This window comes from Macaca fascicularis, chromosome 7, assembly GCF_037993035.2.
Source record: "Macaca fascicularis isolate 582-1 chromosome 7, T2T-MFA8v1.1".
NCBI classification, from domain to species: domain Eukaryota; kingdom Metazoa; phylum Chordata; class Mammalia; order Primates; family Cercopithecidae; genus Macaca; species Macaca fascicularis.
The window spans coordinates 11,006,845-11,078,101 of record NC_088381.1 but is presented as its reverse complement, the minus strand read 5'-3'; the positions used below and the strand labels follow the sequence as shown (position 1 = coordinate 11,078,101).

The following is a 71,257-nucleotide window of genomic DNA, read 5'->3' as shown; positions in this document are numbered from 1 at the left end:
TGGATATTAACCATCTATCACATATAAAGTTTGCAAATATTTTCTCCCATTCTATAGACTGTCTTTTCACTTTATTGATTGTTTCCTTGCTGTGCAGAAATGTTATCATTTGATACAGTCTTGCCTCTTCACTTTTGCTTTGTTGCCTGTACTTTTGGGATCATATTCCAAAAATAATTGCCAAGACCAATTCCAAGGAATTTTTTCTCTATGTTTTCTAAAAGGTTTATGGCTGGCCATGGTGGCTTACACCTGTAATGCTAGAACTTTAGGAGCTGAAACAGGAGGATAATTTGAGTCTAGGAGTTTGAGACTAGCCTGGGCAACATAGTAAGACCCCCATCTCTATAAAAAAAAATTTAAAAAAATTAGCCAAACGTGATGGTGCTTGCCTTTAGTCTCAGCTACCCAGGAGGCTGAGGCAGGAGGAATGCTTGAACCCAGGAAGTTGTAGCTATAGTGAGCTGTGATCACACCACTGCACTCCAGTCTGGGTGACAGAGCCAGACCTCTCTCCAAAAACAAATGTAAAAATAAAAATAAAAAGTTTTATGGTTTCAGATCTTATATTTAAGTCTTTAATCCATTTAAGTTGATTTTTAGTGTATGGTACAAGATAAGTTTCCAAATTCATTTTTACGTATGGAAATCTAGTTTTCCCAAAACCATTTATTTAAAAAAATTATATTTTCTCGATGGGTATTCTTGGTGCTTTTCTTGAAGACTAGTTTACTATACAGATATATTAGCTTACTGAATACTATATGTGTACTTTGTTTCTAGCCTTTCTATTCTGTTCTATTGATCTATGTGTCTAGTTTTATGCCGGTATCATACTATTTTGTTTACTGTAGCTTTGCAATATAATTTTAAAGGAATTGTGATGCACCATCTTTGTTCTATCTGCTCAAGATTGCTTTGGCTATTCAGGGTTTTTGTGAATACAAATTCTAGTACTGTATTATTATTTCTGTCAAAATGTCATTGGAATTAAATCTATGGTCCACTTGGGGGATATGGACACGTTTAAAGTAATGATTTTTGCAATACATGAGGACAGCAGGTATTTCCATTTATTTTGTCTTCTTCAATTTCTTTCATCAACGTTTTCTAGTTCTCTTTTCTTTTCTTTTTCTTTTTTCTTTTTTGAGACAGAGTCTTGCTCTGTCACCCAGGCTGGAGTGCAATGGTGCCATCTCAGCTCACTGCAACCTCCACCTCCTGGGTTCAAGCGATTCTCCTGACTCAGCTCCCAAGTAGCTGGGATTATAGACATGTGCCAACACACCCAGCTAATTTTTGTATTTTTAGTAGAGACAGGGTTTCACCATGTTGCCGAGGCTGGTCTTGAACTCCTGACCTTGTGATCCACCTGCCTCAGCTTCCCAAAGTGCTGGGATTACAGGCTTGAGCCTCCATGCCCAGTCGTTTTCTAGTTTTCAATGTTCAGATCCTTCACCTCCTTAGTTAAATTTACTCCTAAGTTTTTCTTTTTTTGATACTATTGTACATGGGATTTTTTTCTTAATGTCTTTTTCAGATAGTTTATTACTAGTATATATAAACACAACTGATTTTTGTATATTGATTTTCTATCCTGCAATGCCATTTAATTTGTTTATTAGTTCTAACAGTTTTTTGGTGGAGACTTGAGAGTTTCTGTACGGGCATCTCATGAAGATATTGCAGATTTAGTCCCAGAGCACCACAATAAATCTAATATATCATCACAATAAAGTGAGTCACACAACATTTTTTGTTTCTTGGTGCATCTAAAATTTATGTTTAACCTTATCTCTACGAAAAATAAAAAATAATTAGCCAAGTGTGATGGTGCACACTTCTAGTCTGAGCTACTTGGGAGGCTGAGATGGAAGAATGGCTTGAGCCCAGGAGTTCAGGGCTGCAGTGAGCCATGATTGTGCTACTGCACTTCACCTAGAGGACAAGAAGACCCTGTCTTTAAAAAAAAAAAAAGTAATAAAATAAATAAATAGTTATGTTTACACTGTATATAGTCCATTAAGTGTGTAATAGCTTTTTATTCCACTGGATATCCAGGTGGTGCAGCACAATTGTTGAAAAGACTTTCCTGTTCCAATTGAATCACTTTAGCACTTTTGTCAAAAATCAACTGACCATGCATATGTGGGACGATTTATAGACTATGCTGATCAATTGATCAGTGTGTCCATCTTTTCACCAGGAGCAAAGTATGCTTTAAGTACATTCTGTAGCTTTAAGTATGTTCTGAAATCAGTCTTCTTTGTTCTTCTTTTTAGAATTTGCTTTAGTTGCCGGGTGTGGTGGCTCTTACCTGTAACCCAAACACTTTGGGAGGCTGAGGCAGGTGGATCGTTTGAGCCTGAGAGTTTCAGACCAGCCTAGGCAACACAGTAAGACCTCTGTCTCTACAGAAAAAAAAAAAAAGAAGAAAGAAAAAAAACTAGCTGGGTGTGGTGGCATGCACCTGTGATCCCAGCTATTTGGGAGGGTGAGGTGGGAGGATCACTTGACAACTCCCTTGATTATACCTCTAACTTTCCAATATAGGGCATGGGTTGTTATGGTGGTGAGAGTTAGGGGATCCTGCAGTGAAAGGCAAACGAAGGCCCTGGGCCCTCTGTTTATTATTATTATTATCATTATTATTATTATCTGAGATGGAGTTTTGCTCTCGTCCAGGCTGGAGTGCGATGGGGTGATCTTGGCTCACTGCAACCTCCGCCTTCCTGGGTTCAAGTGATTCTCCTGCCTCAGCCTCCCAAGTAGCTGGGATTACAGGCATGCACCACCACACCCAGCTAATTTTGTATTTTTAGTAAAGACCAGGTTTCTCCATATTGGTCAGGCTGGTCTCAAAATCCCGACCTCAGTGATCCGCCTGCCTCAGCCTCCCAAAGTGCTGGGATTACACGCGTGAGCCACCATGCCCACTGGGCTCTGGATCCTCTTATTGTACACACTCTACCTAGTGCACCTGCATGCATGGCTTACCATATCTTCTGTACATTGGAGAACAGGCATCTGCCCTAAGTTCCAGGCATGTACCTCTCACAGGCCTTAAACTCAGCATCTCTAGAATGAAACTCACAATCTTCCCTCAAATCTGGTTTTTTTTTCTTTTCCTTTTTTTTTTTTGAGACAGAGTCTTACTCTGTCACCCAGGCTGGAGTGCAGTGGTGTGACCTCGGCTCACTCTTACCTCTGCCTCCTAGGTTCAGGTGATTCTCTTGCCTCAGCCTCCAGAGTAGCTGTAATGACAGTCATGTGCCACCACGTCTGGCTAATTTTTGTATTTTTAGTAGAGACAGGGTTTCACCATGTTGGCCAGGCTGATCAGGAACTCCTTACTTCAAGTGATCCACCTGCCTTGGCCTCACAAGTGCTGGGATGACAGGCATGAGCCACTGCGCCCAGCCTCAAACTTGTTGCTTATCCAATGATTCTTTTACTGCCAACGGCAACCTCCTTCACAGTTGCACAACACCCAATGGGAATAGTAGTGAATATCCAATAAATATTTGTTGTATGGATGAGTAAATAAAGATCGGTAGCATAGAAAGTGAACTTACTCTATATAAGTTTTGAAGAACGTTAACTCCTTTGAGCTGGCTTGGGATGTCCCTTGCCTGTTCCTGTAATGCTAGATGCGTCATGATTTAATTAAAGTCCCACAAAACGCTGCCAAAGCAGGTCCTTTTTCTTGTGTTGCTCTGGGGCTTCACTGAGAGCACAGCTACAAGCAGGAAGAAGTGGGGCACTTCTGGCCCTGGGGACACATATATCATTATTCCTCACAATGACTGTCTCTTGTTTATTTCTTTTCTTTTCTCTCTTTCTTTCTTTCCTTCCTTCCTTCCTTCTTTCTTTCTTTTTTTTTTTTTTTTTTTGAGATGGAGTCTTGCTTTGTTGCCCAGGCTGGGGTGCAGTGGCACAATCTTGGCTCAGTAGAACCTCCCCCTCCGGGTTCAAGCGATTCTCCTGACTTCACCTTCCGAGTAGCTGGGACTACAGGCATGTGCCACCACAACCAGCTAATTTTTATAGTTTTAGCAGAGACAAGGTTTCTACTAAAACCCCGTGATGAGATGTCTCTCCATGTTTTTGCATTTCTAACAACTGGATGGCCCCACCTGGACCTGCCAACGAATTCTGTGGCCCTCAACTCCCTATGATTTCATCCTCGAGCCAACTAATCTGCACTCCTGATTCACTGACCCGCTACCCACCAAATTACCCTTAAAACCTGTGATCCCTGGCCAGGCAGGTCCCCAACTCCTGACCTCAAGTGATCCACCCACCTGGGCCTCTCAAAGTGCTGGGATTACATGTATGAGCCACCATGCCTGGCCTCTTATTTATTTCTATATCACCTGGGCCTTGGCTCAGTCCTAGAATGCAGAAGATAATAAATGTTTGAAGGAATGAATAAATAATTGAATGAATAAATAAATGAAACAACTCCATTGTCTAAGTAGTATTAGTCCCTTTTTATAGATAAGGAATGTGGGGCTCAGAGACTGCCCTCCTTAGGAAGCAGCAACAACTGGGGTGCAAACCCAGTCATCTTGGTTCCCAGACCAGGGATTCCTCTGCTGCATCAAGAAAGTTGTCATTACTTGCCCTTGGCGTCTTGAAAAAAAGAAAAAAGAAAATTGTGATAACTAAGTACAGATTTCATTTTATCTTTCTTCCAACTAAAAGTTCTTAAGTGCTTCCTGCCTGCTAGGATGAAGCTATTGGATGACGCTATTAATATCCTATTGAGAGCACAGTCAGCCACAAGATTTTGAAAGGGGGGAAAATGCCTTTCTGCTAGGCCCTACGCTGAACCAACTCTTGGCCATCTAAAGCAGTGGCCCCCAAATAAAAATTCCCAGGAATCTCCCCCAGAAATTCTACTTCATGCATCTGAAGGAGATGCCTGGGAACCTCTATTATAACCTCTGCTCTGGGCTGATGCGGTGCACAGCCAGCCACTGCACACAGTCCAGCAGGAAGGCTCCAGACAAAAGCTTCATGAGGGTGAAGGGTAAGCATCTTCACTACTTTGTTCACAGACACTAACTGAGCACCTACTATGTCCCAGTCACTGTTCTAGTCAAAGTCCTAGGGATATAGTAGTGAGCATAACAAAATCCTTATTCTCCTTCATTTTATGAGTGTTAGGGGTGTGAGATGGGGAGACAATGACCAAGTAAAGAAATAGGGCCAGGCGCGGTGGCTCATGACTGTAGTCCCAGCACTTTGGGAGGCTGAGGCAGGTGGTTTGTTTCAGCCCTAGAGTTCAAGACCAGCCTGAGTAGTCAAATTCATGGAAACAGAAACTAGACTGGTGGTTGCCAGGGTGGGGGCAGGGGGCAGCAGAGGATGGGGAGTTATTGCTTGGTGGGTGCAGAGTTTCCATTTTGCAAGATTAAAAGGAGTTCTGGGAAGGGTTGATACAGTTTTAGAACAATGAGCGAATATCCTTAATGCTACTGATATGGTGACGCTTTGTGTTCCTACCCAAATCTCATCTTGAATTCTAATCCCCAGGTGACTAGGGAGAGACCTGGTGGGAAGTGATTGAATTATGGGGGTGGTTTCCCCCATGCTGTTTTCCTAATAGTGAGTGAATTCTCACAGAATCTGATAGTTTTATAACTGGTAGTTTTTCTTGCACTGACACATACATTCTCCTGCCACCACATGAAAGTCCTTGCTTCTCCTTCCACCATGATTGTAAGTTTCCTGAGGCCTTCCCAGCCATGTGGAGCTGTGAGTCAATTAAACCTCTTTCCTTTGTAAATTACCTAGTGTCGGATAATATCTTTATAGCAGCATGAAAACGGACTAATACAGCCCTGAACTGCACATTTAAAAATGGTTGAAATGCTACATTTTATATATTTACCATGATCTGTAAAAAGATAATTGTTTCTCTGTTCTTTTTTTTTTTTTTTTTTAAACATCCTGTGTGTGTCTTTTTAAAGATGTATTACGGTATTTTCTTGAGCTTTCCTGAGGATACACATTTTCTTTCTTTCTTTTTACTCTTTTATTCTTTGAATGTTCTCTGAGGACTTCTTTGGCTCTTTCTCCCTCACTTCGGAAGCTTTTCTAAAATATATGGGGCTACCTGGCATCCTCTCCTTTCGTATCTAAAGGAGTAGACAGGCTGATGGCGGTTATGTGCATGTGGGGAGAGCTTAGAGTGGTAACTAGTCATTACAATAGTGGACCTCTAAACGCCACGATAAGGAGGGCTTCCTCCCGAGGACTGACAACTACACTAGCAGAACCCACTCTCACCAGGCAGTGTACACAGCTCTCTTTGGAGAGAATCTCTGATTTTTTTCTTCGGGGTAAGTGCCTGACTGCATCCATGATTTGGGGGAAGGGGCATTAATTGTCCATACTGGATCTTCGTTTACTTATTCTGCCTGTTCCAGCCCCATTTCCACTTTGCCCTCTGTGATACCTGCACTGGAGCTTGGAGACTCCCTGAGGTTTTCACAGGCGGATGGCTCAGCCCCACTGCGCTCCAGACCCTCTGCATATTTTCTGGGCTTGCGCCCTCTAATCTACCCCACAGGTCTCTAAATACTGTCCATCTGCTAACGACTTCCTTCTGCCATCTTTGCTGTGTGGCTTAGACTTTTAAAAACACTGATCCATTAGTTGAATGGAAGGAGAGGATATAAATGTGATTTATCAGACCCCATCTTGAATCCCATTCATTTCACAGCTGCTGTCCTAACTCAGGCTCAGGGTGTGCAGAGGCCAAGTCCACACTTTATCTAACCCTAGTGTAGCTCAGGATTTGGCTTCCCCCAGCCCGTTCTCCTCAGGGTCTCAGCTCGGGCCCTCAGGGCAGCAGGAAGATGGGCTCTCCTCACCCCCAGGCTTCCTGTCCTTCTGTGCCCCCCGCCCCTCCCCGCCGTCTTCAGAACTTCCCAGGCCACAGCTTCGCCTAGTCCAGCCACAAGGAGAAAAGAAAACGAGGGCAAATCACCAGGATTTGGGGGAGGGAGGCAGCTGAGGTCCCGCTCTGCACAGACGGGGCGCCCTGTGCGTCTCCCCCGGCTTATCACATCTGCCTGGGTCTCAATGAAAGGGCCAGAGGGCTGAAGGTGACACTGGAGTCTCCAGCACGACCTTCGAGGGCCTCCAGGGGATTTTGCGAGCTGTGGGGGCGGAAGACTGGCTCCCCTGGGGATGTGTGTGAGTGTCTGGGAGTGTGTGCTCAGCAGGGCCCCGCGAAGGTCAGGGTCCTCTCCATTCAGGACAGCAAGGAGAGAAAGGGCTGGAGTGAGACCCTGGGACTGGGGGCTAAAGCAGCACAGGGTATCAGAAATCGGATGCTAGGGTGGTTACTGGGGACCGGCAGGGAAGACTTAAGAGTCCAGCAGGCGCCTAAGGGTGCTGCGGTGGGGAGGCAGCAGGGAGCCTCCCCTGCCGGATGGGGCTTTCGGAGGCCGCGCTCCCCAAGGGTTCCTCGCTCTAAGGTCCCAGCTTACAGCTGCGCGGGGCCCAGCGAGCAGAGCGCGGAGCCTCGCGTTCACCGACTTTACCCGTGGGACTAGACCCCTGCAGCTCCCCAGCCAGCAGGGCCGGGACGTGCCTCGGACCATCTGTGTGGTCCCCAGGGCCAGGGATGTTCGGGGCGCTGAGCCTACAAGCGTCTGGGTTCCAGCCCTGGTCCCGGAGATCCTCCCTGCTGGACCCGGGTCCTGGGTGCACCCGCCCGCCCTGCCGATGTCCCATCGCCGGAGCAAGGGGGTGCAGGGCCTCGCGAACGCCCGGCACGGACGCATCTTTTTCTTTCCTCTCTTCCCCGCGCGCGGTGTCGCCGGGAAGCGTTTTCCGGCCCCAGTGATCCAAGAGCGGGTGAGGCAAAGCGGCGGGCACCGGGGCGCGGGCTCGGCAGCCGCCCGTCAGTGCGCGTGCACGGGGTAGAGGCGGCCCTGAGTGCTTTCCGTACTCTGCTTGCGGTAAGCCCCCGTCGCTATTCAGCTTCGGGGCTCATTAGCAGTCGCGGTGTGCGGCTAGACGCGGGCTCTCAAGGAGCTCTGCCTCGCTGACGGAGCTGGCGGCGGCGGGGCTGGGACGGCGGCGCACCGGGGCAGCCACGCGCCCTGGCCAGGTAAGCTGGGGAACCTGGGCTGCCTGTCTCGCCCGCGGCGCCGCGGGGACCCGGACGCTTGGGGGGCGTCGCGGAAGCTGCCGGCCAGGAGCTCCCGAGCGCTGCCTCCCCGGACTCGGGCGGGCGGGCGGGGGCGGCGAGCACCCGGTGGTGGCTTTCGCATCCCAGGAGGAGCTCACCGCGGCGAGGGGCCACCCGGCGCGGGCAAGTGGCGCTGTCTGGCCGGGCCGCCCGCTCGGGTCTCGCCGAGCTGGCCGGGCCGCTGGTGCGTCCGGCGGCCCCGCTTGGCGCCGGCATCAAATCCTCGTGCCGGGCGGCAACTACTGAGTTTGGGGTCGCCTCTGGGTTCGCTGCCCCCAGAGAACCCGAGCCCGGATCTTCGCCCTTTCCCTTACCCTGTATAATAAGGCCCAGAGGGAAAAAATTCTCAATTAAAAACCCCACACCTTGTTGTCCCTGGGCTGCAGGCTCCGGGTTGGGGGCACAGCGCGGACCTGCCCCTCGACAGGGCCTCTTCTCCACACCAGGCACTGCCTGGCGAGGCTGCTGGAGGGAGATCTGGCCGCAGATGGTGAAGGAGAACATCGAGACCCCCAGTCCCCAAGCAGGGCTCCATGGGCCGGGTGGCGGGCCTCGGTATGCCCAGGCGAGGGGCGAACTTCCTTTCCCCGGGCCGACGCGGAGGGAGGGTGCGGAGAACGCCCGCAGAGAGGCCTGTCCTGCGGTACCCCAGTGGAGAGCAGAGCCTTAGAGGGGCATGCTGGTCTTAAGTTAGTATTTACTGGCAGAAGGAAGGCTTATTTTTTCAGATCTCTTCAGATACGACCTGGCAGGCACCAGATGTAAATCTGTGGTTGAGTTTAGTCAGCTCCTAAACGGGCATGCGGTAGATGAAGCACCCCAAACTTGGCATCTTGCGTCTGGCACTTTGTTTTTGGGCTAAACTGCCTCTGGCCTCTTCAACCTTCTGTGCCTCTTTCTGTTTTTGTTTGTTTGTTTGTTTCAATTTTCCTTCCTCTTTGAGAAAGGACAGTGGTTTTAGAAATAATGACCTGAGAGCTTTGCAGGTTGAAGTGAGACAAGTTTTCTTAAGGTGCAGGTTGGCAGGTGCCAGGAGCCGGCAGGTGGCTTTTTCTTAGGCCTCTGGGTCAGGGTCCCTCCAGTGAGGTGAGGCAAGGGTTTCTCCCCTCCCAGAGGTGTGGCCACTACGCAGGGGGACAGGATCTGGGTTTCCCAGTCCGGGGAGTCCAGTCACCTCGGATGTGGATGCACTTTGGAAGGAGCCACCCCCATGCCCAGATTCCCTTCCCGCTCCATCTGGTTCTTTCCGAACTTGTCTTGTATCTCATGTCAGACTCTGTCCCAGGGCTCTCAGCCACTCTGCTTTCCCTTCCAGAAGCCTCCTCCTGTCTGACGGTCTCCTGCCTGTGTCTGGCCTGGTTGCAGGAGATGCTTTGGTTTGATGAGAAAGGGACTGGGAGGTCGGAAAAGAGGATGGGATTTGGAATAACAAGAGCTCAGTTCCAGCCTGGCCCTGCCACTAATCCCTGGGGCCCAGGACGAGTCATCTGGCTTGAGAGTCTCAGTATCTGCAATACACGCATGAGGCCTCTTGCCTGTGGCTGTTTGGAGGCACAGACGAGATGCGATATTGAACTGTTGAGAGATATTTTATGACAACAAGGGCTCCATGGTGTGGCTTCTCTTATGGTCCTGGGAGTTTTAAGGGTCAGGTCTGTGAGCTACAGCTACGGCCTAATGAGAGAATGCAGAGGAGGCATGTCCTAAACTCTGAAGGGCTGTTTTAACGTAAGGTGCTGCATCTCTCGTTTTGCATTTCAAGGATCAAAATTAAGAGAAAAAATATGTGGTTGAGATTCCTGCGTTGAGTGACTGTGAAAATATTTTCGTCTCTAGTTTTCTGGAAACGGAAGCACTCCAACATCTGAAGATGGTTTTGATGGCGAAACCCCTGGAATGAAACACACGTCATCCGGCAGTTCTGTGTGTTGAGTTCCATCCCTCTTTGTTTGTCATTTTAAATAATTTCCCATCAAATCTGGAAGGCGGGTCTTGTTTTAACTTCGAAACGAGGAGGCTGGGGACAGGTGGCTGAGCTGTGGGTTGCCAAAGAGCACTCTGCTGTGACGGGGCAGTGCTGGCCTTTGAGCCTGAGCTGGAGACAGTGTGAGGCCCATGTTTTCTCCCTGTCTCCTGCTGGGGCCCATTTTGTATCAGATTTGTTTTTCATGGGGTGGGCATGACTAGGACTTATGACCACTGGTGGGCACGTAAAGGTGCTAATTTTCAACACATGCCGAGAGACTGATGTCTGGCATCGGAGAGTCATGGAAATGCCACAGATGACGTGGGCCCTTCACAGGGATGGGCAGAGGGTCTGGGAGCTTGCCCTCCAGGAAGATGGCTGACATGGTTGGTGGGACACTAAGGTGTTTTCCATTTTGCACTTGAAGCCAACGTGGATTCTTAGCACTTCTTGTCCCTGGAATCAACTGTGCAGAGAGACGCTTGGTTCTGAAATTCTCAGGCAAAGACAGTTCTGAGCAAACTCTTATCAGTAAATAGTGAGTCGGAGAACGCTATTGACATTTAGAATTTTCAATTGAGATATATATGTACAGTCATGTGTCACATGACAATGTTTTGGTTAATGATAGCATATATGACAGAGGTCCCATAAGATTATCATGGAGCTGAAAAATTCCTATTGCCTAGTGACATTGTCGTAAAGTTGTAGTGCAGTTACTTTATTTTTTTTTTAAATGTAGCCTAAGTGTGCAATGTTTATAAAGTCTATGCTAGTGTACAGACTGACTCACCTGAGCAACTTCCCGTCCTGCAAGCTCCATTCATGGAAAGTGCCCCAGACAGGGGTACTGTGTTTTATCTTTTATAGCATATTTTTATTTTGTGCGTTTGCTATATTTAGATACACACATTGAGCACAGTAACATGCTGCCTAGGTTTGCAGCTGTACCCTATAGCCTAGGTGTGTAGTAGTAGGTTTGTATGACGTACGGTCTATGATGTTTGCACAATGATGAAATTGCCTAATGATAAGTTTCTCAGAATACATCCCTGTCATTAAGTGACACATGAGTATGTGTGTGTGTCTCAGATATATATATAAAAATTTTTTTTTTCATTTGGTTGGTTTTGCATTCCTGGAATTGATTCTCCAGCAAGGCATCTCTAAATATGAATTCCTCTGAACTGTTGTATGCGTTGTTAATTTAATAAACAAGTATTGTTTATGGTTTTCCGCAGTTGGTTTGATTATCAGCTGTCTTGGAAAAATCCATTGTTTCAAAAATAGAAAAGCCACTAATTGAGTAACCGCATGTATTTAGGGATGATGGACTTCTCAGGTCTTCTGGAAGCAAGTGCATGCATTGTGAAAATAAAACACAGTTTCTGTTTCTCAGTCTTTTGGTATAATAAGTGAGCCATGTGCTCTAGCATCTGTCTGTATTATACGGAGCTGATGGCAGCTGTCATGGGTGTGGCTCCTAGACAACTCTGGTGGGAGGGTTGGCCAGGAGCTGGGGGGAGGGTTGGCCAGGAGCAGGAGCAGGAAGAGCACTGTGGACAGAGCTGGCTCCTGGGACATGGGAGGCCTGTAGAATGCCTGCAGAATTGACATGAAAGAGAGAGAAAGAGCACACGAGCGCAAGTGTGCACAAGGCCAAGTAGTAGGCATGGCAGAGGGGAGATTCCAACCGCCTTCTGACTCCAGGGCCTATGAACTTCACCATCCAGTGGCAGGGCCTCTCCGCTGGAAATCAGTCACATGCTTCCCAGAAGGTATTTTTATGAGTCAATATACTTGACTTTGGGAATTGGCTATAAAGAGAAAATTTACTACAGGATTAAAGAAGTGTGTACCGGATTAATTTGGCAACCTCTTTTCTTTTCGAGACAGGATCTCACTGTGTTGCTCAGACTGGAGTGCAGATGTGTGATCTTGGCTCACGGCAGCCTTGACCATTTGGGCTCAAGTGATCCTCCCACCTCAGCCTCCAGAGTAGCTGGGATCACAGGCACACACCTCCATATCCAGCTGACTTTTAAATTTTTCCTAGAGATGAGGTTTCACCATGTTGCCCAGGCTGATCTCGAACTCTTCTGCCTCCCAAAGTTGGCAGCCTCTGAATGTGCTGCTCAGAGCTGCCTGTTTGCAAATGAACCATGAATATTTTTTATAGCTCAGGTTAATTTCACATAGATAGAACACCGCTACAGGAGGCAGGGTGGGGTGAGGTCACAGAGCACTGGACAGATAATCAAGACGGGGTCCCCTCGTTGCAGTCAAGCTGACCTCTTTTGGGGCTGTCACCAGCTCAGTGGTGTCCACCTGCTGTCTGCAGTCAGAGGATTGGGGTGTCCTAAGCTCTCTCCAGCTCTGAAATCTTTAACTGTCTGCTGAGTGCATTTGTCTGGAACCTTGCCTCCCCTGTCCCTGTGGTTCTGCATGTTGCTGGGTGTTTCTCAGGGACACCTGACTTTCCTGAGGGTCCCCAGCCCTGGGTGGGAGAAGAGGGTGTGTGACATCTGACACCTGGGAGTTGGTCGGTCTCCATTGTCTGAGGAGGGTGTATTTCCCGGGTTAGCTGGGCATGAGTTCAGTTTCAGTTGCATCCTTCCTTCCGGTTTGGGATGGGTTCTGAAATTTGTGTTGCAAGTGATGAAAAAGGAGTCGGTGGCTTTTCATCTCAGTGGGGTTAGCTTTGTCATGGACCCCTGAGCTGAGAGATGGCATTATTAGAAGTCCAGTGCCTCAACCCATGCAGCCTTATTGAGGACTTACTTGTATCATTGTGTATTGCTTGAAAGTGAGCAATCTGTACGGTAACTTTTAGGATGATTAGTGTAGGTGTGGGGCAACTCTGTGTGGGTGGGTTTAACAGCTGCCCCTGTGTGCCTCATTTCCTGGGTATCACTGAGGAATGGCTCTTTGATTTTCAACTTTAAAGCCTTATCTTGCCACAGTCAGCCTTTTATACAGAGCAGAGTGCTGGAAACGGGCTGCAATGACAATGTTCCTAATGGGATGGGTTTTATTTCAAATGAATGGACTGTGACAACTTTTAGGTGCCTTCATGTGACTCTTCTCACAATAGCCATTTTCCTCTCGTTTAATAGAAAATTAGTAGCCAAAGCCTGCTTGACGTCTCTGCCCCCATGGTGGCCTGGGCGGACCCTGGCTTATCTCCCAGGGTGACTGTCAGACAGGCTGGCCACAGCCCAAGGAAGTGGAGGCAAAGGGGGTGCCCCAGTCCAACCTCGAGGGTCCATGTGGTTTTTGTATTCAGGGCAGAGTTGTTTTGCTGTTGGCTTTTGGCAGGAGCCAGGCAGAGCAGCTGTCTGTGGGCTCCCCTGTTGGCCGGGAATGTTGACCAGGATGTGGAAGGAGTCAGGCAGGAGGCCCGGGCGGGATGGTCATTGTGGTGTCTCTGCACCTAAGTGATTTGATTTCACAGACATCAATGCTCAGGATTGATCAATCTCAAGATCAATGCTTGGGAAGGGTAGAGCTTGCGACCCATCACAGATATGACTCTGAATCTGTGGGGACTTTCCCTGGGCTGACTCATAAAATGAATGGGCACCTGAGCCATTCTGTCTGATGCTGAAAACCAGGAGTGCTCAGGCGGCCCTTGCAGCCATAAAGTCTGCCTTTCCCCAGGGGAGTGACCGCTGATGGTGTTTTCTATTTGAACCAACTCTAAAGGGGCCCACCCAAGTTTCAGAAAGAAACTCAGGTTCTTGACATATGCAGGGGGAACCCTTTCACTTCTAAAATCTGTTTAAAAATTTACTGTTAGTGAAAATATCCTCTTGTGCATTTGCAGTGACACCTCCATCCTCACCGCAGTGCCCTGTGAGTGCAGGCCTGTGCCCGTGACCTGGCTGGACCCTGGGGTTTTCCTGAGCCACTGGCCCTGAGCTGCTTGTGCTGTCAACAGGGCAGCCCTCTGGGTCTGGATAAGAGGTTCTGTGTGCTCCTTACAGTTCAGAGCAGCTGTGGGCTGTCTTCCCTGACTCCTGCCTTGTCCTCCAGTAGTAAGTCACGCCCCTGTCACTCCCTGATGGAACCACTCCACTGAGGTTGATTTTACACTGAGGCTTCTCTTTGGGATACCCCAAGCTCGTGGTTACCCAATGGAGGTAAAATTCTGGGAGAATCGGCTGGTGAGATGCCTGACACCACTCTCCTGGCATCTGACATCAAGGATACCTTAATTTTCTTAGTGTCTAAAAATTGTGGTAAATACACATAACAGGAAATTTACCATCTCAAATACTTCTAGGTGTATGATTCTGTGGCATTAAATATACTCACAGTGTTGTGCAACCATCACCACCATCCATCTCCGGAACTTTCTTCATCTTGCAATCTGAAACTCTGTGTCCACTAACTCCCCCTTGCACCTCCCCTAGCCCCTGGCAGCCACCATTCTACTTTCCATCTCTGAATTTGATGACTCCAGGTGACACATCTGAGTGGAATCATACAATCATTTGTCTTTTTTCCAACTGGCTTCTTTCACTTTGCGTGACATCCTCAAGGCCCACCTGTGTTGTTGCGTGCGTCAGAACTTCCTTCCTTCTTAGGGCTGACTACTGTCCCCACTGTATGGGTAGACTACGTTTTGTTTACCATTCATCCCTCGGACATGGAGAACATCTCATAGTAGAAAGAGTCAAAGAAGCCAGCGAGGGCTTCATCTTGGCCACTCATGCTCTCTGTCGCTCCATCCTCTGCGAGGGTTGGGTGGACAGGCCGAAGCTACCTCCTCATCCTGCATTGAGCAGACGGGCCTGGTGCTGGGCACAGAGGATGCGAACTGGAGCAGGAACCAGTTCCCACCCTCAAAGTGCGGCAGCAACATGTCACATTAGTGCCAGTCTGTCCGGGGCTTTATAAACTTAAGAAAGAGCCTGTGTCCATCCTGAAGGCTGTGTGACCACAGGGCTTCTAAAGGATGCTTCTGTATTCCCAGAGTTAGGTGGGAGCTCCTGGAAGGCTCTCTTTTATCCCAGTGCTCTTGCTAAGAATGGAAAGCCCCTCTGCGTGACTGCAGTAGCTGGTGCGATCCTCTGGTCACTTGCACCAGAGCCTGGGAGGTCGTGGCTTGAAAAGCTCACCTCTCATAATGGGATGCCAGTAAATATTATCCGAAGTTGATATACCCAGAAAGAGAGTTTAAAAATTATTTAGAGAGGTGGAAAATAACCACCAGTAGAATTAAAATCAGAACTGACAAGGATGGCCAGCGGAGTGGGGAAGTCCAGACTGGGGAATGTGATGTTTCATTATAAGGTCTTTCAGCATTTGCTTACTTTGGTCTGAGTGAAAGAATTTTCTCATTTTTTTGAGGGCCATGTACAGCCAAAGACTCACCATCTGTCAGACACACTGGTCAGTTCTCCTGGCAAGGCAGAGTTGGAGGTTTTTGTCCTCAGGTGTGTGGGCAGGGACGGCAGCTTGCTGTAAGGTATCCAACAGCACCAGGGGCAGGAATTGAAAAGTGCTTGGTGATTGGTGGGATAATGGTATCTAGCACAATTATTCCTGCCAAAATCTTAATGGTGGCTGGGCATGGTGGCTCGTGCATGTCTTCCCAGCACTTTGGGAGGCCAAAGTGGGTGGATCACTTGAGGTCAGGAGTTCAAGACTAGCCTGGCCAACATGGTGAAACTCTGTCTTTACTAAAAAAAATACAAAAATTAACCAGGCATGGTGGCACACACCTGTAATCCCAGCTACTCGGGAGGCTGAGGCAGGAGAATTGCTTGAACCTGGGAGGCAGAGGTTGCAGTGAGCCAAGATTGCGCCACTGCACTCCAGGCTGGGTGACAGAGTGAGACTCCATCTCAAAAAAAACAAAAAACAAAAAAACAGACACACAGAAAAACAAAAACAAAAAAACCTTAATGGTGTGCAATAAATGAAAATGCTGCCTCAGTCAGATGGGACGAGCATTTTTCAGCAACCTGCAAGGTCTTGTGTCACAGGAATGAAGATCTGAGTATTTCCCACCCATGGAGGGGTTGGTGAAGGAGTTTTCAATCCCTGGCACCCTGGGCTGTGCTGAAAGCCTCTGCGTCACACCACCTGGGTTAGTTGGGAAAGAGAGCTCCCACCATTCCCTTTTAACCCTTGTCCTTTTGTACCACAGCAATTGCTTTCCTGGAGATCAGAACCATGGCTGGGTTTAACATCATCTTTGGAAATCCTAAAAGGCAATGAAGCGATTTCTCTCTCTCTCTCTCTCTCTTTTTTTTTTTTTTTTTTGATACAGCTGTGTCAGTTTGAAATTTTATTTTCATATCAGTTCTAATAGTGTATCTGCTTGACATAGTTTCTATTAAATGGGCTTGATAAGAAGCTATTTTAAAAATTCAGATAGTTAGAGTTTCAGGGCCTGTCGTCTTGATTTTTGGGGCAGTACCTCAATTTCGTACGGGGTTGTTCTTTTCCAGAAAGATGGGTCACTGAATAATTTACATTTTGTGGTTATTTTCTGAGGAACTATTTCCGGTTATAAATGGTAAACATCTTCTAGGTTTTGCAGTAAGAAATAATTGATTATATTAGAAAAAAAGAACCATAAGAAGATGTGATTTGAATTTTGACTTCCTGTAAGTACCTTCTGGAGCAGAAGGTTTTGTCTTCATGGATTCTGTGTCTTGGATTTGGGGACTGTGTTGCACTGAGCTGTGCTCTGTAGGGAGGAGCCTGTGGGCAGAACAGTTTGGGTTCTGCTGGCCGCCTCTCACTCTATTCAGGGAGGCTGGGTCCCAGAGAAAGATGACAGCAGTTAGGTCTTGTTGGGAAGAAAACTCGGCTACCAACCCTGGACCGTTTTGCTTCCCCTGAACAAATAAGATAGTCATTTGCCTGCTTTGGGGGATGGTGCCTGTGGTTCACACAGGAGGAGGTGGCAGCTGGCTTGCCTGCTGGCCTGCTTGGTGGAGATAAGATGCTCAGACCCGCCGCTGCTGTTCAGGGGTGGTGGAGGGAATTAATGCACTTCCTTCTGTCCCCCAATCACATTTACATGTCTCTGGAGCTGAACATGTATTATTTTGCTTTCTTCATCTCAATAGAGCTTTTAAATTAGATAGGTGTTGCTTAAGCCATTCAGAAATGTTTCACATTTAAAAAGACAAAAGGTAGTTGCTGCCATGATTCCTTCACCCACCCCTACACCGTGGCCTTGTAGGACAGTCCTCCCTTGGCTGTGCTGAGCCCATCTGGAAGTGTTTCTGATTCTAATCGAAAGTGGAACAGTTTCAGTGCTGATTATATGTTCATGTTAGTGATGAACTTGGGTGGAGATGGGGACACAGCTTGTTCTCTCCTCCTGGACTCTCATCCAGGGCCCTGAGCTGCCAGGGGCCTGGCCACTCCCGCCCCGAGCCCTGCCTTGGCTGAGCTGGTCACCGCTGCTGTGTGTCCCGGGCTGCCGGCCTGCCTGTCACCTGCAGTGCACAGGTGTGCATGTATGTGCATACATACATGCACCACACACACACACCATGCCCACCTCACACACCCCATACACACCACACACATTATGCACACCCCATACATATCACACACCACAAACACTACACCACGCACACAAAACATACATAGACACTCAACCCTTCCATACTACATTACACTCCACACCCACCACACATCACACTCTACACACACACATCACATTCACGTCACACCACACCACATACCACACACCATGCACAGTACACTCCACACACTCACCACACCCTACAGGATGCCCCGCAACCATACATACACACACACCACACACCCACACCATACTACACATTTACCACATACACACCACACACAGTGTATCTCACGCACACACTACATACTCCGCCACACACATTTGCATGCAAACTACTCATTGAATGAAACTGAATGATTGTTTTCCCACATTAATACTGCCCACCTGCACACCCCCGGCTGTCCTAGCCAGCACATCCCCTGGTCCTGCCCTCCCTTGGGTCAGCACTGCCTCCTGTGTTTTGGGTGTCTCTGGCTGTGCCCTGTGGTGTGCTCAGGTCCTGACTGCGTGGGAGGCTGGCTCCTCTGCTCCAGTGGCTGCCTTCCTGGAGGAGACCAGCCTGTTTGCCACCTCTCCTGATGCCCAGAGCAGCAGCCCGTGTAGGAATTCCTGCTTCCTCCCCTCGCTGTCTGCCCCTCCTCACATGTCATTTTGTCTCAGTGCTGACATCTCCCCAGCTAGAAAAGGAGACCCTCAAAGGCGCACAGCTGGGTTTGATTATAATGCCAGTGAATATTAAATGTGTTTTGGTAAAACACTCAACCAGTACATACATCTTTAATAAAGTAAAATATCCAGGCCTCCTCTGCTCCCACCTCTCTCCCCACTCCCCTCCAGAGAGGACATGGCTGACAAGCCTTTGGGGGTTTCCCCTTTCTGTGTGCCTTTGCGAGGTGTATGGGCTGGGCAGTGTGTGTATTCTCTAGCCATCTTGAGGGACCTGTAACTGGGATCTACACACGTGTTCGCTGTAGCTCGCTTGCTGTTTTCCCTCAAAAATAGGCCTGTAAGATCCCTCACTGTAGTGTGCATTGCCCTGCCTCTTTAAAAACACTGTCGACTCTTCCAGTGCGTGAACTCTGCCATCATTTATTTAACATTCTCTTATTTATGGGTACCGAGGTTGTTTCCAGTTTTTTTAAAAGATTGCTGCAATGAAAATCTTCAGCTGTCATTTTTCACATTGCTGTGGGAGAACGTGGTGGCAGGTGCTGTGGTGGTGGAGTGGCCCCACGCACAGCCAGGCTTTGTGGGGTTCTGACGCTGTCCTTGCCAATGTTCCTCCCCACAGTGGCTGCCTTCGGGGAATGATGGCTGGGGGAGCGCCCGCCATGCCCCACCAGAAGCGTCTACCGTGGCCCACCGGAAGCGTGATCGTGTGGGGAGCGGCGTGTTGGACCACAGGGCTAGGCCGGGTCCTGTCTGCCACAACCAGGAGCCTGAGAGCGAGGACGTGGAGCTGCCCTTGGAGGGCTACGTGCCCGCGGGCCTGGAGCTGGCCGCCCTGTGGCCAGGGAGCCCCCCGCCCAAGGAGCGGGAGTGCTACAACCACAGCCCCGATGGGGACTCCAGTTCCGACTACGTGAACAACATCTCCGCGGAGGAGGACTATGACGAGGGCCTCCCTGAAGAGGAGGAGGGTATCACCTACTACATCTACTGCCCTGAGGACGACAGCTACCTGGAGGGCATAGACTGCAATGGGGAGGAGTACCTGGCCCACGGCGCGCACCCCATGGACACTGACGAGTGCCAGGATGCGGTGGAGTGGATGGACTGGGCGGGCCCACACCCCCATGGTCACGGGGCTAAAGCAGCCAGGACTACCCAGATGACCAACTGCCCATCCTGGAGGATGAGCCCTCCGTCCTGGAGTCCCACGACCAGGAAAAAGATGGTCACTACTGTCCCAGCAAAGAGGGCTGCCAGGACTACCACCCTGCGGAGGCTAACGGGAACACGAGTGCTTCTGCTTACCCCCTGAGGTGCGGGGACGGGGACCTGGAGGACCAGGAGGAGGACATCGACCAGCTCGTGTCTGAGATCAAGATGAGCCTGAGCATGACTAGCATCACCAGCGCCAGTGAGGCCAGCCCCGAGCATGGATCTGAGCTGGGGCCTGGGGACTCTGCAGAGGCCTTCCCGCACAGCAAGGCCACCTGCAGCCCCAGCAGGTACAAGGCGAGGCCCAAGTCGCTGAACCTCCTTCCCGAGGCCAAGCACCCTGGAGACCCCCAGAGAGGCTTCAAGCCCAAGACCAGGACCCCAGAAGAGAGGCCAAAATGGCTCCCAGAGCAGGTAGGACTCTGGCTGTCCCAGGGAAGGGAGCAGAGGGGCCCGAGAGAAAGGGACCTCAGGGTACAGGCCTCACAGATGCTGAAGTGAGGGAGTTGGGGGTGCTGGGTGCCTTACAGTTCTGATGGTGGCTGAGCTTGTCATTGGTCCAGTTGGGAGACGTGTTGTGTGGATGTTCCCGCCACTCTTAAGCTCACCCCTGAGACTCAGGAGTGAAGCCGGTTGAGGGCTGAGTGGCGACTCGTGTCTCGCAGAAGACACCCCTCCTCCCACCCTAGAAGAGAGGTTGGATTTCGTGCCCGCTGCCCTGGGTCTGCTCATGGTGGGACAGTGTCTGGGAGAGCCCCTCCATCCTCAGGGGTGTACTCAGACCAGCAGGGCAGTGGCAAAGACGTGGGGGTGCTGGTGCTCACACACTGCTGTAGCCAGTGTTGGGTGGCCTGGTGGCTGGGGTGGGGTCCAGAGTGCATTTCACAGTGGACGCCTCTCTGAAAGCCCGGGAGTCTTGGCCTGATGGGCAATTAGCTGTGAATAACTATTTGGAAAATGGTTTTTTGAAGGTTTGACAAAAACCTCAGGGAAGAAACGCATGCTAATGAGGGCAGTGAATGTCAGCATAACTGTATTTTAATTATGGCAAAGTCAGCATGCATTCTGATAAACACATTTGAAAAGCTGCCTTCCAAAAAAAAAAAAAAAAGCTTCACTGTAAGTATATAAAGAAGATGTGATTATTGGACTTGTGTGAAGGAACTTGTATTTGGCCAATTATGTGGACTGCTTTCATATTTTTTAAAGCCTTAACTATTAAACATTTTTTTCCGAGAAGAATTCATGAATTTGAGTGTGTGTGTGTGTGTGTGTGTGTGTGTGCTGAGAGCTTGGGTTTGGAATGGAAATCATATTGACTCTTGGATTTTCAGCACTTGTATTTTAATGTCTTGTGTTCTCTCTAAAGAATGTTAAGTGTCAGTTGACTTCACTTTGGGGGTGTTCTTGTCATTCACAGCAATTCTGTGTTTACAGGGAGCTGTGGGATGCATAGGAAGTCCCATGGTGGTGGGATGGCAGTCACGGGAATTTTACAAACCCAAAGCATTTAGATTGTAACCATTACTAGTCAGTTACTATGAAAACACATGGGACTATGGTAATAGGGGGCTGACTAAGAATAACTCCTAATCCTATGTCAGATAATACCACAGGCAGCTCAGGAAAACTACGCACAACTCAGACGTGTGCAGAAAGGAGATGTGTAACAGAATGGAGCCCCTGGGCTGATAGAGGCCTCCAGGACCTGCCACACCCATGTCTGTCCCTAATTCCCCAGTCAGCCTTCACAGAAGAGAAGCTGATCTCCCTCCAGCTGAGACCAAGCCAAGGCCCAAACTGTTGGAGCTGAAGGATGTTTGGGCTAGGCTCACAGAAGCTGTTCCGCTCCTCCAGTGTCAACAGCTACCCGTGGTCCAGGCCTCTGTCTGGTCCTGGTCCTTTTTTTTTTTTTTCCCCAAGATGGAGTCTTGCTCTGTTGCCCAGGCTGGAGTGCAATGGCATGATCTCAGCTCACTGCAATCTCTGCCTCCTGTGCTCAAGCAGTTCTCCTGTCTCAACCTCCCGAGTAACTGGGATTACAGGCACCCGCAATCATGCCTGGCTAATTTTTGTATTTTTGTAGAGACAGGGTTTCACCATGTTGGCCAGGCTGGTCTTGAACTCCTGACCTCAGGTGATCCGCCCACCTCAGCCTCCCAAAGTGCTGGGGTTGCAGGTGTTAGCCACTGCACCCAGCCTTGTCCTGGGCCTCTTAAGAGACACTGGGTGCTGACTCACTTCTGGGTCTGCCCCATGAGTGGCCCGCCAGGTCTGCTCTGGGTGCAGCCAGGCTGTGCAGGGCCGGGAGCCTGAGCTGGACTTAAGGTGGGGAGACGCTGCTGCCCAAGAGCTGCTCGGGTGCGATGTCAGGGTGCAGGCTGTTGCCATGTGTGGCAGCATCACTCATTTACCCTCTTGTTTCATCAGCCTCTGTCCTTCGGCTCATGTCCTTGCAGGTGGCCTCTGATTCTGCCTCTGGAGCCTGTCTGCCCCCTCTTGATTCATTCACTGGGCCCCAAGTATGTGAACGATATAGCATACTAGCCACTTTTAGAAATATCTGTGTTCATCTTCAAGAGAGGGGGGTCATCTAGCCATTCCCCAGCCCTCAAAACCCACTCCACAGACAAAGTAATGGCAGGTCAAGGCTCCTCTTGCTCTTCTGAACCGCAGGCGTAGCGAACACAGTACAAAAGAAAAGGATTTCACATGCAATAGAATTTCGTTCACCCTGAAAAAGGAAGGAAATTCTGACACAGGCTACATTGTGGATGAACCTTGAGGACATCCTGCTAGAGCCAGTCACAAAAGGACAAGTTCTGTGTGATTCCACTTCTCTGAGGCACGCACAGTAGAATCACAGAAACAGGAAGTAGAATGGGGGTGGCCAGAGGCTGGAGAGAGCAGGGAGTGGGGAGCTGTTGTCTAATGGGTGCAGAGGTTCAGTTGTGAAGATGGAAAAGTTCTGGAGACGCATGATGGTGAAGATCGCACAACAGTGTGAATGTGTTTAGTGCCACTGAACTCTACACCTAAAAATGGTTAAGATGGTAAATTTTATGTTATGTATACTTACCACAATAAAAGAAATAAGAAATAAAAGGTTTTTGGACGATGACTGGCTCAAGCCAGTTTGGATCCTCTAAAACTAAGTTGAGCCAGTCTGCACCCATGTAGCCAGAATCACACTGTATTAGGCTGTTCTAGCACTTCACATGGTGAGAATGGGGGAGAGAGAGAGAGAGAGTGATTGATTGATCGGGGGGTTGTTTAAAAGTTACACACTTTTAAACAACCAGATCTCTTGTGAACTCAGAGCAGGAGTTCACCTATCACCAAGAGGATGGCTCAAGTTATCCGTGAGGGATTCTCCCCATGATCCAGACACCTACCTCCCACCAGGCCCCACCACCAGCATTGGGGATTGCATTTCAATATGAGACGGAGGTGGGGACAAATATCCAAACCATATCACCCACAAGAAGCAAAAACATTTTGGGCCAATCAAAACTGTTTGGATATAGCCACAGTAGGGATGAGCTATGATTACACCCATACCTGTGGACCTGTGGACCTGTGGACCTGTGGGCCTGTGGGCCTGTGGGCCTGTGGACTTGGCGTGTGTGGTCATGGGGCGGTGGGTCGGCACATCCCTGGGAGGTTTTAGGAGGACATTCAAGGCCAAAATGAGCCCTGAGTAAATAATACAACCACGTCCTAAGCGGGAGGTGGGGGGCCTCCCCTTCTCTCCTAGGTCTTGTGTGGGTCATGGTCCTACCTTGGCAGGAGTGGAAGGAACATGGATCCTACAGGCTATGGCTTACAGTAAAGTGGTTGTGGTCATGCCTTGTGAGTGTCATTAAAATAAACATATATTGTTAAATCCATCATTAAATAACAGCTATTTCTGCTATCCTCTCGCCTTTTCCACAAATTTAAATATCCCAGGTATTCTTTGTATATTCATAAAAGTAGACAGGTAGATTTAGTGAAGTTAACTGGATCATTGGTATCTTCTTTATATGTCATCTGGTGAGACTTGTTCTTCAAATTATGAGTTGTAGGAGTTTGTTTTAATGTCTATAGCCTTAGGCAGTTCCATCGAGACTAAACTCAGTTGCTTTTTTTTTTCTTATTGGGACTAATCTTATTGACCAGAACTGTGGACTCCTCATATTAGGAGAACAGAGATCTGGCCTGTGTAAATGAGTGGAAGGTAAATACTATAGAAAATGTCCTCTGGAAATTGAAGTCTAATATTGACTTACTAATGATCGTTTAATTTCCTTTTGGCTTGGGCACCATCGCTGCATTCATTTTTCAGATGTCAAGCAAGTTTTCTCAGAATGTGTGCAGGGCTCAGGGCCAAGTGTGGAGGCCACTGGGTGAATACAGGAGAGGTCACAGGTCAAGCCTCCTAGGAGAACTATAGGCTTGAGCCTCCTAGAGCCATGTGATTGATTTTTAGCCCCAGTAGGTTGCTGTCATTAAACTATGCACACAGGGCTTCTTGCTTTTAAGTTAGCAGGATGGAAAAATTGCAGGTGTTTGCAGCAGACATGTAGAAGCAGCCATGCTGGCCCCTAAGCAATGGTATTAGAAAGGGTTGGTGATGATTTTCTCATTTGAGAATTGAACAAAACCAAATGGAATTCTCTCTAGTTCTGCAGCACTGGGGGCTGTAAGTGGCAGAGCTTCCACTTTCCCCACAGATGGACCCAGAGTGGCACCTGGTATGTGAGGCAGGTGACCAGGAGAAGAGGCAGATAACCCACCCTTCCTGGGTCATCTCCCACTTTGCCTGGGTGTCAGTCACTGGAGGGTTAGCTCAGTACAAGCTGACGGGTGACCAACGTAGAGCTTGGGTGAAGGTGCTCTCATAGGGCATGTGTTTGAGACCCTTAGAGGGCTCTCCTTGCTCTTGCTTCTCCCATTATTTTTAAACTGTAGTAATACACATGGAACACAGAGTTTACCATTTTAAAGTGTACAGTTCAGTGGCATTTAGTACAATGTTGTGCAACCACCTCTGATATTTAGCTCCAGAACATTTTCACTGCCCCCAGAGGAGACCCTGTACTTATTAAACGGTCACTCCCCATTCTTCCCTCTCCCCTCAGTCCCCTCAATGAAAAATCTGTTTTCTCTCACTTTGGATTTGCCTATTCCGGATAATCCATAAAGATGGGATCAGACAACATGTGCCCTTTAGTGTCCGGCTTATTTCTCCAGCATAATGTTTTCAGGGTTCATCCCTGTTGTAGCGCATGTCAGTACTTCATTCATTTTTGTGGCTGAATGATATTCCACTGAATGGCTATATTTTTTTATTTTTATTTTTATCTTTTGAGACAGAGTTTCACTCTTGTTGCCCAGGCTGGAGTGCAATGGCGCGATCTTGGCTCACTGCAGCCAAATGGCTGTATTAAGTTGTATTTATCCACTCATCCACTGTGGGACATTTGAGTTGTTTCTACCTTTTGATTAATGTGAATACTGCTGCTGTGGCCATGTGTGTACAAGCTTTTGGGAAATTTTATTTGGATAGTCATAACTTTAAGTTTTGTTTTGGTTATTTATTGTTGCTTAACCAATTATCCCAAAACTTAATGGCATGAAACAGCAAATTTGTCTCTCTCTCACTATTGTGTGGGTTAATGGGCTAGCTGGACAGTTTTTCTGCTGGTCTCGTTTGGGAGCTCTCACTGTGCAGTTAGACGGTGGCAGGGACTGGTCGTCTGGATGCTCAGCTGCAGTGGAATGTCTGAGACGACGTCTTCACCCACAGGTCTGCTGCCTTGGTGTTTCTTCCTGTGGCCTTTCTACATAGCATCTTATTCTCTAGGGCCTCTTCATGTAGCTTTTCTTTCTCCAAGAAGATAGTTCTCATTTTTGGCTTCCAGAAGCACAAAAGTGCAAGCTGTCAGGTGTTCTTAAGGCTTAGACCTGGAACACATCCAGGTCGTTTCTCCCACATTCTATAGGTTAAGGTAAGTCTCGGAGCCAACCTAGATTCACTGTGGAATGGGCCCTTCCAAGGACATGAATGACGGGAGTTGTGGCTCATTGGGGACCAACTCCAAAGATGAAGCCTGAGTTCTAAGAACTTTTTCTTCTCCGATTATTCCTTATTCATATTCTGTTTTTTGTTTTATAGATGTAATATATTCACAAGTGTCTTTAGGGAGCTATTTTGATACTTTTTTGTCCTCTCCCTAGTGTCTCTTTTTTCTTTAATAATTTTTTTGTCAGTTTATTTTGGTCTTATTTTTCTTTCAAAAGCATTTCCTCAAATATCTATTCTATGTTGCTCATCATTTGTAGTCTTTTTTAAAATTCCCTCTTTTGTTCATTCATATTTGAGAGAGGCACTAAAAGACTGATTGGGAGGCTGGGTGTGGTAGCTCACATCTATAATCTCAGCATTTTGGGAGGCCGAGATGGGAGGACCACTTGAGCCCAGGCGTTCAAGACTAGCCTGGGCAACATAGTGAGACCCCTATCTCTACAAAAAATAAAAAATTAGCTGGGTTTGGTGGTGCCCGCCTGTAGTCCCAGCTACTGAGGAGGCTGAGGCAGGAGGATCGCTTGAGCCTGGGAGGTTGAGGCTGCAGTGAGCTATGATCATGCCAGTGCATTCCAGCCTGGGCAAAAGAGTGAGACACTGTCTCAAAAAAAAAAAAAAAGATTGGGAGTTCTTTGTGGTCAAGACTTGTCAACTGATAGCTTTTAGGAGGAAGGGTTTTTAGGGGGAATTTATGCTGATTCCCAGTTGTTATCCCCACCCCTCTATCTTACCTCCTTGTGCCATCATAAATGATGGCAGGAACTACTCCATTCCTCTGGGGATGAAATCTCCATTCTCTTGCCTGAGGTAGATACATATTTGCTTGAGTTCTGCTTAAGGAGATGGGGGAGAACAATGCGTTTCAGGGCCTGGAAAATGTGTTCTGTATGTAGGCTTTTGGTTAATCTGTTTACAGTCTTGCCTGTCAGTCCCACTCTCGAGGGTACCTGGTGCCTGAGTCTAGTGCCTCTCCAGGGTACTGTGGGACAAATTAGCCTCCTTGTTCTCGGTGTCCCCCTAACCTCCACCTTTGTTTGCTTTGCTTCATTAATTAACCATTTCTCGTTTACCGTCGTTGTCTGTTGGAGGTGAATTCTCTTCTATTGGTAACCCCATTCCTTTTTTTTGTAGTTGTGTGTGTTTATACAATGTTCATTCTTCACCGTAATTCCCATGGAGCCTCAGGAAAAAAAGCAGATGGGAGAAATATGTGTTCAGTGTTCAGTTTTCCCTCTGTAAGACATCTGCAGCCTGTGTTTTTCACTGAATAGATCATGGACTTAATGCATGTAGAGCTACTTTGTTTTTCATGATTGTGCCTTCAATTCTCTGCAGAAATATAATTTGTGAATTACTTGATGAAATTTTCCTAATTTTGAATCATCCTTGTATTCCTATAATAAATGCTGTTAGAATGGATATGGTAGTATTTTATTTTTGTGTTTTTACTTTTATATTAAATAAGATTATAGTTTTGTTTGTTTCCTTCACAGCTCTTATTTCATTTCAGTGCCGAGGGTGTGCAGGGCTGACTTGGGAGGCTTTATGTCTTTTTTCTAAGATCTGGGATGTAGCTCTAGTTTACACAGTAATTTTCAACTGGAGGAGATTTTTGCCCCCCATGGGACATTTGGAAATAATCTGGAGACATTTGTGGTTGTCATAACTGGTCATGATGGGAGGTGCTATTGGTATTTCTTGGGTAGAGGGGATGTTACTAAACGTCCTGCAACACATAAGAGAACCCTCCACAAAGAATTGCCTGCCCAGTATATACATATCACTGAGGCTGAGAAACCCTGGTTTAAATAAATATCCAATTTGGAGGATGAGTCTTTGACTGCCGTTTTTCTTCTTCTATATGTGTTGGTCTCCAGATTTCCCACTTTTTCAGTTAGTTTTAGTAACTGTAGAGTCTTAAAAAAAAAAAAAAAAAAAAAAGGATTGCTTCATCCATACTTCTAGGCTGTTGTAAAGATGTATTAAGTTTTCATTTTTTGTATCATATTCACATGTGTCTATATGCCCTTTTCACTTCAGAAGTTTTCTTTATCTTAATTACTTATCAGAGGCTTAACTGTTTTATTATCTTAGTCTTTTGAAAGAATCCTCCTTTCGTTTTATTTTTTACGTCCAGTGTTTTCTTTTTCACTTTTTGCTTATGTCTTAATTATTTCCCTGTTTTGTTTATTTTGATTTTTCTAGTTTAGTAGATCAATGTAATTTAAATTGCTTTTTAAACTAACACGTAAGGGTATATATTTTCTTTGGGTGCTATTTGACTTTATTGCACAAGTTTTAAGATCTGTTTTCTAAATAGTTTGTATTTTCTAAGTAGTTTTATTCCATCTTTTGTTCACATTGCTCTTACTGTTAAAACTTTTTGTTGTGAGATATGTCATGTGTTGAAAATATGTAAAACATAAGCTTCGTGTAACACACAGCTAGAGTGACTACTTGGGAACCTAGCCAGCACCCAGGTGAAGAGAACGCACGTTGCTAGCACTACAGAAACGTCTGCCGGCTGCTTCCAGATCGCTGTTCTCTGTACACTCATCTTTCTTTATTTTTCTCTAGTGTTATCACTCGTGTGCATCCTTTAAAAATATAATTTAGTGTCGCCTATTTTTTGAGCTTTTGAAAATTATATTTTATGTATTTTTCATACCTTTGTTGTGTTCAACATTATGTGTGAAATTTGTTCCTATTGTGTGTAGCTATAGTTCTTTTGCATTGCTGTATTTACTCCATTATTGAATACACCATACTGTTTATCCCCTTGACTATTTGCAGACATCTGTATTGTTTCCAGTGTCGTTAGGAACAGCGAATGCTGCTGTGATTATTCTTGTCTGTATTTCATGGTACCCCTGTGCCAGCATTTCTCTGGGGCACATACTTACTAGTTGGATGGGGCATGAGGATCAATTTCTTCTTTTACCCAATAATCTAGAAAAAATAACTTTTTAAAAAGCATTTTCACATGGTCTTGGAGTTATTTTTAGTGCATCAATGTGGTCAGAGAATATGGCCTGTGACCTGTGAGCAATCGTTTAGACTTCACTGTTGGTGTTACTGTTGTCTTTGCTCATTGCTATTTCTTGTACTATGTCTCCTGCTCCCTGTCCCTCAAGTATAGCCCTGAATGATATCCACATTGGTGTGGAGAATCCAGAGGCGAACATACACAGAGTTGCTTCCTGTCTTGATGGAGCTAGATATAGAATTTTAAGTTTATAATTGAATCTCTTCCCAGTTCTTTACACTTTTATCTTCTGATATTTATTGTTACAAATGAAAAGTCTGATGCCTATCTGATTCTTACTTCTTTCTGGTAGTTAGTATGATTTTCTCTGTAATTGTAATATGTGGGGTTTTACTTTTCAGTATTTGTTTTTCGAGATAGGGTCTTGCCCTGTTGCCCGGTTGCAGTGCAGTGGTGCGATCACGGCTGACTGCAGCCTTTACCTTCTGGGCACAAGCAGTCCTCCCACCTCAGTCTCCTGAGTAGTTGAGACTACAGGTGCGCACCACCATGCATGGTTAATTTTTAAAAAATTTTTGAAGATATGGGTTTTTACCATGTTGCCCAAACTAGCCTCGAACTCCTGGGCTTAAGTGATCTTCCTACCTTGGCCTCCTGAGGTGTTGGTATTATAGGCATGAGCCACCGTGTCTGGCTTTCAGTATTCCTTTGGGGCATTCAGAGCCACTTAATATTCTCAAGTTTTTCTTTGGCTCAACAGCGTTTGTCTCTTTTCTTTCTTTTTATTCCTTTCCATCCTGTGGATGAATGTTAGATCTCTTTATCTTCCATGTCCCTTAACTATTCCCTTTCTTTTTTCCCCCTCCATTTCCTTTTTTTCTCTGTTCTAAGGGAATGTCACAGTTTTATTTTCCTAATCATAAATGCCTTGTTGAGAAGTCTATTGTGCTCTGGCCCTCCTACAGGTGTTTTTTGTTTTTTATTTATTCAGGGGGAGGGTATCTTATTTTTATTACTAGAATTGTCTTTTACATAGTAACCTGTTTTTTGTTTTGTGGATACAGTATCTTCTCAGTTACTGCTGAAGATTCCAATGGTTTTTAAATTCTGATTATTTCCTTCATTGGTAGTGCTTCAGGTCATTTGTGCTTATTTGACTTGGCACCTTCCTTTCAGATTGCTAGTTTTCTTCAACTCTCTGTGGTGCATGGTTATCTGTTCATTTATACATGAGATATACCATTGATCAGTATTAGTTGTTGATATGACTGTTGCATTAGAGTTATCTAAAGGGACAGAACTAAAGTATATATATATATACACACACACATATTTATATTAAGGAGTATTAAACTCACACAATCACAAGATCGCACAATAGGCCATCTGCAATCTGAAAAGCAAGAAAGCCAGTCCTAGTTTCAAAGCTAAAGAACTTGAAGCCCGATATTCGAGGGCAGGAAGCATCCAGCACAGGAGAAAGATGTAGGCTGGAAAGCTGAGCCAGTCTAGATGTTTCATGTTTTTCTGACTGCTTTACATCCTAGCCTCGCTGGCAGCTGATTAGATGGTGCCCACCCAGATTAAGAGTGGGTCTGCCTCTCCAAACCCACTGACTCAAATGTTAATCTCCTTTGGCAACACCTCACAGACACATCCAGGATCACTACTTTGCATCCTTCAATCCAATCAAGTTGACACTCAGTATTAACCATCACACGTGTCTTCAAAATTGTCACTCTTTTCTGCTGTGGCCTCCCTCTCCTGGTTTGCAGACTCCATGCTCATCCTGTGGCACGAGGATGGGGAGGTGCTGGCAGGAGAGCTTTCTAGCTCCTGAGTTAAAAGGCAGAGATGGTGTCTGTTTCAAGATTTTGCTGCTGTGTTGAGTTATATGAAAAACATTGTCTTTTTTCTCTGGTTTTCACACTCATAGTAAGAGGCCATCAAGATAGGCTTCCTATATCAGAGGGTGATCCTTACCAACTGTAGCTGGGAGAGGTACAGTAAAGAATGTTAGATTGTTCTGGAAAAAAGTGGTCCCTCCATTATTTGGATTGGGTTTGTGGCTTTGTCAAGCCCAGCAGTCTGATTCCATCTGCTTTGTGTCTTCCAGCATGTCCCTGTGGTTTTGGTTCACTCAGGGTATTCTCCTTGTATGTGTTATTTTTCTGCTGCTGAGGCAGACTTATTCTTTTTATTAAAATACTGTCATTTTGGTGGGGTTTTGGAAAGAGGACCAGACCACATCCTGAAAAGAAATTCATCTTAGGATTTCACAACCCTAACTCACTTTTTGTTTTGATTAAATTACCCTTTTTGAGGGGTGGGGGCTCAGCTTTGTCGTTTGTAAAATGAAAGAGAGTAACTGGGCTGATGGTTACAGACATGGATGCATGTCAGAATCACCTCAGAGAGTTTTTTAAAAACAGATTCCCCCCAGCACTTTGGGAGGCCGAGGTGGGTGGATCATGAGGTCAAGAGATCGAGACCATCCTGGTCAACATGGTGAAACTCTGTCTCTACTAAAAATACAAAAATTAGCTGGGCGTGGTGGCAGGCGCGTGTAGTCCCAGCTACTCGGGAGGCTGAGGCAGGAGAATCACTTGATCCCAGGTGGCGGAGCTTGCAGTGAGCTGAGATCCTGCCACGGCACTCCAGCCTGGTGAGAGAGTGAGACTCCTATCTCAAAAAACAACAGCAACAACAAAACCCCAGATTCTCAGGGTAGGCACTGAAATTAGCATTTTTTTTTTCCTTTTTTGAGACGGAGTCTCACTCTGTCACTCAGGCTGGAGTGCAGTGGCGTGATCTCGGCTCACTGCAAGCTCTGCCTCCTGGGTTCACACAATTCTCCTGCCTCAGCCTCCCGAGTAACTGGGACTACAGGTGCCCGCCACCACGCCCGGCTAATTTTTTGTATTTTTAGTAGAGACTGGGTTTCACCATGTTAGCCAGGATGGTCTCGATCTCCTGATCTCGTGATCCACTCACCTCGGCCTCCCAAATTGCTGGGATTACAGGCATGAGCCCCCACACCTGGGCAATGAGTGTTTCAAAAGTGCTCTTTTAATCACTGATACAACCAAAGTCTTTGGGACTTTTAGGCCAAGTATATATACTTTAGATACCCAGAATACTTTGATTTGTAATATAACAATTTAGGGAAATGAAGAAGGGGTGAATTACATTTTGGAAGCTGCTGCTGGCTTCCTTTTTCCATTTAGATTTTAGAAGACAAAGAATGTCTAAAGAGATGCAGATTTCAAGGAAATACAAGTAATTCTGCATGGGTATGTTTATCTACATGGCATTCTCCAGCTCACTAATCCAGAAGAGTTCTAACACCCTCTGTGATCATGGGTTTGTTTTTCTTAAGTATTCCTCCATCAGAGTATCTGAGAACAGATGCTTAGAAAGTGCTGAGACCTTTGTTGGTCTTACTGGATCTCCGAATCCTAGTTTCTTGATATTTTACGTATTCTGGATTCTAACCTGAACTGGCCTTCATGATTAAAGATGCATTTATATACTGTACACTGGCCAGGAAGCTTATCTTTTGAAATTTGCCCAAACTGAGCATGAAGGCCCTTCCTAAAACCCCATTAAATTCATTTCTAAACTTGATGATTGTCAATTGTGTCAGTTGGTAAATTCTGTCTTGTAGAGAGGTATTTTGTAGTAAATAATATGTTTTCAAAACTAAAATTTGCCTTTTAGTGAGGTGGTAATCATTTCATAATTCTTAGTTTTGTGAAGTGTCTATAAATCACAATCTGATCTTTTAAAATGAAAGGCAGTTGAATTTATGTAATGATTCAGGCTTTTCAAAGTTAAAAAGGTAGTTATTTTAAGGAATGGATAGTTTGTGATATTTATTTTAAACAAAATAAGCCATCGTTCTTATACACATAGCCATGTAAGTAAAATGTTTTCTTATTTTAAATTAGATTCCGTTTTAACGTTTTTTTCAGTTTTGCTTTATATTTTACTTATATTTTTTATGTTTTATATTTATATTTGATTGCTTTTCTTTATTCCTAATTCTTTTATTTTCTGTTCCATTTTTAAAAGCTGATGACTGTTGTTTGTCAAACCAGAGTTGGATTTAAAAATAAACATTTAATGTTAATAAGCTCTCTGGTAGTGGCACTGCAGTGACAGATGGTTGACAGTTTGTCCCTAAAGCTATGGCACCAGTCTTCTAATGGACTTAGCCTGTATTCAGCCTGTGTAACCCTGGCAGATTTTTTCTCTGTTTCAGAATGGGACAACAGAGGAAGTGACTTCAGAGGAAGAGTAAGAAGAGGAGATGGCTGAAGTAGGTATTTTATATAAGAATGACATTTCATAAATGTTGTCATTTTTGAGTAATTCCATAAATCTCCTTTGTAAGCTACTATTAATGTGGAATAATTGAAAGCACATTGTATTTGGAATGCAATATAATTTCTCAACTCTGGCTTTTCCTCTGATGATACGCCTTTGAGCAAATAGCTTTATCTGAATTCTTTGGATTTGATTTTGTGGAAAACAAAAGTCCTTAACTTTTACCACCAAAGTTGTATTTATATTTAATACTAATCAGTCCTTAGCCTGCATTTGGTTATTTTTAGGAAGAGGAACTACTACGTTTAAAAAATGTTGTGTTTGCGTAAAAGGAGAATTTGAGAACATGTTAGGGACTACTCACCAGAAGTAGTGAAACTGTCTCTTGTTGAAAAATCATCAAGGAATTTTATGTTAGTCTGTTTTATGCTGCTATAACAGAATACCAGAGACTGGGTGATTTATAAGGAACAGACATTTATTTTCTAACAGTTCTGGAGACTGAGAAGTCCAATATGAAAATACCAACAGTTGGTGTCTAAGGGCATTGTTGCATCCTCAGATGGTAGAAGGCAGAAGGGCAGGAGAGCAAGCTAGTCCCATGTGTGAAGCCTCATTCATCAGGGCCTTAATCCCATTAAGGAGGAAGGAGCCCTGTTGGCCTGATCTCTTAAAGGTCCTACCTCTTAATATCATCACATTAGAAACACCTGAATTTTGGAGGGAACACATTTGAACGGTAGCAAATTTACTGGAGCAGATTCCAGCAACATTGAGCCTAGGCCAGTTGTAAGTCCTGGGTATAATTTTAGATGTTTCCAGGCTCTGAAGCTTTGTATTTAAATTCAGACTTAGGAAAAAAGATCTGTGTCTCTGCATTGACCAAATAGAAGGTATGTGAATGTTATGGTCTTGATTGTTTTAAAAGATATTTTCTCTTTGGGGTCTATAATTAATTTAGGTTTTCATTTTCTTGGTTTAGAAATTATTAATGTAAAATTTACTTTACAGTGCTTCAGAACTAAAGAAGTAGTGTTGTAGGCTTGTTTTCATTTGTTTGCGACAGGGTCTCGCTGTCACCCAGGCTGGAGAGCGGTAGCATGGTCACGGCTCGCTGCAACCTTGAACTCCCCGGTTCAAGCAATCCTCCTAAGTAGCTGGGACTACAGGCGGGTGCTCCACGTCCAGCTAATGTGTGTTTGTTTGTTTGTTTGTTTGTTTGTAGAGTTTGAGTCTCGCTCTGTTGCCCAGGCTAGTCTTGAACTTTCTGACCTCTAGTGATCCACCACCTTGGCCTCCCAGAGGCGTGCACCGCTATGCCTGGCTGTAGGCTTCTTTTATGAGTCTGGGAGGAAAATACTTCTTAGAATTGTCCAATTAGAATGAGAGTTTGTTTTAATGTTTTTATGCAGTTTAGCTGAGGTGGAATAAACTGCATGAAAACATTAAACCTTTTCCGTGGGTCAGGCGGCCATTGTACTAAAGATCATGAACCCTTTCGTTTTCCCTCACAAGATAATGAACAAGGGACCGCAACTTTGAGGGAAATCTAGAAAGGTAAGAGACTGGACGTTGGAGATGTCAGATTAGGACAGGTGAAAAGCAGATATTCTAAGCTTCTAAAAGAACATGGGAACAGGCCCAGAACAACCTTGGACATGGTGTGTTTGGGTGCATTGGATGCTTTTCTTTTGAGAAGGAAAGTTGATGTGTTGAAGTCATGGAAAGCAAGATTGGCCAGAAAAGGCAGATGGTTAAAAGTCTTGAATTCGAGACAGGCGTGTGTTTCTATTTGGTGTGATTATTGATATGAAGACCTTGAGCAGGGAATAGTGTGCTGAGGATATTGCTTTAGAAATATGTGTTGAATTCTGTTTGCGATGTGCTGATTAATACTAAGGTGGGGAAGTTTTGTGGATGGGAACATGACTGAGGTTGAAGGTATAGGAGGAAATACAGGTCAAAGGCATTTGTGAGCATTGTGAGGAAAATAAGTGTAGGATGGAAGGTCAGCGCTGAAAGGTGCACACAGGGAGAATGGAGCTCCATGACGTATGGAGTCATGTGCAGAGTTTGAGTGGAGGTAGTCAGTAACCTGCTCTAGAAATCAGTGAATTAGCCGGCTTGGGAAAAAAAAGAATCAAAATGAGTATAAACTACTTCTTTAGAGTATTTGGCATTTGAAGTGGAGAAATAATTTAATTGAAAAAAGGATTTTTAAAAATCTGCATATATTTGTGTATGTGTAAGAACAGATAGTATGGGAAGGGAGGGAGCAGAATGATGTGAATAAAGATGTTGTTCTGGGGGGTATTGTTCAAATTCTTTTTAAATTATTACTATTTTTTGAGATATGGTCTCTGTTACCCATGCTGGAGTGCAGTGGCATGACCATAGCTTGCTGCAGCCTCAAACTCCTGGGCCCAAAGGAGCCCTCTATTTCAACCTCCTGAGCACCTGAAATCAAATTCTTTTTCTGACTCATTTTTTAGTTACTAACGTCAATAGATGCTTTCTATATAAAACCATAAACTGAAATTAGGGAAAGCACCAAATGTCTCCAGAGATAACAACTAAAATTAATTGAAATGAACATTTCAATATAAGTCCTTCTGGTCTTTTTCTGTGCGTATTTCAGCATAATTGAAATTCTTTCTATTCCTTTGTGTATTCCATTTTTCATTTCAAAGTTTTTTGATACAGGAGAAATTATGCTGTGTTGGTATTTCAGTGGCCTCTTAATAGTTCATGGAACTGAGTTAACTGTTTTGCCATTTTTGCACATACAGATTTTGTGTGTATTTTTGTGGCTGCAAGTTTGAAATAGGTATCCTTATGCCTAAATTTGTGTTTACATCTTAGACTAGTTTCTTGGAATACAATTCTAGAAGTTGAGTTTCTGGGACAAACTATGAACAGTTAAGGTTCTTGACACCTGCTGCTAAACTGTCTCAAAGATTCCTCTTAAGAGGAGATTTAAAAGATGGCTTGGCAGGGCGTGGTGGCTGATGCCGGTAATCCCAGCACTTTGGGAGACCAGGTGGGCGGATTACTTAAGGTCAGAACTTTGAGATCAGCCTGGCCAGCATGATGAAACCCTGGCTCTACTAAAAAGATAAACAAATTAGCTGAGCGTGGTGGTGTAGGTCTGAAATCCCAGCTGCTCGAGGTACTGAGACATGAGAATCACTTGAACCTGGGAGGCAGAGTTTGCAGTGAGCAGAGATCGCCCCACTATACTCCCGCCTGGGTGACAGAGTGAGACACTATTTAAAAAGAAACAAAAAGAAGTAAATAAAGAAATGATGGCTTACTTAGTAATAGTTATGACTTTGTAAAGCTTTTAAATCTGCTTTACACAGAGTCTAGCTTTTAAATAAAATATAGTGTATGAAAGGTGGGAGCCTCATGAGTGGAATGTGTGGGCTTTTTCTCTCTCCCCATAGGGTAGATATATTCTGTTTCTTATCCTCCATTGAATCAAGAATAATTTAACTTTTGGCATAAGAAACTGCTGAAGAAAAATAGGTTGAATAAGCTAACATTTTTCTTCTTTTTGCAGGATATAGAAGACTGAGATCACTGTGAGATGAAAGAAGGAGCCTATTAGTGGGAAAAAGTTGGAGGATGAAGGAATTGAAAAAGAAAATTTGGCAATATTAGAGAAAATTAGGAAGACTGAAAGGCAAGACCATTTGAATGTGTAAGTGTGTATAAATAGCTAGAGCCTGGACTTTTTGGTTAAGTGATTATAGTTGATACCTGGCAATTCATGAACCAGCCGAATTCAGCTGCTCTCCTCCTCCATTCCTGCCTTAGTGGTAGATTCAGTCATCTGTTTATTGGTTTGGAGACAGGGTCTTGCTCTGTCGCCTGGGCTAGAGTGCGGTGGCACAATCATAGTTCACAGTAGCCTTGATGTCTCAGGCTCCAGCGATCCTCCTGCCTCAGCCTCCCAAGTGTCTTGGACTATACGCATGTGCCACCACACCAGGCTACTTTTTACGATTTTTAGTAGAGATGAGGTCTCACTGTGTTGACCATGCTGCTCTTTAACACCTGAGTTCAAGCGATCCTCCTACCTCGGCCTGCCAAAGTGCTGGGATTACAGGCATGAGCCACCGTGCCTAGCCACAGTCATACGTTTTCTTTCTCAAGGTTATCTTTCTCATCTATGAATAGCTACTTTTTACCCTGTTCATCTGCTCTTCACATCCTGGAACCACCTGCTGATCCCTGTGTATGCCCCTTTCCGGCCTGTTTATGCTGTTTTCTCTGCTTACCTTCCTTCTGTGGCATCTGTATACTCACATTCATTCTCTCCTACAAAACAACTCAAATTATTTCTCCTTCATGAAGCTGACTTTGGTCCGTCCTGCTCTGACCAAACCAAAAGTTATTCTTCTCTTTTCACTTAACATCTCTTTTATGTGAAGCAGCAGGATATGAAAGGAACATTGAGTTTGGTGACAAACACACCTTTTTTGGTTTCACTTTGCTCAACTGTAAAATATGGATAGACAGTACATACCTTTTGGATGACTGCTATGAAAAATAGATGAGAATGATGTGTGTATATACATGAAGCGCTCAACACAGTAGGGAAACCTCAGATGATTATCTGAACACTTACTACTTCCTGTCTTCTATTAGAGCTATTTACCAACTCCACGAAAGCTGAGAACCAGTTACTTTGTCTTGGGCACAGGGTCTCCAAAACAGGGAGACCAGTTTCGGTAGGCAAGTAGATGCCAAGTGTTGAAACCAGGTAAATAACTCTCCCTACTTCAGTCTTAGTTATATATTAATTTAATTAATAATTCCTCATAGAGGAAAGACATTTAGTCAATTTCTCATATCTTGATTATTTAAAAGACTAACTTTGTAGCATTTGAATTAATGTTACTGTACTTTCCGTGTCTTGTGATCGATCCCAGTTTGAGTTATCTTCAAAACAAGTGTAAATTATTGAACACTTTCGCATGACCGATACTATGCTAAGTACTTTATATATCTTCTGATTTAGTCTTCATAGCCGCTGTGTGAAATAGGTGCTCTTCATATTTTAGAGAGAGGAGAAACTTCTCATATTTTATAGATAGGAAATGAGCTCATGGTTACATAGCTAGGAAGTAATACCTTTGTAAACTTGATTTCTTTTCTTTTTCAGAGTATAGTGCAGTCTTTAAAACCTTTAGTTTCACATGACCAAAAAGTAGTTCCATTTCTATTTAGTCTTAGGATAAGATATCAATATGTTTTCCTCTTTAGAGAAGTCCCTGCACTGAAAAACTGAGACCAGTTGCATGTAGGCACACATGGTTCTCAGAGTCTCCATGTGTGAACTAGACCATCTGTGTAATATTCTTGCTTGTAGCCTTATGGATGGAAGTCTGTGTTAGTTAGAATGTGTCACCTTGAGTGTCTTCTAGTATTTTCAAAAATTGCTGGGGTTTGGAATAGACTCATACTGAATTCTCTGCTATCGTGGATTCCCTGGTGGTCGGAACATGTTGGCTAGAGTTTTTCAGATGATAAGAAATAGGAAATGAACAGACTCGTGTCTAGCTTTGTATTCTCATGAAACTTCATAATGCTTCATTTAATTGGACTTTTTTTTTACTTCCTAAAATGTTGAGTGATGATCCAAGTTTATTGCAATCTTTTTCTTTTTTTTCTTTTAAGACGGAGTCTCGCTCTGTGGCCCAGGCCAGAGTGCAGTGGTGCCATCTCAGCTCATTGCTGCCTCTACCTCCCAGTTTCAAGAGATTCTCCTGCGTCAGCCTCCAGAGTAGCTGGGACTACAGGCACATGCAACCACGGCCAGCTAACCTTTGTATTATTTTGGTAGAGATGGGATTTCATCTTGTCGGCCAGACCGGTTTCAAACTCTTGACCTCAAGTGATCCACCCTCCTCGGCCTCCCAAAGTGCTGGGATTACTGGTGTGAGCCACCACGCCTGGCTACTGTAATCTTTTAGATCAGGTTGAAATACCTTAAATCTTTAGATTAGTTGGCTCAGTAGACCCTGGTAAACAGTGGCTTTTGTGTTTCAGGCTGCAGTGTCTGGGTCAGTGCAAGCTTCAGATAGACTTATGAAAGAGCTCAGGGACATATACAGATCACAGAGTTACACGACAGGAAAGGATCTCTAAATCCCTGCTCTTCTTCTTGTTCTTTTGCTCTTTTCTGTTGTCAGATTATAAATGTCCTTTCTTAAAAGTGGACCAAAGTGGAAATGTTTACTAGCTTTATTTTGTGAAATTCAAAGACAATCAAGTTCCAAAAGATGTAGAGGGTAAGATAGGATGAGTTTACTTGTTTTTTGGATTTAAAGAAACGTTTTTATACCTCCATCAGAATTGTTTTTGTATTTTCCTGATAGAGTGAACTCTTACATGATTTTTATCTTCTAGCAAAAAGCTCAAGCTTGAGCAATATTGCTTGGAAAGTAAATAAGAGTAATACATTTCATTATACAGAGAATGATTGCCAAGTTGATTTTTATGACTTTTCCCCCAGTTTTGAAAGCATCAGAATCAACTCTTATTGTGGAGATAGTTATGTTATTACTTTTAAAATATATACGTGGAGTACACCTGTAGTCCCATCTCCTAGGGGTGCTGGGAGGCTGAGGCAGGAAGATCGTTTGAGCTTGGAGAGGTCAAGGCTGCAATGCGCTGTGATTCCACCATTATATTCCAGCCTGGGTGACAGAGTGAGACACTCTGTCAGAACACATAGTTCTGTCCATGGCAGATTGTTCTCCTTGAACCCCTTGGCTGATAGTACAAGTTTAGGAAAGCATATTAAACTTCTTTTGAATTCTTGAGAAAATTGTATACATGTGACTGTTTTCCTTTAGAATGACTGCAAACTCTGAACCCCCTTATTAGATCAGATTTAGGCTATTATGATCTCTTTTGGACATTTATTGTAAAGGAACTGGAAGCTATAGTGACCTCTCTTTTTCCTGGGAAATTAGAGCAGTTTAAGATCTTCTCTTTCTGGAACTTACCCTAGGTGCTCTATTTTAGCTTTCAGATTCGTTAATTTTTGAGTTAGTTGAAAAAAAATTATCTTTTTGTTTGAACTGTTTTTTGCTTTGGGATTCTTAGGGTTGACCCTGATAGTGCTTTGCACAGTGATCTTCAGATCTTAAAAGAAAAAGACGGCGTGGGAGATATTTTGCCGAACTTACCTTTTAAGGTAAGAAAATTGTTTCAGGACTCTATTATTCGAATAGGGGTGTATATTTGTACAAGTGTTTTGGAAAACAATTTGGTAAAGTGGAAGATACTCATACACTATGGTTCAGGAATCGTGTGGATATACACTCCACAAGAAAGGAGTACGTAGGCACCCGGAGACGGGAATGTTCAGAGCAGCATCGTTTATAATAGCCCCAAACAGAAAATAACCCAAGTGTGCATTCCAAGAAAATGAAGAACTGCAGTTTTCATAAAATGGCTTACAGCTGAGTGGGACCAGCTGGGCGAACCTTGAACACTATGGTAAGCAAAAGAGACCAGACCCCAAAAACCTATTTTGTATAATTTTCTCTATATAGAGCTCAAAAATAGCAAAGCTAAGGTTAGTTAGGACATTCATTTGTAGTGGAGGCCGTGTCACCTACAGTGGAGTGAAAATTGCTCCTTAGAGTAAAAGAAAACGTTACCTGTTATAATGGTCTGCTGCCCTCCAAAGGATCATATAACATAAACCAACATACAATATGTCTGTGGTTTTGAAATTCCACCACAGGGGCATGGGGGTAGAATTAGGAAGAAAACTTCTAAAAAGGCTTCTTAGGGGGACTAAAATGAAAAGAAAACTGAGAAACACTTATTTCTGGATTCATACTTGGGCAGTAAAACTATCAAGAATAAAGAGGTGATTCCATAGAGGTTAGGGTAAGGAGTCCATCCAGGCGAGAGGTAAGGAGGCGTGACCTGAAAGGGACTTCTGTGGGCTTCTTGGATACTGGTTGGAATATGTTTCTGGACCAGGTTGGTGGTTACATGGACAAATAATTTACGATAACGTGTTAAGGTATACCTTACAATATATTTTATGTACTTTTCTGAATGTATGTGTTATATTTAATAAAGTATTTTTAAGATACTAAAAATAAAGGATGCAAAGAAATAATAGTGGAATCTAGAAGAAATGTTAATGATCTAATATGGAATCTAGATAGGATGCAATGGTTTAAAATCTATGGCTATATGAGGTATTTTGATGAAAAAAACAGGCATAAAACAATACTTTGCTGTACTTACTCTAAGGATGGTAGTAGTTTTCCAAAAGCTTCCAACTTAGCTTTCTGTGTATATTTTTGCTTGGGGATATATCTTATGATTGAACTTTCTTGAAATGACCCTAATGTCAGTATTGTCTCTCACTTTTGTTATCATAGAAACTGTTGTAGTTGTCAACTGGGTTGTCTTCCTAAAGTATGAATCCGGTATATATTGACTGAAGTTGCTAATGGTTACTTCTTTACGGATTCATATCGGGGAGTGAATGAAGCACACAGGCCTAAAACAAACAAACAAAACACAAAAACACCAGGAAGGTTTCTTTCTTTTTTAAAACATTAAATCATACGTCCACATGCCCAACACCAAACTTAAGAAATAGAACCTTTGGCTGTGCGTGGTGGCTCACGCCTGTAATCCCAGCACTTTGGGAGGCTGAGGTGGGTGGATCACTTGAGGTCAGGAGTTCGAGACCAGCCTGGCCAAGATGCAAAACCCCATCTCCATCAAAAATACAAAAAATTAGCCAGATGTGGCGGTGCGTAACTGTAATCCCAGCTACTTGGGAGGCTGGGGCAGGAGAATCGCTTGAACTCGGGAGGCAGAGGTTGCAGTGAGTCGAGATTGCACCACTGCCCTCCAGCCTGGGTGACAAAGTTAAACTCCATCTAAAAAGAAAGAAAAAGAAAAGCTAAGCATGGGCTTAATTTCTCTGAGGTTTAAAGCTGCAAAGAGTTAGTCTTCATGAAGTAGGTGGGATCCCAGCTGGGCCATGAAATGTGAGTGGGGTTTGGTCAGCTGGTGGAAGTTGAAGGAAAATTATTTATGTAGGTGACAGGTAAACACAATCAGGTATCTAGGAAAGAGAATGAGAGATTCAGAGTGTAGGAGACTAGTTGGAGCTATGACACAAGGAGGGTAGGATTCATGTTGAAGGTTTGTAGGAAATAGTGCTGGCGTAATATCTTGTACTCAAACAGTTCTGCGGATTGGTGACAGATCTTTTTTTTTCTTTTTTCTGGTAAGTCAACTATTATGCCTGGATATTCATCTATCTATGTAACTGGTTGAGAAACAGGGGAGTAACAGTAAAGAAACTGTCTTAGAATAAATCTGGTGGCAGCAGAAGAGAATATGAGACACATTGCCCTCACAGAGCTTGAAGAGTGTGACGATGATTTGAGGGCAACGCTGTTGTCTTAGAGTGAAGTGAGGAGAACCTACATTGGTTTGGTAGTCATGGGGATGGAAGGAGGAATGAAATGTGAAAGCCCATTGGCGGCAGAATCAAAATGGCTTGGTCTTTGTAGTCCACTATTAAGTAAGGAGGAGGAATTATTGGCTGACTTAGGAAGAAGTAAAAAATGTGAAATATCAACAAAACACAAAGCTTGCTATTTTAGTCAGGGTAAAACTTAAGCATTGTGTGGTTCTAGATAGATTATTGAGCAGTTTTGTTCCATGTATTTTATATCCCATATCTTCTAGCTATGACCCTATTTCTTTATTTCTTCACATAGCCAAACATTTTTCAAACTGACAGCTTTATTGTGATACAGTTTTTATGTGATAAGCCTAACCCTTCAAGTGTACAGTTCAGTGGTTTTTAGTATATTCAGATTTATGCAACCATTACCTACTACCAAATTTCAGAACATTTTCATCTCCCTAAAAAGAAACCCCGTACCCATCAGTAGTCATGTACCTGTCTCCCCCACCCTTGATCCTGGCAACCTGTGATCTAATTTCTCTCTCTGTAGATTTGCCTGTCCTGGACATTTCATATAAATGGAATCATACAAAAGATGGCATTTTGTGACTGACTTTTCTTTACAGTGATTATAAATCAAATGCCTGAAGAGGCTCAGCTTAGGATAGTGTTTACTGTACAACTTTGACAACTGAACTTTTTTATAGTTGAAAATGTGACTGTGTCTGTATATGTGGCATATTATCTTAGATGACCCTTACTTGGATTATTAAGAATTTTTTCTCCTAGTGTTCTTGAACTGTCTCAATATTCAGCAGGAACCCTTTGGAGACAAAGAGCAGTAAGAATGTGGAACACATATTGACAAAATGAAGGTAATTTAATACAGTAGTAGAGTCGACCACTTTCCAGTGTCGCTGCTGCTGACACTGTGTGTTAAGAAAAGTTTACTGACCTTACTTTTGGTGGAGGTGCTAGAACTACTTCTGTCTTGTGTTCAGATTTCAACAAACCTTTGCATAGGTATTATGTGGTTGTACAGATGTACTTTGTTTTGACCAGAAATTGCAAAAACTTCCTTTCTTCCCACTTTCTGAGACTCTGCAACCTTAAAGGAAGAGTGGGGTACTTTAAAGGAAAAGTGGTAGCTGGGTAATGGGTAACAATGTCTACTGTATACTTCCTTTCCCAAAACAAGTCCCTGTCTACCGTCAGCATATCCAAAATGTGAAGATCAAGTGTGGTGTTAACTCATTAGCTAGTAACTAGACTTTGAGTGGTTGTGAAAGCAAAATCTCAGTGAGGGCCTGGATGTTCTAATTCTGTTAAATCAGTGAGTGCACATTCTATACAATACTGTCTTAGCCCAGAGGCAGATTTAAGGAGTGGGAGATAGATTTCTATGTTTCAGAAATGAAATACACAAAGAATAAACATTTTTAATCCCATGATTCTTTACCTGAGTTTAATGTTTTGGAGAGTTTATCTTTCAGATTTTCTTTCCCTTCCATTAAACTGTTACTTTGAAAGGTCCCAGGGTTTTGGGAAAGCAAGTGGGAAAGACACTGACTTGGATTCTCCAGGATAAAGGAGTGAAGAGGACTTCTTTTCCTCATTTTATTATTGAATAATGTCACGATAACAATTATGAAAGTGAATGGTCTATGGTAGAAGTTTTTAGATGCCTTCTCTGCAAAATAATTTGGTTTAGTCAATGCAAGGATGCCTTTGGTTAGCTGGAATGGAAGATGTGCAGGCTGGAGTGCTCTTGGCAGGTTTTCTGAGGGGAAATACAGCATTTGGAAGGGTGGGAAGCAGAAGGAATGTCTGGCAAGGGAAATGTGTGAGCAAATCCCCAGAGGACAGAACAGGTTGTTGTGGACTTGGTGTCCACATAGACCTAATCAGTGGTCTTAGCTTTTGTGTTTTCAAAATTACCACAGTTTCTATTCTAAAACTGTCATTGCCTTGATTTTATTTTAGACATGCTACTGTGTATTTTGAAATATAACATTAAAGGAGAAATGAAATTATTTTGAGAAGGAGGTAAAAGGTTAAAATATCTTTATCTAAATAATTTTCTTTTTTTTCTTTTTTCTTTTTTTTTTTTTTGAGACGGAGTCTTGCTGTGTCGCCCAGGCTGGAGTGCAGTGGCCCGATCTCAGCTCACTGCAAGCTCCGCCTCCCGGGTTCACGCCATTCTCCTGCCTCAGCCTCCCGAGTAGCTGGGACTACAGGCGCCCGCCACCTCGCCTGGCTAGTTTTTTGTATTTTTAGTAGAGACGGGGTTTCACCGTGTAGCCAGGATGGTCTCGATCTCCTGACCTCGTGATCCGCCCGTCTCGGCCTCCCAAAGTGCTGGGATTACAGGCTTGAGCCACCGCGCCCGGCCCTAATAATTTTCTACTAGGAGATTTGGTACATCCCCAGAAGTTGTGTTTGGTTCAGAGAATAGTCTTCAGACCTAGAAAGGACTTGAGGAGTCCCAGAGAGGAGCTACATGGTCTGAACCATTTGATTCTCACAACAGAATGGAGAAAAACAATTCCAACCATGAAGCAATGCGGATGTTCATATATTGAATAGGGTAAGGTCAGTGCCATTGTCAGAGGAAAAACTCTTGGCCATCACAGGATGGGAGAGAAAGTTGCAGTTGTAAAGAATACTCAAATGCCATTTAAGGAAACGGGTTCTTCTGCCTCTATGCTTTGGAATATTTATGGCTAAGTTCTTCATTTTTGACATCATAAATATTTCAAAGTATTCTGTTCTAAGAGCCATTTCAAACAATTGACTAGAATTTCAGAGCAATTACATGACAGTTGAAACATTAGAATTTTTAAATTGCCCATAGTCCTATATCCCTAACAAGTATGTTCATGCTTGCATGTTCTCTTCTCATCGTTACTGTGTGCATACTTTCTTAGTAATGGCACGTAGAAACTATTCAAGCAGGAATAATTCTTGTGATGATTTTTTCTGTTTCCTTTTTTCTTTTCAAGGTATGTACTGGGTGGAGGAGCATTATGTATGGAACTTCTCACAAAACAGGTGATTATTTTCTTATAATATTCAATTTTCACCCTCAATAAAGTGTTTCGATTATGGGAAGTTAGGTTTTAAGTAGAAGGTTCTCTTAAAGAAATTTTGGTGTTTTTTAATTTATTTATTTTTTAAAAATTTTCTTAGCTCCTACTTCCAAGAATGAAAAAGGTCAACCAGTAAAATGAGATTGTACTTGGTGCTGAATCTATACTAGGATTGGCATCGAACTTTATTTAAAGTTCTAATTTGCTCACGTTGGGCACATAGAACGTCAGTTTGTTGTTTTTTGTGAGATTCTGGAAATGTTCCAATTTTACTTTTTCCCGTTGTCTCTAGACTTTTTAACACTGATCTGCTGCTGTTGAGGTACATGCCATTTTGTTAGGCCTTCTCAAGTGGGAATCAGGAATGCTGCTGTGTTCCAGAGACGTTTTGTTCTTCCTATAGGGCTGAAGCAGTGCCTACTCAATAGAACCGGTCATCGTGCAAAGAAATGCCACCAGACTCAAAGGCAAAGCCAGAGTGCAGCTTGGAGCAAAGAAGGTACTTTTATTAAGAATTTTAAAGAAACCAGAAGAGATGCTTTATATTTGTGAGCCTTCTTCCTGTCTTAATTCTTTTTGAGAGAATTCATTTCATTTTCATTTATTTTTTTTCTTCTTGTTATAAAGATGATCTATAGAAAATATAGAAGTATAAGAAAAGATACTGATAATCACTTAATGATTTAGTATCTGCTTGTTTAGTCTTTGTTATATTTACTGTAGGCAAACATGGCTACAGTTGTAAATTTGTTATTGCTTTGTATACCCTAGTAAGTTAAAAGTTATATGTACTCTGAAGTTTTGCAAAATTGAGTTCATGTTATAGAATTAATTCCCGATGAACTTTTCTGTGCTAGGCACTAGTCTTTTTCATTATTTCTTTATTCATTTATTGATTTATTTTTCCTTTTTTTCCCCTCTGCGCCTATACTTACCAAGTCTTTTTATTTGTTACTTTTTATTAACTCTTTCGATCCTCTTAATAACTTAAAAAGAGGGTATTACTAATATCTGCGTCTTGTAGATGAGGTAACTGAAGGTAGGTAACTAGTCCAGGGTCACAGGTGGCAGAGCAAGGATTAAAACCAGACAATCTGGCAGCCCAAGGCCCAACCAAGAGGAGCTGAGAGCCTGCACGGGGCAGAAGGATGTTGATGAGGCTGGTTTGCTGTTTAGTTAACATGAAACGCAGGCTGTAACCTTAATTCTAGGACATTCCCAAGAAAGCCTTCCAAAGCCATAGCTTTTTTACCATGACCATGACTTTTAGCAAGAATTTGTGGTTTAAAGACAACATGGTGCCCTGAGAAGCTTCCGTTCACTCTTACGGAGGGACTGGTAGTTGAGCTAAATAGTGAAATCCTGGAGCACACAGCCTTTAGAGGAGCTTCTGACCTATTTTTGTGGTCTGGAAAGACACCAGTCTTTCCCTGCTGCCCACAGTCTCCAGTTATTCATCTTCAGTGTTTCCTCTTCTGTGATCACATTCAGATGAGAGATCTGTTTTGTTTTTTCCAGGGTAAGAGGAAGGGAGTCACCACCTATACTAAGCAGTCTAGTCTTCTGTGTATAAATGAGCAGGGTTGAGCAGCCAAATTTGAGAACCTTGTGTAATCCTGACATTCTCCAAGAGAATCCAACGGGATGTCAGGATTAGGCATGGTGGTAAAGTGGTCTCATGTTAGTTGTGTCCACAGCTCTCATCAGAAGCAGACACAGATACATTTGTAGGGAAGCATCTCTAACTTCCCAAAGCTTAAAAGCAGGCAACTACTAATTCAGTGAAATCATAGCATTCAAGTAGTCAACCCAACATATTTCAGAATTGTCAGAAACAATGAATAATATGTTTCCCAAAGACTGCAGGTTTTGGAATTATCAGATGCAGAACACAGACTTCAAATATTAGAATTGTGAGAAAATAGTTACATGTGAAGTACATCTAATATATAAAAAAAGATGGACTCATAAAACTGAGCGAGCAGTGAGACCACCAGAAGTGATGAGGAAGATCTGAAAGGAAATGGATGAAATAGAACTTACAGAAATAAAATATATAGCTGGGTATGGTGGCTCACACCTGTAATCCAAGCACTTTTTGAGAGGCTGAGGAAGGAGGATGGCATGAGCCCAGGAGTTGGAGATGAGCCTGGGCAACATGATGAGAACTCATTTCTACAAACATTACCCGCCACCACCACCAAAAAAAAAAATAATAATTAGCTGGGTATGTGGTACCTGCCTATCATCCCAGCTACTCAAGAGGCTGAGGTGGGAGGATCACTTGAGCCCAGAGGCCGAGGCTGCAGGTTCGTGCCACTGCAGTCCAGTCTGGGTGACAGAGTGATACTCTGTCTCAGAATAAAATGAAATAAGGGAATACAAAATGTAACTGTTGAAATCAGAAACTCAGTGGATGGATTAGACACCAGAAGAAAGGAGTATTTGGTTAGATGATTATCTCCAAAAAGTAAACCCGTATGTTACACAGAGAGACATGAGGATAAATGATAGGGCAGAAGTTGGTGGGGTTGTTGGGGAGAGGGAGATCAGAGTGAGGTCTAAAATATGTCTTAGTATAATCCCAGTAGGAGATATTAAAATTACACTGGAAAGTGAGAGAAATGGAAGTTTAAAGGTGACAGAAAGAAGTCCACATAAATCAGTCACAACGAATGTAAATGGACTAAAGTTACCAGTTAGATGGATGAAATAAAACAATATCCAGCTGTTTTAAACCATCATATTTAAAATATGAGGATGTGAAAAGATTGAAAGTTTTTATAAAGGAGAGAGAGTGATAAAGATATGCCAGTACACATTAACCAAACAGAAGAGACGGAGCGTCAGTTTCAAACAAAATAGGATTTTGAAACAGAAAGCATTAGTAACGACTTGATGCTAAATGGCTGTTAATTAGGAAAATGTAGCAATTTTCATAGTTTATGTACCTATCAAGATAGTCTCAAAATACAGAGGAAAAACTGATAAACCCACAGAGAGAAATTGACAAGTCTGCCATCATATTTGGAGATTTCAACATACCCTGCTTACCATAAGTAAGTTACACAGAATGCCCATATATAGATTTGAATAACCCGCGAATGGACGTGGTATAATGGACAAATACAGACCTCTGTACCCAATAGTTAGATATTCTATATTCTTCTCTAGCATCTCTGGACTGTGGGAGAAACCTTTATTATATATTAATCCGTAAAGCAAGTCAGAAGATTTAAAAACATTTGGTGCCATCCACACCATATAATTTATAATTTAAATATGAAGCAGTTACGGTTAGAAGTCAATAATGAAGAGATTAACCAAAAGCTACATGAATTTGGAAATTAAACACCCTTGTAATTCATAGCTTAAAAACTCCAATGAAATTTTAGAATGCTTAGAAGTGAACCATAGTTAAAATACGAAACTTCTATCTACTCTGCTCTCTCACCCTCTCCCTCCCTCTTCCTATCTGGAACATTGAGGAGGCTAATCTTTTTCAGTGAAGAACACCTCAAATACTAAAAAGTAGAAAAAGGACAGAAGTCATTCTCTGATCTTAGTTAAATCTATAAGTTACTAACAAAACCAGAAAACAAATGTTGATTGGTGGAATTTTACAATTCATGCAAACAGCCCTTAGGTCACACAGGGATTTGAAATTAAAACTGCAGAATATCTAGAGAATAGTAATAATGCAATCGTTACGTATTAGCGACTAGAGGAGAGCTCAGAGGAATGTTCATTGCCTTAAAATCCTTATGTCATTAAGAAAAGAATGAAAATGAATTAAGCCTCTAACTCATTCTTAGAAAGGACAATCAAAAACCCTGAAGGAAAGCAGAATGGGGAAATGATTAAAGATATACAAGCAGAAATCAGTGAGTTTAGAAGAATAGAAGGGGCTAAATCCCCAGCGCAGTAAAGCCTCTGCAGAAACATTTCTTTAAACTGGGCTTTGAGTACGTTGCTCCTGATCATTGAAACTGGGAAAGGCCAACATTCTTATTTTCTCCTCGTGTTTTGGGTGGTGGGCAGTAGGGTTTGGAAGTGACTGCTTCACAATCATTTGGGAGCTTCAGGGTATATGTACTTTGTATACACAGTTTGTTTCTGAATCTTTTATTTTTGTCCTTTCTGTGAAAATATAGACTGATTGAAAAATACTTTTTCATTAATGTTAAGAAAAGCGTGTTACTACACATTTTATATCTTCGTTTTATAGCTGCATTATGGCAGGGCTTTACTATTTTAAAGAGCTCTTAGAAGTTGAAAAAGACTATCCTGTATAAAATGGGAGAAGTGGTGGCGGGGTGTGGTGGCTCACACCTGTAATCCCAGCACTTTGGGAGGCTGAGTTGGGTGGATGACCTGAGGTCAGCAGTTTGAGACCAGCCTCGGAAACATGATGAAACCCCATCTCTACTAAAAATATCAAAAATCAGTTGGGCGTGGTGGCAGATGCCTGTAATCCCAGCTGCTGGGGAGGCTGAGGCATGAAGAATTGCTTGAACCTGGGAGTCGGAGCTTGCAGTGAGACGAGATCACAACATTGCAATCCAGCCTGGGCGACACAGTGAGACTTTGTCTCAAAAAAAAAAAAAAAAAACCTCAGTGAGGCTGTTAGGCAAACGGAAAATGGAACTTACCTGTAACTAGAAGTTAACCAGATGCTTTCAAAAATGTAGGAGTTGACAAGGAAGTCAAGAAAAGAGGAAAATCATTTATGTGATCCCTATAGTAAAATAAACCAAAACCAAGGTAAAATTAGAAATAGAGGCATTTTCTAAATGAAATTCAAGGCTGCCAGATTGGAAGGACAATGTCAATATAATACAGTCTGTTCCATTAATGTTTAACACTTGTCCTATACTGACCTATACATTTGCCCCACTGATGAAATGGAATCTGAACTCGGGATACTGATACTGTGGGAAGAATGATAAAATCGAACTTAATTACAGCAACAGTCTAGTCCCTAGACCAGGCCCAAGAAAACAAAACAGAAGCATACTCAACTAGGATTAACAATTCAGTTAGCAAGGGGCCAGAAGGCCTATTGTAATTGAGTGGTTTTCACTCTCTGGATTACATGGAATTACCTGGAAGCTTTTCCACACCCAGAGTTCTCAGATGTTCTCATTTGTTAGGCCTGAGCCAAGGCCCAATTCTCTATTTCTGCTAGTTCATTTCCTGTAGGTAATTCGGATATATAGAAAGACTAAAGACTAAGAACAATTCCTTGAATATAGTGACAACCTCTACCTGGAATAGTCCAAATTCTAATTACCCTGATTCCTCCACCAACAGTTTCCAAAGTGGTGTACTAGAAACTCTTGTGAATGCTCTTTGGGGAAAAAAAAAAAAAAAAAAAAAAACTCATGGCCATATAAATTCATTATTCTGAGAGGTCCCGTTGAATTTACCAAGCATTTCCCAAATTGATTTGTTAATCAATAATCGCAACGTGCTGGGATTACAGGTGTGAGCCACCATGCCTGGCCTTCCATAAGGCATTTAAAGGCACTTCCAAAGGTAGAATCAACAGACTTGCCAAAAGTCAGTGGCAAGATCTCTAGACTCAGACTTGCCTTTAAGTTCCCAACCCCGGCAACCCAAAGCCAATTGTCTTCCCAGAACATCATCAGATAGCAATTAGCATGTGATCTTCGACTTCTCCAGATCAGCTCCAAAATGATATCTATTACTAACAGAGGAAACATTGTGAACTGAAGTCTGTAATACATAACATTAATCAAAAACATTTCTCCAGGTAAATGATTACATATAAAATACGTTTCTCACCAACAAAAGGCTCTATAAATTTCAGACTGATCTGATGACAATTTAACTTAGTTTTTAAATGCATAATTATGTCAAATAAATGCCACTACAAAGGCCTGCATACAATCTCTGAGTCTAAGGTCCTCCTTGTCTTCTCAATTTCACATTTGATTATGCATATATTTGAGAGAACATCACTCATTATTTGTTTTGGGAGTATTATTGAAATATTACTCGATATTTCAGATATTATGGAAACTAGTTGACTGGAAGTCAGTGGCACTCTTTCTACTAAAAGAGTGGGATCCTCATCAATAGACAGAGACAAATAAGAATATTCATACTACATCTATGAAGTGTCAGTATCAGGCAGTGGCTTCAAAGGCAAAGTGGTGGTTGGAAGTAAAGTGGAATGTTAATTGGCGAACGAGGCAGATAGTAAGAAATGTTGTTTCAATAATAATGTGAAGTACAGGAACACCTGTGGCTGTAAAGAATGTTGAGCCGTAGAGTCCATCGGAGATAGGAAAGGGAGCCTCGAAATATTCAGAGACTTGTAGAACGGTAGAGTAAATACCTAAGGTAATTGCAATGGATAGTGCTTGAAGTATTTGCTTTCGACTACCTTCTATCAGGCTGTCTACAACCTTGGAAGTTTCTGGAGAGCAAGAATCAAGTCTTTTACAGCTTCCAGCGTGCCTCTGTGTACACAACAGGTCCTCAATAAATGATTTGTTACCCTAGTTTGTCATAAAATATAGGACATGCTTAGCTATACAGCATGATGTGATTCGATCACACCCAACCTATGAGTGGAGAATAGCAGCATTGAATCTGTTTAAAAACAACACTCCCTATTTGCTTTTACCTTCATAATGTATATCTTTGGTTTCTATAATGTTGGTTCTACCCATATGTTTTTAGGTAATAGTATAATCTGTGGTGTGCCTAAGTAAAATTATACCAAGAATTTTATGGGGCCAAGCAAATGCACTGCTCTTAGTTTTGATTAAGATTTTAGATGTTTGAAAATATAAACTCAGATATTGGACAGTGAGGGTTTTATTTTGGCAGATGGAGGAGATTGAAGTGTTGGGATAAGACTGCTAGGCTCTTTGAGACTTGTGTACGGAGGTGGGGAGAATATACAAGTTTACCAAATCTTGTAAATTCTCACAATACTTAGTTTTGTGACTGCACAAAAACTGGCATTGTTTTTCCTAGGTCTCAGTGGAGAAATGTAAGCTGTGAGTTTAACATCCTGTTTACTGTGTTTTGGTCAGGATTTTGCAAGTTTTTGTGGAGAAAATTATATTGCTTTTTTATCCTGTTTGTAACATATATGTATATCAATATGCTTCCTTGTGTTTTACTGTGGTAAAATTGTATCTTGCATATAGAGAAATAAGACTATTAGAGTAAATTTTTAAAAATCTTTACTCTGAGGTGTCAGCCTTGTCTAATGAACCGTATGTTTAGGCCTTGTAAATACATCACACTGGAGCCCAGCATGGTGGCATGCACCTGTAATCTTAGCCACTTGGGAGGCTAAGGCAGGAGGATTGCTTGAACCTAGGAGTTTCCGACCAGCCTGGGCTACATAATGAGATCCCATCGCAGTCAGTCAACCAATCAATCAGTTACACAAAAAACATCAAGGTCTTTCTTGCTCTTTTAGAATGTCTTTCCCAGACATTCTAACAAATGTCTCGGTGCCTAAAACAATGAAAAGGGTTTATGATAGAGTTACAGAAGTCATCAGAGAAAGAAAAATCCTGGACAGATTGCAAATATATACCAGTTGTGAATTCCTATGACTGCAGTTGAAATCCAGCGTTATTTTTGTACAGTCTTTTTGGGTGTGTCTGTGTTTAATAACTTGTTTTCAAATTTAGAGGACTGTAGCTATGGATTCTTCTTAGAGAACTTCACCTTGAGGGGCTCACAGTTTAATGGAAGAGAACTAGAAACCAAGAATTCAATGCAGAGAGTGAGGTTTTGCAGTACAGGGTGTATATAGGGTGTAGAGAAGTGCTGTGGCACCATATTCTGGCCTCATCTTCTACTGCTCTAGACTTCCTGAAATGCCATTTCCTGACCCTAGCCGGACCTCTCTCTGTAGGCGCCGTTCTCTCTCCTTGGAACCCTTTTCCACACCTTCAGTGCCTGGCAAAGTTCTATTTCTTTGGAAGCTTCTTGACGCCTGCCTCTAGCTCATCCAAATAATTGATTTGTCTACATCTCTGTTATTTCTTTATAAATAATTACAATCAATTCTTATTATTTGCAGTAGAAATATTCTATTATATAGAGTTGGTCGGAAGACTGAAATAATCAAATACCAAACCTTTGTTTCCAGTGTAAATATATGCATATATACATATCTCACTTAGGTTATAATCTTAATTCCGAAAAACAACTCATCCGGGTAGATTGAATTTTCTTTATTTCCAAAAGAATAAAGGAAGTACAGAAGTGTTAAGTGACTTACCTGAAGCCATTCCGCTAACAGGTGCCAGAGTTATGATTCAGACCCCATCCAATTGGCCCCAGAGCCACAGCATCTTACACTACCCTGCACTGTCCTCTACTGTCTCAGTCCTCAGGTCATCTTTGTAGGAGAGTTGAAACAGGAAGACAGAGGGTCACATTATTTGACCTTAGTTGGGGACATGTGCAAGGAGTGACAGAGTTTTCATTACTGTGTGTCTATCCAGGAGTCACCTCAAAAGCTCCACGAGTTTTAATTTGGGGATTACAAAGACATTTTAGCGAGTACACAATTTTGCAAATATGGGATTTACAAATAATGGGGGTCAACTATATTTGTGAGTGACTGCTAGGGTCTGTTTCATGGTAATCCCTTCCCCCAGTAGTGTGCAATGTTTCTTTAGCTTCTTTGATAGTTTATTTATTCATTCATGTATTTATTATGTACTTACTCTAAGCCAGGCTCTGCTTTAATCTGTGATGAACAAGCTAGAGATTAAGGTCCTGCCCTGTGGAATTTATGTAAGAGTAAGAAAGACAGATAGCTAAGTCTGGAGCTCAGCGGGTGAGGCCCAGGTTGGAACTATAGATTCACTTGACCAAGGTGTAACCTGGTGTGTGCCCTCCTACTGCACATCATAGTTCCGGAAGATTTCTGTTCTGTTCTTGTGTATAAACTCTTCCTTTTGAGCCTCTGTTCGTTGACACATGTCAACCTCTACTTGTCTTCTGTTGATTTTGAGGCCACTTGCCCATGTAACTGGCAGGACATTGAAGAAGAATCATACTGACCTGGTTCTGCTACCTACCAGCTGAGTTACTTTGGTCAAGCTCTTGGACTTCTGAGCCTGTTTCCTAATTTCAAAGGTGGTGATATGATGTGTTAGGCCCTGGTGGGTTTCAAGGAAGAGACACACACGTATGACCTTTGGTGATGAGGGCCGAATGTTAACTTGGATGGAACACCATCCAAGCAGCCACATTGTCGCTGGTCCTCATACTTTCAAACCCTCACAGAACATTAATTTAGCAGTATTTAGGATAGGATTTGAGCTCTGAAGAACTGCAGTGTGATTATTTGTTCATATGGCTATTTTCCATACTCGACCATGAGCTCCATGAGGGCAGGGTCTACAGTTTCATCTTTCTATCCTAGGCACTCAGTTCAGTGCCTGATACATACTAAAGAGGCACAAATGTTTCAAAAGTTGAGGAATTTTCAACTCTTCCTGAAAGAATGGGAAGATATAAAAGCTCCTCAGAGAAGGTATTATTTAAGCTTTTTTCTCTCTTTTTTTCTTTCTTTTTTTTTTTTTCAGATGAAGTGTCACTCTGTCACCCGAGATGGAGTGCAGTGGCATGATCTCAGCTCACTGCAACCTCCACCTCCCCGGTTCAAGCAATTATCCTGCCTCAGCCTCCGGAGTAGCTGAGATTACTGGCCTCCACAATTACGCCAAGCTATTTTTTGTATTTGTAGTAGAGACGGGGTTTCACCATGTTGAAGTAGTTCAAGACTGCAAGCTGGTGTTGAACTACTGACCTCAGGGGATCTGCCTGCCGTGGCCTCCCAAAGTGCTGGGATTACAGGCATGAGCCACCATGCCCAGCCTATTTAAGCTGATTCTTTAAGGGTGAGTAGAAATTTTTTCCAGGTGACTAAAACCTTGAGCCATTATTCCAAGCAGAGACCAGCAGGTGCAAAGACAAAGGGATAGAGAGATGTTGAAGTTTACCAAACACTGCTAGATTAAGAAAACAAAAAGGAAACAATCAAAATCAAAACTTAAAATTAAAAGTCACCACTAAAAACTGTGAATGGGCTTGGCAAGACGTCACATCACAATTGAGTTAGCTATGACTGTAGACACTCAGTAATGGATATAAGTTTTAGGGAAAAAACATAACATTTGCAGGTTGTTGGCAGAGTATCCAGAACGATTTAGAAATACAGATGTTGAATTCTGGGATTAATTACACTGTAATGAAATCATTTCCTTCTCTGTGTATGAAGCATGTATGTGTCGCACTCTGTTCAAGGTGCTGAAAATCAGACTCTTCTCAAGGAGCTCATGAGCAATGAAGGGAGATGGATGGGTGAGCAACTGATTATCATGTGACAAGTGAGGTAATAGAGATATGACTAAAATGCTATCTAAAAGAGAAGTAAGGCATTCCTCGTAATATATGGAGTGCTGGGGAAAGATTTCTGAAATGAAGGTGGCCGGGCCTGATGGCTCACATTTGTGATACCGGCACTTTGGGAGATGGACGTGAGGGGAACCAGGAGGATCTAGGAGTTCAAGACCAGCCTGGTCAACAGAGCAAGACCCTGCCATCTCTATATTTGAAAAATAATTAAATATTTTTAACGAAGTGATGTTTGAGCACTCTGGAACACCGTACAAATGTGGGAGAGACTGAAGGAATACATGCAGCTTAATTTGAGTTTGCATTTTTTGAAATTTTATATTGTAGAAGTATACATATTTACTGTTGTGAAATTAGAAAGAATTGATAGACAAGGAGGGCAGTCTACAAAGCACTCCATAGATCCACCATACTGAGACAGTGCTTAATGCTTTGATGGATTTATTTAAACTTTCTGTGCATATCATATATTGTATGCATACATGTGCACGGTTAAATAGAACGGGTTCTCCTTGGTGTTCTGTGTATCCATTTATCGTTATGAAGTACGTCCCCAAAGAGTACGTTTGCTTTGCCCGAGAGAGTCTTTTGCTACATACTGCTGTACGTAATGAAAACTAAAAAAGGGGCTAAGTTTTCAGCCTTGTGACCTTGTGGTGATTCAAGCAGAGGCTTCATCAAAGGCAGATTCAGAAATGAACTTGGTGTGTGCAGGTGGTTGTGCTTAACACTGTTGTTTGTAATAGTATGATAGGGATGATTTCAGTGTCCGCCAACAGGAACTGGTTAAGTAAACTGAGGTGCATCCAAATGACGCATACTGTGCAGCTGAAAAGAAGAATGAGAAAGACTCTGCACTCACGTAGAAGAACTCGGATCGATGGTGTGTGTGTTTTAAAAGGAAGAAGGAGTGGTATCGTAGGTGTGGTATGCTACTTTTTGTGTTGAGAGAGAAGAGTGAATAAGAATATAGATGTGTATTTTCCAAGATAAATTCTGAAATGATATATAAGAAACCAATTAAAAGTGTTTGGCTGTGGAAGGAGACTAGGACTGTGAATGGGATTTTGCCACATACTTTTATAGATAGTTACATTTAGAAATTTTCTGAACTATATATTTGTACACATGACCCTTTTAAAAATAAGTGAATGAAGGAATGAAGTAGGATTATGAGAAAGAGATAAGGAAAAAGGATCTAAGGGGCTGCCCATCTTTTTAGTAGCCAGTGAATACTAATATGTAACGATAGCAGCAAAAATTGGAAGAGTAGCCCCAGGAGGGTAGGGAGTCAGCCTTTCCTTTGTCTTTTCCTCAATTTCATATGTTAACATATATTCTGAGAACGATAAAACAGTTTGAAATGAAAATGTCTCCAGATCTCTTAAAATAAAAGGAAGATGAGCAGCTGTATGTAGTGCACTTCCCAGAAATGGGCTGGATTCCCTCAAGAGGCAGGAGTTCTAGCCTACTTGGGATGCATACATACAGGAGGAAAAATAAGAAAAAGAAAAGAGATTTAAAGATAAATAAATGGAAATAACACTTCTCCTTGATTATAAAGGAAATCACATTCTTTTTGTAAGAATTTGGATGAGAAATATTAAGAAAAATCTTTAATTTGCCACTCAAAACATTCTGGTGTGTTGTTTTTTATACTTTTTATACATGTAAATATTTTCAAAAGTAGAATCATATTAGATAGTGTTTTGCCACTTACTATATTTTGGGCATACTTCTGTGACAGGAAATATATCCTAGCATCATCATTTTTAATAGCTGGATGTATATTAAGTTTATCATTGCCGCCGCAGAGGTGAATTTTCTTATATATACATTTTAATGGAGTCGAGCAAGCATTTTTGGACTGAATTCATAGAAGTAGAATTTCCGGAGGGTAATAATTTTGAGAGTCTTTAATAGAAATTTTCAAATTATCCTCCAGGAAAAGTGTCTCAGTTTATACTCCCACCAACAGGAACAGAGCTCCAGGTTCCCCATTCCGTTTGTCATCTTTGTGCCTTTATACAGAAAATGTCATTGTTTTCATGACATTTCCTTGATTTCTAATGCTTTTGAATCTTTCTTATATACCTGTTGACCGTTTTTATTTTTGTGAGAAGTGACTGTTTCTCCATTGCCCATTTTCTGTTGAAAATCATTTGTTTTTTGGGGTTGTTTTTTGTTTTTTTTTTGGATTTTTTTCCTGAGTAATTATAAAGATTTCTCTACAGGCTAAAGATACAATACTTTTATTTGTCATTGAGGTTACTAAAACTTTCTCCTAGTAAGTAATTTGTTATTTCTTTCTATTTTTCTTTTCTTTCTTCCTTCCCTTCCCTTTCCTTTCCTTTTTTTCCTTTCCTTTCTTTTCCTTTTCTTCTTTTCTTTTATCTTTCGTTTCCTTCTTTCCTTCCTTTTTTGTTTTCTTCCTTTTTTCCTTTACCTTCCTTCCTTCCTTCTTCCTTTCCTTTCCTTTCTTTTCCTTTTCTGTTTCCCCTTTCTTCCTTCCTTCCTTCCTCTCTCCCTCCCTCCTTCCCTTCCACCCCTCTCTCCCTTACTCCCTCCCTTCCTTCCTTCTTCCTCCAAACTCCAAAGTCACATTTCACTTAATTTTTATCCTGGCAAATTTGAAAGTATTTTAACTTCGTGATTTTGGTGTAAACAGGAGCAGGAGAGAATGTAATTATCTAGGTCTCACTCTGTCACCCAGGCTGGAGTGCAGTGCCATAATCATAGCTACTGCAGCCTCGAACTCCCGGGAAGAAGCAATTTTCCCACCTCAGCCTGCCAAGTAGCTAGCATGACAGGTCTGTGCCACAATGCCCAGCTGCTTTAAAAAATTTTTTTTGCAGAGATGAGAATTCCCTATGCTTCCCAGGCTTGTCTTGAACTCTTGACTTCAAGTAATCCTCCCACCTTGGCTTGTCAGAGTGCTGGGATTACAGGTGTGAACTACTGCTCCTGGCAGAGAGTTTAGTTTTGTTTGCTACTGCTGTTCTTGGTATCTTCTCATCTTTGAGGTTTTGGTGCTAGTGCTGAAGTATTACACTCACCGTCCAAGGTTTACAGGACTTTTGTTTTAATACGGAACAGATGGAACTGTTTAGTTCTGCATCTTTGCAGGTATACCTAATGTGCCGACCAGGACTCTGCTTTATATCCATTGAAAGCAAGAAGTAATACAGTAAAACTGTGCCTGGCTAGAGGCTTTGAAGGAATGGAGTGTTCTGTTTGGATTCTATTCACTTGGAAGGATGAAGGTGAAAACAATTCAGAACTTAAATTTCCTTTGAATGCAATTTGGAAGTATAGCCAATGGTTCCACTTTTCTTCTCCAGTAAGTTTGGACATTCTGATCTACTTGGTGTTTTATGATAGAACTCCTAGTGTGCCTGAGACTTAGATTGTGAAGATACTTTTCTAAAACTAGCTGTCAGAGGATATAAATGGTTTTCTATGAGATAAGGCTGGATGACAACTAATACTTGTACGTATACTTTTTTGACTGAACTTCTGATTGCCACTTGTTTTCTTTCGGAACTCATGAAAATAAAACACATTGGATGGAGGGTGGGAGTAGGAAGGAGAGTTATGTGTTTTAATTACATGCCATTGCTGCATATCGAGACACAACATAGAGTATCCCTGGCTTTTGACGTACAGAAGAAAACACATTTTTCTACCTGCTGTACGGCAGAGGTTCCCGAACACCTGGAAGGATGACTGCAGCACAGATTGCTGAGCCCTGCTCCTGAGTGTCTGATTCACCAGGTCCAGGGTAGGGCCTGAGAATTTGCACTTATGAAAAGTTCTCAGGTGCTGCTGGTGCTGCTATTCCAGAGACTACATTATTGAGAACCACTCTTGTCTACTAACTGTAAATTGTAGAACTCTACACAAAAGCTTAGTTTGGTCTGGGATAAGAAGCACACAGGTTATGGAGCAAATCGTGAAAGATTCAACCCTTGATCCCAGCCTTGTGTGAACTCCAGGTACCAATTAGTACACAGTGACATACACAATTCTTGGTTTTCGTGATTGCAGGTGATAGCCGAGTATCAAGTGAGAAATTCAGTTTTGTTTGCAAGGCTTAGAGAGGCCAGGTGATTCTAGAAAAATGGGCCTTGTGTTTGTTTTAAACCGGTAAAGAGCTTTGAGTGCTTATTAAATTGAAAGCTTTTAAAATCTATTTTGTTTTGTTTTGTATTGTATTGTATTGTATTGTATTGTATTGTATTTCTTTTGAGATGGAGTCTTGCTCTGTTGCCCTGACTAGAGTGCAGTGGCGTGAGCTTGGCTCACTGCAACCTCCGTCTCCTGGGTCCAAGTGATTCTCCTGCCTCAGCCTCCCAAATAGCTGGAATTACCGGCACCCACCACCACACCTGGCTAGTTTTTGTAGTTTTAGCAGAGATGGGGTTTCACCATGTTGGCCAGGCTGGTCTCGAACTCCTGACCTCAGATGATCCACCCGTCTCAGGTTACAAAGGTGCTGGGATTACAGGCTTGAGCCTCTACACCTGGCCCTAAAACCTCTGTGTTTTTCCAGATACTAAACATGCTTCTTGTTTGAGGAAAAAAAAAAAGTCTTAACAATAACGTAGGAGAATAAGAGAAACGTTTTTCCAAAAAAGAGAAATCATTGTAATTATCTTATTGGAATGTTGAATAATATAGTCTGCTTCATTAATCATCAAGCATGCTATGGATTTTCCATTTTTATAAGATCTGTATCTCAGTTCAGGTAATACTGATAATTTTGTACTGTATTTGAAGATAAAAATATAGGCCAAAACCATAGACCTTGCATAGAAACTGGGTAATGAAGACAGCTCTAGATAAACACATAGATACACACACACAGACACACATCTATATATAAAGTATGCACACATATATTTTTTAAAGTTTTAAAGCTTCTAAAGCAAAAGCTGGCCTCTTCCCTCTCCCAGAGTGGGCAGCCCCTCCTCTCTTTCAGAGTGGGCGGGAACAGCAGGTGCATGAGTAGCTTTCCTTATGAGCCAGGGGTCCTTCTGGACATAGTGCTGCCTGGCCACGCCCCTTTCCCTTTCATGGTTCTCCTTGACCAATAGGCTTGGAGCATTAAGGCCACGCCCCTATTCTACATTCTACTGGTACCCTGGTTACCACTCCTGTGGCTCAGTCACACAGCTGCCTGGTAGGTGACTGGAGGTCTTGATCAGTGCTCGCTGGGATTTCGCTATTGTGGCCCCAACCCCACCTCCCTTTCCCGCCCCACGATGGCAGAAGAAACTCCACAGAACAGATTGGCCGCAGCCAAGAAAAAGGTAAAAACGCACCAGGTCATGGCCCCCAACCCGGCTACAGATCCCCTCCGACGACAAGACTGCTGCCAGAGCCCATATCACTGCTGAGGTACACTGGACAGGGCCCTCCAATGCAGGTGCCTCTGGACTCCCCCCGCAAAAGTCTTGTTAGTCAGCCCTGCCCCTTCAGCATCAGCCCAGTCCCTGCCCTCGCCAATCACCCCAGGGTGACTTTGGGCGGGTGACTCCTGGGGCTCCCCACTCCATTACTAGGCCCTCACCTCCTGCCGACCCAAGCTCGACCTCCCTGGACTCTTTGCGCTCTTCTGTCCAAGAGCCTGGGTTCCCCAGCCCCAGGCCCCACCCTTGCCAGTCATCCCTGTGTGACTTTGGGCTGGTGACTCCTGGAGTTCCCTGCTGCAGACTCTGCCCTCCTCTCCTGCTGCCTCAAGGTCAACCTCCCTGGGCTCTTTGCACTGGCGTCTCCAAGGACCTGGGTCTCAACCCTGTGTTTCCCTCCCCCATCGTGGAGTGGTAACTCGGACATTGCGCTGATGTGGTCCCTCCCCCCAATCAGGAGGAGTGGAATGTAGTGATGTCACAGTCTGCCTGGGAACTGTCATTACTGGAAGACTGGCCTTTGATCTTATGACCCAGTCCCCTAAGTGTTCTCACCCCATTTCTGGTTCCTCTGCTCACAGTGCAAATTTCCAGCTGGAAGGGGAATGGAGACTGTGGGACCTAGGAGCAAGAGGTTCCAGGCTGCCTCACTCCCTTAACATCGACATTGACGGGGGGAAGGACTACACTTCCCCTGTGAGCGCAAAACGTTGACCGTACCTCCAAGTGGCAATGGGAGAATGGGTTTGGTTTGGTTTTCTCCCAGGCTTCTACTTTCCAGAGAGATTCTAACATTTTTTTCTGAGTTCTCCACCTTATATTCTAATTCTCCATGGTTCTGGGACCAGACTGCCCTTCAGTCAGTGGTCTCTGAAGTGAGATTTGCTCATCTTCTGTGGAATAGATCTTGGGAAACTGAACTTGACAGCTTGACTCTTCCTCATATTATCTCGACCTGGGGTACTTTGAATGCCACAGGATAAATGTGAGACATCTTTCTGAAGCATCAGTTTCCCTTGATTCTCTTGAGATCAAGAGAAAAAACATGAATATACTTAGGGATGACAGTCACATAGGTTTCTAAGAGAATACCAGACTTCTCTCTGAAATGAGACTGGGTAGTCCTCTTTCTGATAAATCCCCGGGTTTCACAGAAAGGCTGCCTTCTGCCGTGAGGATACATTGATATAGAAGTTTGAGAGCTACTGGTGCACTTCTTCACACTAACAGACGTGTGAGGATGTATGACTCTAAACCGCAGGGCATACAGTTCCTGCCTACTTAATGTTTACTTTTCTACCTCTGCCTCTGGTTTTGGTCCCTGGCAGCTGCTGATTCTTGGCAAGACCGCAGAGCTTGGAGTCAGAAGACTGAGTTTCAAAGTTCCAGTATCGCCTTTTTCTTTTTCTTTTTTTTTTCTAGCTATGATATCAATCCCTCTCAGTCCCTAAAAGATTGTGACAACACCTCTTATACAGCTGTTAGTGTCGTTAAATCAGATGGTGTATAAGAGTATTTTGTAAAAACTCTAAGGGAGGATGTGGCTGTAGGGACCGATAGGTCTCATGAGGATTACTGCTCTTCTTTCCCACAGTTAAAAGAATATTGGCACAGAAACAGCCCTGCTGTTCCAGCAGAAGCAAAGAGGAACAGGAAAACAAATGGCAGTAGCCCTGAGACATCCACTTCTGCTGGTTGCCACTCAGCTCGGGATGTGAGTCTTGGTGGCCAGGCTCCTGGGGACAGGGGACCAAAGGGGCAGTAGAGGGTAATTGTTAAGATTGTGGATGGACCGTTGGGTACTGGTTAAGAATTCTGGGTTTAGCCAGGCACAGTGACTCATGTTTGTAATCCCAGCACTTTGGGAGACCAACCCGGGCAGATCACAAGGTCAGGAAATTGAGACCATTCTGCCTAACATGGTGAAACCCCGTCTTCACTGAAAAATACCAAAAAAATTAGCCAGCATGGTGGTAGGTGCCTGTATTCCCAGCTGCTCGGGAGGCTGAGGCAGGAGAATGGCATGAACCAGGACGCGGAGCTTGCAGTGAGCCAAGATCTCGCCACGGCACTCCAGCCTGGGAGACAGAGCGAGACTCTGTCTCACAAAAAGCAAAAAAAAAAAAAACGAATTCTGGGTTTGAATCCTGCCTTTCCGTCTGCTAGGGATATGATTTAGGGCAAGTTGCTTGAGATTTTCGGGCCTCTTTTTACACATCTGTATAATAGAGGTTCTATTGTTTGACTTCCCTTTGTGAGGTTTAAATGAGATGTCTTATTGTTGTTTTTATGTTAATCCCTAGTACATGGCCTGCTGTAAACACTCAGGGCACCCACGATATGGTCATTGCTCTTTGATTTTCCTCATCCCCAGTCTCAAGGGGAAGCCAGGACAATGAGAACAGCCACTTGCCATCAGGAGTCACTGATGTCAGGCCCCAGGGTGGGATGGTGGGGAAGTAAGAGTCATGAGAGAAGTTGGCACAAAGGAGTTACGGGACAAAGGGTCCAAGAGAGGCAGAAAAGAAAATGTTGCCAGTTGATGTGAATGAAAGGAAGTCAGAGGGCTTAGACACTGAGGGGAACAGAATATGTCCATGTGTACTCCACGGGGCGGGCCCTACATCATGTGCTACCCTGAAGGATCTGGAGGTGGGAGGCTCTGGGTGGAGGTGCAGTGACCAGGCAGGCCAGCCCTCCAACCTCCTCCCACAGCAGGGACTCGGTGCCCCTCTGCCAGCTGAGACAGCCCACACACACCCCAGCCCTAATGATTGTTCTCTCTACCTCTCCCCCGACTCCTGCTCCACCTCCTCCCCTCTGCATGCACCTCAGAGCCCGTGCCAAGAACAAGCGGTAGTCCTTGACTCGAGGTCCGTCAAAATCAGTCGACTGAATAACACCATCAAATCTTTGGTAAGGGTCCAGTGGGATCCCCTGATTCCAGGCTGCCAATCCTGGGCTCCAGTTTCCTCTTGGGGCTCTGAAGAAAGGGGCTGGGGGCCGTGGGGCAAAGGACAAATGGGGAGCTGGGGTGCCTAAGCCTCACCTGGAGGGACCCCAGAGCACACACCATGGCTGTTCTTTTGCTGCCCTCTTTGCCGACTGTCTCCTCTCCACACACCCCTCCTGGAGTCCTTGCTACACACGCCCTGGGGTTGTTGCCTCTTGGGGAAGTGCAAGCCTGACTGGTTGTCAGGGGCCCCGTATTTCTGCCGTGACTCAGTCCCTGATTTGCTCTTTGATTCTGGACAAGCTGCCTCTCCTTTTTGGGCTCGTGTTTCCAGAGGAGGTAGTGAGTATCAAAGGTGTCTGTTAGCTCTGAGAGTCCGAGATTTAAAAGCCCCCTAGAACGGAAACCTCAGGGCCAAGAGCTCCTGTGTGTCCTTTTCCATCCTATATATACGGTGAAGAGCCGTACCTGGCCCATACGTGCTCAGTTAATGTTTATTGAATGAACGCACTTTTCTAAATCACAAGCGGGCAGGAGGGGGGCCTTTCTCCAACTCCATCTCTAGAGGTTTATGTTCCTGTGCTCTCAAGAGATTTCAGATTCAGACTTTGAGTTCTGTGGCTGTGGGTGAAAACCAACAAAGACCCAAATCCTCTGTCCTTGGGACCTTGAGGAGAGTTGACCAGTTTGTGTTCCCATTGGGTCTGAGAACTTTGCCTTTAAAATCCATTCCTGGCCCCTGCCTACCGCTTCCTGGCCTGGGGAATAGAGTTGAGGGGGCCACCCTCCATCACCTTAATTTGACTCTCCCCACAGGAACAACAGAAGAAACAAGTGGAACATCAGCTGGAAGAAGTAACGCGATTTCTTTGCTCACGACATGATGGCTGGGTTTGGGGGGCACTCAGATGTAGAGGCTCCTGTCTCATCTCACCCACTCCCAGCCTGGGGAAGAAGGCTCACCCCTCAGATTCCACCCCATCCCCACAGGGTCCCTGATAACCTGGTCTCATGGGTGGGCCTGTCCTGGGGCATTGGTGGCATTCTGGGGGCATGTCTCTTGCTGTGCCACCTCTGCCTCCCCCTGGTAAGAGCTCTGTCTTCCTCTTCCTATAGGAAAAGAAGGCAAACAACGAGAAACAGAAAGCCGAAAGGGAGCTAGAGGTGAGTGGAGGGTGTGAAGTTTTCTCCTGTCCTCCGGGGAATGTTTCTTTCCTTCTCTTTCAGCACTTGCTTGGCTTTTCTCCCAAAGGTTCAAATCCAGAGATTGAACGTACAGAAAAAGAAACTAATTATTGACGTGTATCGCACGAAACGCTCTCTCATATACTTTGAAGGTGGGAATCTGGGCACCCTATCATCCTTCAACCTGGCACTTGGATAGGTCTTTAGTGGGAGTCCTTTGGGCCCCATCTCAACTCTCTCATTACAGAAGAGTCGAAGGATCTGGCTGCCCGCCTGCAACGTTCATCGCAGCGTACGGAAGAGTTAGAGCGGGCTCTGTCTGCTGTCACCGCCACACAGAAGAAGAAGGAGGACAGAGTGAGTCTGACCACCCGCCCTGTGCCCTGGGAGCCCGGCTTCGCAGATGGAGGAGTGAGCCTAAGGGTCCCTTCTTCAGGATGGAGTGGCCTGCCCAGGAGGCAGCATGGCTATTTCTTGCTGCTTTTGTGTCTGGTTGTTAGAGGCAGCCTGGGGCTGAGTCAGCTGCTGTGGGTGAGTTGGGGGGTGCGGTGGGGAGCGAGCACTGGACACAGAGCTTGGAGGCCAAGTGCCTGCCCTGCCCTTACCTGGCTGGGGTCTTGGCCAAGTCCTAGGTGGGGTATTGGGTACTTGTACTGTGAAGGTACAGAAGAGTACCTTTAGTATGTTACCATTTCTGTAGAGAGGAAACGTGTGTGTGTGTGTGTGTGTGTGTGTGTGTGTGTGTGTGTGTACATACTATGAAAATGTACATAAAATAAGACTGCAAGGTTCATAAAAAACTCAGGAGAGAGCAAGAGAGTGGCTGGGAGATACTTCCCTTCTGTACCTTCTGAATTTTGGACTTTGCGAATGTATCATCCTTTCAAACAGTGAACAAGAGATTCAGTTTCCCCTTCCTATCTGTGTCCCCCAGCAAGAAAAATGGGCTTAGAGAATCAGATAGATCTAGCTATTCACATCCCAGCTCTGCCTAAGTGATCTTAGACAAGCACTTAACCTCAAATACTCCATGTGTTTTCATGTACACAACAGAGGGAATCATAGTAACTGTCTCCTATGGTGGTTGTGAGGATTAAATGGGATTGCTAGCATGGTACCTGGTGAAGCACTCCATAAAGGTTCAAACAGTGCTAGTCATAACAGTAATAACAAGAGCAATATTAACTGATCTCTCTGGGCCTCTGTTAGGCAGCTGTAAATTCGATCTCTTTCCCGGTCCCTTCCAACTTTACTGAGTTCTTTTAAAAACCAGACCACGGGTAAATGCCTTGATCTGTACTGACTGTGTTGTATATTGAGCCTAGCCCTAGCCTGTTTAAGGGGCACTGTATGGAATGGCCCAGGTTCCCCAGATAGAAACTTCTCACTCTTCACCATCCAGTCCTCGAGCCGCAGTGAAACACTTCTCAAGACGCAGTTAGAGCGGTCCTTACAGGAGCGGGCACTGCTGAAAGCGCACGTGACACAGGTGAGGTTTTGCAGAGGGAGGGATGTGGAAGGAAGGTGACCCCAGGTGGCCAGGAGCAGGTGAGGACCAGTGACAGCCCTTCATAACTTCTGTTCCCATTCTTGCAGGTGAAGGAATCGCTGAAGCTAGTACAGCTACAGAGAGATGAATATGCTGAACATATAAAAGCAGAGAGGGCCCAGTGGCAGGAGATGATGAGGAAAATGTCCCAGGAGGTGAGATCTGACCCTTCAGCCCCCCCATCTTAGATAGGTCACTGGATCTTTCTGGGCATCTGTAACATGGGAATATACAGCCAGAGGTGGTCATGGGTCTGGGCTTTGTGGAGGTGGGGGCAGAGAGGCAGATGGTAGCCTGTGGAGCCACCAGCCCCTCTCTCCAGGGCCCTTTTCCCCTGTGCTTTGGGCAGCTTTGCACCTTAAAGAAGGAGAAGCTGCATGACATGCATCGGGTGGAGGAGCTGGAGAGAAGCTTATCCCAACTCAAACACCAGATGGGTAAGATGGGGCTGATGTGACCTGGGAGCAGGCCTGGCATCAGAGGGGGCTCTGGGGATGGCTTAGAATGCCCCAGGGAGGTGGGTGGATGGAAGGGCTTTGAGGCAGAGGGAAAGAGGTCTGTGCCGGGAAACAGCAAGTCTTGTTATCTCCATGAGCCTGAGTGTCCCCATCAGCAAAGAGGGCCTGTTGTCAGCCACCCACAGTGCTCACCATCTAAAAGCGGTTGGAAGATTGGCTACTATCCGGGTGGGAGGAATCATTAGCAGTGAGGCCAAGTTTGGGGAGCCTGAGAGGAGCTGTGCACCAAGAGGAGGGTGTTTTTTGTTGGTGGTGGTGGTGGTGGTTTTTTGTTCGTTTGTTTTTGAGAATCTAGAGGCCCTTATTGTCTGCTTCCTTTCTCAGCTGAACCCCAGCCCCCGGAGCCCCCAGCAGTGCCCGCTGAGGAGGAGCTGCAGCACCTGAGGAAGGAACTAGAGAGGGTGTCAGCAGAGCTCCAGGCCCACGTGGAAAACCATCAACACGCAAGTCTCCTGAACCAGCCACAAAAGGAGAGGCTTGGGAGGCAGGAGGAGAGGCTTCAGCAGCTGGCCGAGCCACAGAGCGGCGTCGAGGAGCTGGTGCGTTGCCCCACCTGCGGAGCCTGCCCTCCTCCCTAGCCCTCCAGGCCTTTGTTTCCCCACCTGTAAAAGGGGGCAGTGTAGCCCTCACGTGAAATGTTACTTCTCAAGGCACCTGTGAGCCAGAGCCCTGCTCTGGTGGCTGTGGGAGAGAAGAGATGATTTTTCTAAGCTGCCTCCACCCTTCCCGGTGCCATGGGGGGCAGACACCGAGTTCTAGGGTCTCCAACTGCAGTGGGTGGCTGCTGATTGCTTCTCTCTGTCCAGAACAATGAGAACAAGAGCGCACGGCACTTGGAGCAGGAAGTCGAAGAGCTGCAGGAGAAGCTGGGCCAGGTGAATGAGACAGGAACCTCGATCCAGAAGGAACCAGAGGCAGCGGTCCCAGCCCCAGGGACTGGGGGCGAGTCTGTAAGTGGGGAGACCCCCCAGGCCCTGCAGGAAGTCATGGAGAAGCTGGAGGTGAGTGAGTCCTGGAATAGGCCAAGAAGGGCAGGGGTAGGCAGGTCGCTGCTGAGAGGTGACCCCATTATTTTGGCTCCAGAGCGGCCTTATGGACCTCCTGGAGGAGAAGGCGGACCTGAGGGAGCGTGTGGAGAAACTAGAACATCGATTCACGCAGTACTGGAGGGAGAGATGCCATCAGTGAGTGGGAGGCCAGAGCAAGGCAGGGGGAGCTGCAGGGCCGTCGGAGGGGCCCCAGGGTCTGAGCCCCGTCCTCCCGCAGGAAAATTAAACACCTTATAACGGAGCCAGAGGGCCGTGCCACAGAGGCCACACCGGGAGGAGGACATCATCAGGCCGGCCCAAGACGACGAGATGAAGGTAGGGTGTGCAACCTCCTTGCGGGGGTAGGGGTCGGGGGTGGGGGTGGCGTGAAGGTGGGGGCCGGCCGCAGCCTGACACCTGAGCACCCCTCCCTCCAGGTGGAGCTGCTGGAGCTGCAGGAGTTGCTGTTGCGGCTGGTGCTGACCGCAACAAAGGGCACAGAAAATTCCTGGCCGCTGCCCAGAGCCCTGATAATGAGCCCGGTCCAGGAGCCCCACCGCCCCAGGAGCTTGGGGCTGCCCACAAGCATGGCGGTGAGTAGAGCCCTCAGGCGGGGCGGGCAGGCAGGAGCAGGGGGTTTGCACTGTGCTCACATCCCCGCCTCCCTCTCTCCAAAGATCTTTGTGAGCTGAGCCTCAGCGACAGCGCCGAGACTGGGCAAGGAGAGGCCACGGAGGGGTCTCCCCACGACAACCCCACTGCACAGCCCATCGCGCAGGAGCACCAGGAGCACCAGGAGCACCCAGGCTTGGGCAGCAACCGCTGCGTGCCGTTCTTTTGCTGGGCTTGGCTGCGGAGAAGAAGGAGATGAACATCACCGTCATCAAAGAGCTGATCAAGACATTTTTTAAAAAGAAAGTTGTAGGGTTGATCTCCTACACAATTCATTTACTTCATTCGAATGTTAGAGCTATTCATGTTTATTTGTGTTTCTAATTTATACTTTAAGTTTATTTGTAAAAAGTTAAAAGAGATTGGGTCTCTGTGGCCTTCTCTGAGGTTCACTCTGGCATCCTTTAGCATTTTTCGTTTTTAATTTCATAATTGTAGGTCATTAGCATGTATATCGAGTTCGCCCTTATGTGGTGGGAGTTCAAACACACAAAGACCCACTGTTTGCACAAAACTGTTCTCGCTGGTTTGGAACAGGCTGCCATGCTTTTTTAATGTTATTGCAGCATATATGTTCATTACAGAATTCAGATAAAATTTGCTTATATTCTGCTATTATGTTGGAGCTAATCTTAATCACAGTGAGCCCTTCATTAGCTCAATATGCGGTTTCCCCTCAAGTGTGCACTGTTGATTACTTTGTACTATATGCCACCGTGAGTACTGATGTTAGAGTTGTTTAAAGGCGGAGAACTGGAAACAGCCTTTCCCCCATTTTCTGTGTACTGGTGATGGGAGTAATAAATTCTTTCAAAGGTACTGTTATCTTTCAAGTAACTTCCCTTTCACCCTGATAAATATCAGTGACTGGGCATGACCTTCAGATAGTGTTTAGCATCTGTGACCAATCTGAACATAATGTGTTGATCAGGTGCCGATGGGTTAAATCACACGCTGGCATATTTCAGCTGAATGTCCGTCTGGAAAATAAATTTACTGTATTAACTGAAATTCCATTCTTTGTGTAGGTATTTGTCATATATTTAAGAAAAAACTAAAAAGAATGGAAATGGTATGACAATAACGTAAGTCTTCAAAGTGCATGCAGTCTTTTGCGATACCTCATTCAGCCAAGTATTTGTGCTCTTCCTCATTCAATGTAAGGCAGCTTTCAATTTGCTTAGAAGGCAACATTGGAAGGTTAGAGTTCATCAGAAACATAGAATGCTAAAATGTGAGTTCAACTGAATAAATGTGAAAGTATTGGATTAAACCTGATAGGTTTTCCAGAAACGGAAAAAACTCAGCTCTGAAACTTTTCTAAGCTGATTTTTAGAAAATTTGAAAATGTAAATCAGCCCTATGCATAATATAGTTTCTCTAAAACTTTATCTTAAAGAGTCATTTTAAAATAATATAACTATTAAAAAATGTAACTGCTATCTTAGTGTTCTGAAATAAGTTAAAACATTTTAAAATATGAACACTGTAGTTTAAAAGAATGAAACGGTGGGAAGGAAAAGTAGAGAAAGAAATGCCTATTCCAGCCCAAAGCTTTATTTGCCAAGTTTTCTTAGAATGAATTTTACCAATTTATGAATTCTTGTAAACAGAATTTATACTGGAAATACTGAAAGACTTTTCCCCTAACGTGACATTATTGACTGCTGGTGTGATGCTACTCTAATGTAATAAATGATTAAGTTGTTGCAAAGTGCTGTTTTTGCCTTAAAATTTTATTTTGCGAGTCTTGAAAACTATAGTGTTAAAGGTATTGATACTGTGCAAATGCCGGGCATGCTTGGCATGAGATAATCTGTTTCATTTTTACAAAATTGTAATATAACTATGCAAGTGTTTATAAAAAGAACACAGATTTACAGAGTTATGGGATTTTAAAAGTTATGGAGTGAAAAAAGTTATGGGATAAAAAAGTGAAAAATTGTG

General features: G+C 44.0%; 1 protein-coding gene and 1 pseudogene across 4 annotated transcripts; both read left to right on the top strand.

Moving 5' to 3' along the window:
• Positions 1–36,567: 36,567 nt before the first annotated feature.
• Positions 36,568–71,024, top strand: LOC102133441 (golgin subfamily A member 8A-like). Of its 4 annotated transcripts, XM_073995436.1 has the most exons (18): positions 36,568–36,708; positions 45,480–45,528; positions 45,970–46,065; positions 63,000–63,119; positions 64,241–64,321; positions 65,175–65,213; positions 65,475–65,522; positions 65,611–65,695; positions 65,791–65,900; positions 66,946–67,032; positions 67,140–67,247; positions 67,442–67,529; positions 67,935–68,053; positions 68,417–68,611; positions 68,694–68,794; positions 68,877–68,974; positions 69,076–69,231; positions 69,316–71,024. In XM_073995436.1, exons 11-18 carry the CDS (start codon positions 67,224–67,226, stop codon positions 69,507–69,509), a joined length of 975 nt encoding a protein of 324 aa, XP_073851537.1. In that variant the 5' UTR covers positions 36,568–36,708; positions 45,480–45,528; positions 45,970–46,065; positions 63,000–63,119; positions 64,241–64,321; positions 65,175–65,213; positions 65,475–65,522; positions 65,611–65,695; positions 65,791–65,900; positions 66,946–67,032; positions 67,140–67,223; the 3' UTR covers positions 69,510–71,024. The 4 variants fall into 4 exon arrangements, with proteins under 4 accessions (XP_073851537.1, XP_045251185.2, XP_065403804.1 ...); XM_045395250.3 differs by lacking the exons at positions 36,568–36,708; positions 45,480–45,528; positions 45,970–46,065 and adding an exon at positions 59,073–59,334; XM_065547730.2 differs by lacking the exons at positions 36,568–36,708; positions 45,480–45,528; positions 45,970–46,065; positions 63,000–63,119 and having other exon boundaries at positions 63,812–64,321.
• LOC135971772 (uncharacterized) lies at positions 61,198–62,065 on the top strand (annotated as a pseudogene).
• Positions 71,025–71,257: the final 233 nt, after the last annotated feature.

Bases quoted from the DNA above. Each gene is read 5' to 3' on its own strand.
- LOC102133441 (XM_065547730.2), top strand. From the start codon at position 63,935: ATGTTGCCAGTTGATGTGAATGAAAGGAAGTCAGAGGGCTTAGACACT. The intron at 64,322-65,174 runs GTAAGGGTCCAG...CTCTCCCCACAG, and splicing joins ATAACACCATCAAATCTTTG to GAACAACAGAAGAAACAAGT. The intron at 68,795-68,876 runs GTGAGTGGGAGG...GTCCTCCCGCAG, and splicing joins TGGAGGGAGAGATGCCATCA to GAAAATTAAACACCTTATAA.